This window comes from Neopelma chrysocephalum, unplaced genomic scaffold, assembly GCF_003984885.1.
Source record: "Neopelma chrysocephalum unplaced genomic scaffold, ASM398488v2 Primary Assembly neopelma1_25, whole genome shotgun sequence".
NCBI classification, from domain to species: domain Eukaryota; kingdom Metazoa; phylum Chordata; class Aves; order Passeriformes; family Pipridae; genus Neopelma; species Neopelma chrysocephalum.
In genome coordinates, this window is record NW_020897694.1 from 40278298 (window position 1) to 40342127 (window position 63830).

A 63830-nucleotide genomic window follows, 5' to 3' on the forward strand; every position below is an offset into this window, starting at 1 on the left:
AAAATTATCTTTTTATCTCTTCTCCAGTTCTGCTGCATTCATGTTCTCTAAACAGTGGCTATTAACAATTTTGTGAGTAGTTAGGTGTTTTTTTTAAAAAACTTACTGTCTGGATCTGGAAAAGCAGAGCTGCTACCTTGGCTGGAAATGGTGTTTCTCACTGGTATTTCTTAATGAACAGATTCACTCATGGTGTTTTAAAAATATTAGGCACAATATATCCACATACACCTTATCCTTTCTCACTCCTATGGCACTTTTCTTTCCCCTATGAATTTCTATTCTTTGGCCTTCCTGGAGCCAGGAAAAAAAGAACGTCAGGAAAAAAAACTCTAAACACATTTATGATATACAAAATAATAAATATATTTCTGTCATTCTTGGATGAATAAAGAATCCTTATGGCCCCCACAGGCAGCCGAAGAAATACTTTCAGGCACAAATATTATGGAGGAGTTTCTCCTGGTGCTCCTTCCCCACTTGTGGCCTAAAAGTAACAACAGCTGTGGGGTGGTATTGTGAGGAGCTGGACCACATTTCAGCACCGATGATACATCAAGCATAGGTGTTGTAGCACACATTTCACAGCCTTGGGAAGTGTGAAGACACTTCAGATTAATTCCTGATAAGGCTGAAAATCTTCCTGGTATTGTTATTTATAAACTGCTCCGCAAACATAAGAAGGGAAGCCTTGCTCATTAAAATACAGAGTATGAGACAAGCAAAGCTTTGAATGCCTCAGCCCATGAAACACTCTCTGCTGTCTTCATCTGCCTTTGCAAGGAACACATCTAAATGCCTACCCTTAAAGGGAAGTCACTATTTTAAGGAGTCACTCTGGTAGCAGCAGGATGGGAATTTCTACTAAACACTTTCATCATAACATAAAAACTTCAGGGATAAGGTTCAGATGCAAAAAGGGGGTGGGGTGGTAAGGGAGAAGTTATATAAAGTAGTTTCCTTTGCACTAGGTGGCAGGTAGGAAGGCTGTGAGCTTCACTGGTCTGAACGTCAACTACATCTACCCTCTTGCAGTCTGCCACTGTCACCAGCTCCTTCAGAAGTAAAGGATTAAAAGTAAACAGTATCCTTTTCTGCTGATCACAACATCAAGCACATGCAGTTTTCAGATTTGAGGGTTTATGCATTAGTTTCTTTGAATGCCTTTGAAAGCAACATGATATCATTTACCCAGACGAGAGCAGCATTGATGCCCTGTGAAGGACAATCAAGGTATTATCTCTTGCCAGACAGTGGGCTGGCTCATATTATCAGACGAAATATGGGGATCCAATTATAGTGCTGAAATTTAAGAATTATTTCTATTAATCGATTAATATTCTAAGTATTCTTAATGGGAGCCTTTGTATGTAAAAGGCATAAATCTGAGTGAACCACTCAGTTGTTCTGCTAGTGTTAAAGAAACTGTATCTAACATTTGAGGCTTGCTGACAGTGAAAATGCACTGTGGTATACACAAGACTACCCTTGATGCACTGCAGATGTACCCTTAATTAATCACAGAAACAATGTGCTGTTTGCAGGAAACCTTTGATGGATCCATTTTAAAAGGAACATGCACCAAAGAGCTTAACCTTGTCAGGTAAAGTATAACCCTGTTACTAAACAAGCCTGTGGCTTCAGGATTTGTGGGAGAAGAGGATATTCTGGTTAACTGAGGCTTCCTTCTTCTCTTCTGTGGGACAGCATCGCCTCCTATTCACACCTCTGCCAAGGATTTTCTATGAGACTGTGACCAATTCACTGGGGCAGAGCTGTTTGCAGAGCCTGCCTCTGCCTACGCTCCACCAAGGCAACGCTGGCGGGAAGTCAAGCACAGGCTTGGCACAGGCACCGGCCAGCTCTCCCTGGACTGGTTTGTAATCAGTTTCCAGTTCTGCCAGTACCCGAGCATGTTTGTGATGCCACACAGTAATTTGAGCAGGACCACACTCCAGCAGGAGAAGCCCCATCCCTGCTGAAGCACAGAATTTTCCCACAAAAAAAGGTAATAATTATGTTTTACTGAACAACCACGAACATTTACAGCACTGCAATGGCAGTTGAATCAAGTACAAATCTCTATATTTTTTTCGCTGCCATTAGAGTCGAGCTACTTTTACATTTCTGTGTGGGTGATTGCCTTTGATCCCACAGGGAGAAGGTAGCTTCCAATGAGTGTGCTGAAACAACTGTTGATCTCCCTTGTGAAATCCCATCTGTTGTCTTCAGCAACTCTTACTTGTTGGCTGAACAAGATAATGTTTCTCCAGCAGTAGCTGTAATTTTCCAAGCACTTTGCTGGGTGCAAAGTCAGGACTTGATTCAGAAAGGACAAGCAGGGATATAATTTTGCTCTCTCCCTTCTGTTTCACAGTGTGTTATGAATTAAGCTGCTGGCAGTCAGGTAGGGCAGAGTCCTTATGGGTTTTGGGCTTTGTTCGACACCTCTGAAGATAAGAGCAGTGTGCTAATTTTAGAGCCGGCTTCTAGAAATGGGGAAGCCAATTTTTGGGTACAATTTTCTGTATTATCACTCTGCATTTTTGACAACCTGCCATTTATTATTTAAATCATATTCATGTGAATGTTAGTTTATGGTGGAAACTGATCAGCAGAAGCTAAAGTTGGTAATACTTCAGTTTATTAGAAAAAGGTTCTTCATCCAGAGGGTGGTAGGGCACAGGAACGGATTCCCCAGGGAAGTGGTCACAGCACCAAGCCTGACAGCCTTCAAGAAGCGTTCAGATGATACTCTTAGGCACATGATGTGATTCTTGGGGCTCTCCTATGCAGGGCCGGGAGTTTTACTTTGATGATCCTTGTGAGTCCCTTTCAACTCAGAATATTCCATCATTCTTTATAACACAGCATTGACTTAAATGAATAACTGAAGGAAATTAAAAGGACGATTGTGATGATTTGGGGTGATTTCTCCTCACTGGTTATGGGGAAATTCCTTTGGTTTGAAGGGCCGTACCTGAAGCCCCTCTCACTCTGTATTAGTGAGACATTTGGGTTTTTTTTCCAAAAAAAAAAAGAATTTTTTTTTTCAAAGACGAGAGAAATATGAAATGCACAAACCTAAAACTCTATCAGAACCAGACCCGCACCTCCTTGCCGTGCAGCCCGAGCAGAGGAAAGCCACCCCGCCGCCGCCCAGCCCCGCGGGCACGGAACTGCCCTTCCCAGCGCCCGGCCCCGGGCACGGGAGGCGGGACCCGGCGCCCGCCCCCGCCCCTCGGAGGCGGCAGGAGAGTTGAACTTGGGAGCCGCAGCTCCGTCCGGGGCCGCGGCCGCGGCGCTGCTCGGCCTGGGGAGCGCCCGCCCGCCGGGGGCCGAGCGCGGGCGGCCGATGGACAGGCGAGAGGACGGGCGGGACTGGGCGTACAGGTAGGGCTGGGGGGATGAGGGGTGGGTCCGGAGCCGGGTCACCCGCGCAGGGAGGGCGAGCTGTGCCGCCCTGAGCGCTCGGAGCCGCGAGGGGCGGCCGAGGGGCTGCGAGGAGGGGAACCCCCCTACGAACCGGCCACGGCGCGACAGAGGGCACCGAGCAGCGACCATGAAACCTCCCTTGCCCGAGGGCAGGTCAGGGAGGGCAGCTTCCTTAGAACCTCGCGTCCTGACTCGTTTTGCCTTTCTACCTCAGGAACGGAGTTGAGCATGATATTTATCTCTGCTTGCTGCCTGGGCAGTCGCAGTCGTAGTTGTAAATATGAAATGTGTGTTCATGGAGGTGTTAGGGGCTTTTTTTGGGTGTTTTCACGTTCTGTGTCTTATGAGAAACCTGTGTCGGGGGTCTCGATGTCTTACACCTGTGGCTTTTGTGTCGGATATGAGAAGTACACGAATACTAAGGTGACTTTTCTGAACAGCCAACTAGGTAATAACAATTTGAGGTCTGAATATTTAATTGTTCCTCCTCTGATTCATGCTTTACTACCTGTGACACTCCCGTGAGCCAGTTTTCCCAAGGCTGGGCCAGTGCTGCTCCATGGCCAGATTCCTTTTCCATGAATGAAAGGGGTGGTGTTTTAGGAAGTTAAGCCCCGAAGTCTGCCTTGAAACCTTTTCTGAGAGAACAGACTCCGTCTGCCTGTTTAACTTCTACAAAGCCTATGAATGTCCTGTAGGGGTGATAGCTGGCAGGTATAAAGTGCCCTGGGAAGTTGCCATAAATCTAATTTAGCAAAGTGACTTGATATATTAATCTTAGAATCAGCCACGCAGGTCTGAACTCTGTTAGTGTCGCGCTGCCTGAGATAATGTGCTATACAGTGAAAAATTGTAAAAGATAATAAGTGGTTTTGGTACACATATAAAGTAGGCGGATTGATACAAGGATTTGTCTCTTTTTCCAAGTCACACACTTTCATGAAGAAGATTTCAGAAATTACCCACTGGAAAAATAATTTTTGTAACTTGTACTATTTGTTGTCACTTTTCTGTGCAGAACTGTGTGGAAAGAGAGCTGAGGTCACATTGGAGCTGTTGTGCTATACCTTCACACTTTTCAACTGTTTGTCTGTATTGTGGAGAAAAACTCCTCCCAGATTTCTGTGTGGTCATAATTTGGGTCAGTTTTGCAGACAACAGATCCTTTGGTCCAAAAACTCCTTGCTTGTAAAAGCAGTGAAATCTGTAAAACCGACTGAACAATGTGTGTTTAAATTAATGTACTTCAGCTTTGATATGCTAAATGGAGTGTAATAGTTTGTGTAAAATAGGTTTTTGCTGGGAGGAGGGAGTTTTGAGCATGGTTTTTTTCCACTGTAGGTATGTTGAAACATGTACGAGAATTCTTTTTTATTTTGTAGGGTTGATCCGTATGGGTTTGAAAGGCCAGAAGACTTTGATTATGCATCCTATGAAGCATTCTTTTCCAGGTACCTAGTGGTACTCACTAGAAGAGCAATAAAATGGTCCAAGCTCCTAAAGGGGAATAACAGTATACAGAAGAGCTTAAAAGGTGAGCTGTGTCTGCTTATAGGTAAAAGTGCATTATGTTGTAACCAATATAAATGGTATTCAATGGCTTTGTGGTTTGGGATGTTAAATACTATTTCTGTCTTCATATGAAAACTGGTAGTGTAAACAGTGATAATACATAAGCAGGTATGCTGTTGTTAGAGGGATTTGATTTAAAGCTTACAAAGGAGTAATCCTTTTTTGGCATATGCTATAGTATCTTATTACATCTGTAACCCAGATATTATGGCCACTGGCACTTCAAGATGCTGTTTTGCAGCTGTTTGTTGTATTGTAATCTGCTCTCTCTTTAAAAAGACATATAGAAGATGCCGTCTTGAACCCCAGGGATCAGGATTTTAGGGTTTTCAGGTGCTGACTCTAACAGTTCTTTAGATTGCTGAGATGTTCTAGCTTTCTTTATCTTCATTTTCTAAAATGACATTTACCACACAGCTGAAAAGGTGCATAGTAAGAACTGATGATAAATGCCTTATAAAGTGAAGTAAGTAAAATGAATACGGGAGCTAACGCAACATTGGATACGCTGCTGATGAAGTGTTAATGTCTGCTTCAAAAAGCAAGAAAATCTCTAGTAATGAATCTCTAGTAATCTTGAAAAACAGACAGGTAGAAATAAATGGAAAGAATCAGAAGGTGCCAGAGAGTCCTGTGGAACTAAAGGGTGGGGTTTTCCTCACACTCTTTCTTTGGGTTATGTTTTCATATAAGCATCTAAATTTTGCTTTTAATGGTGCTATTCAACTTGCTTTCTTTTGGGTGTCTTTTGGAGGTGGGCAGAGTTCTCCATAAGTATGTTAAAGAAAAAGTGAATAAAACTAAGCAAAAATTAATCATGCATTGACTGTAACATAGCTAAATACTTAGAGCTGTGCTTGAGGTGCAGACTTTGACTGGTAATTCTGGTGGTTTTCTTTTGGGGGTTTTTATCTTGGCACCAGGAATGGGATGATAACTAGTGAGAGTTTTTAAGTGTAACAGTGTATTTTGTGTACAGATGTCCATTTTAAGTCTGAGAAATCCCAGAAAATGTAGGTTTGAGCTGTAGCTGCTAGATCATATGCTGCTAACCAGAAAGTATCTACTCTACTATCTTATTTTTCTTACAAATGTAAAGAAGCTTTTTTTTTAAGAGTGTCAAGTTTGAATATAGTGATAACTTTGTGGTATTTTGAATTGGCGAGGATTTTGATATTCTGCAGAACTTAGTCTTCTAGTTGTTATGGAAAAATAATCTCAGGTTTTGATTTATCTCCTCCTCCTCTTAAAATGTGTTAATGGTAACAGTGGCAGCTTTTAGCAATTTCTTTGAGTTCATTTCATTTCTCTTTGTGTTCTCAGTTCCAGCAGTGCAGACACAGAATGTAACTGTGATACAAACAGTGTGAATGCCTCTGGTCTTATTTTGGAGCCAAAACTTTGCCCCAAACTCCACCAGATTTCAGATGGTCATGCTGTCTTACCAGACATGTAATGACAGTAACCTTTAGTGTGACTTTAATTGTCTCTAACAGGCTGCTCTGTGTGAAAAAGGGGATTCTGTAAATCCACTGGGTGGACAAGAGCAGTGGCTCTTGACTTTCACAAACCCTTGTGGTCTGGTGCATCATCTGTGACATTGGTAACTTTTGCTAAAGATACTTGGATTTGTAGGCTATGCATTCTCATGTACATATGTAATATGTAATTCTAAGGAGAGTAACAGGAATAAGCAATGTTGAGGAAATGTAGTTCGAGTGTAGATTCAAAGTTATTACAAACAGCTTCCCGCATTATCCTCAACTGATACCGTGGAGGAGACTGGAAGGTTGACCTGTGCAATTACTGATTTTTAAATACTTTCCTTCTTATATCAGTGTTAGGATTGAAGTCCATTGCATATGCACGTGGAATTGTGTAAGCAATTGTTTAGGTGTGTGCTTTATCCTGCAAGATGATCCTGCCGTGATTTCCTCGCAGGCAGTTGGAGAGCAGAAGGTCTGCTTGATTATGCACTGAATTTCCCTCCTCCAAGCCCTGACTTGGTTGCTCTGAAGCTTTGCTCAGGAGCTGCTGGCTCTGCCATAAGCTAGAACTGAGAAGAATATTTGATTTGCCACTTCCCTCCCAGAATGCAATAGCTGTATTTGTGATCCCATGTTTTGAGTTCTGTCAGGGCCGTTTCAAAGTGTCTTACTGTGAGCAGACGTGAGAGGGGCATTGTACATGTGGTAGCTCAGGAGTTCCACACCCATTTGTCTGTACACAGAGAAGCTCATAATTTCTGTCTGGGTGAACAGGAGGAAGTGAGGACTTATGTTAATTTTCCAGTTTGGAAATGTGGCATGTTCACATGCTACTGTGTTTGCCTCATATCCAGTGTGGTATGTATGTATATAATTCTGTTCTACTATAAAGAAAAATAATTAGAGGAGGTTTATAGCAATGGTAGTGTATCCAGGCAGTGTATCCTGTTGTTCTGTATTACAACCTGCTGGCAGGGTGGGTCAGGGAATTTTGGCTGATAGTTCCTTTCACTCATTCTCCAGGCTCTTTGTTATTTTTTGGTATTTTGTTTCTCCCTCTACCCTTGTTATCTTCACCTAGTTTCCACTGCATGTGAGAACTTTTAGTCATTATTCATCACTTGCCTCCTTTCTCTCTCTCTCTCTACCACTACTGAGATCCTCCTAATGTTTTCTCTTCTCCATTCAGCTCTGTCTTTATGGGACCAAAATACAGCTTTCTGCTCTGGCTTGCTTGCAAGTGGGCAGCAAACTGTCTGACATAATTGCTCAAAGTAGCCTAATTCTGACCAAAATTGTGCCACATGACAGAATTTGGCTGTAAGTGGATTGGTCAAAACTGACCAGTAGCAGAAGACGCTTTTTGGTCTTTGATAAAATACAGTGCAAGGTGAAAGTAAATGTACTAAACAGTGGTTTTAACAGGAGCACTTCTGTTCCAGCCAGGGGCTGGAGGAAGGAGCTTCTTAGAAAATCAGTTTTCATGTTTGACTGGAACTTGAACGTTTACAGCACAAGTCTGCTTTGTCTCTTCTGTGATGTATTCATAAAATAAAATTTTCAGTTCCTTTTTTATGATGTTTTCTGCTCTTTTGTAGAATTCTTCTTCTGGGGCCCAAGTTTGTTTGTTTCCTTAGCATGCAACAGTAATTGTTAGTAACCGAAAAAGTAATAAGTGCAGATGCTTCTCAAGATGACACTCTTCTAATATTTTTAAGATGAGGTAGCTTTTGTTTTTAAATGGTTTTTTTTGCTGCATAAACCTAGTCTATGTTGTAGAGTGAAACGATGTTAAAGGGGCAAAAAGGTAAATACAACTCTTATCTAGAAGCAGAAGCTATCAAAATTCTCATATTCTACCATTAAATGAGGACAGGCAGATGTGACTTACTTTTAAATCTTGCTACTATAAGTAGTGCACAGTATTAGAAAAATGTTATTTTCTGCATATTTGAAGTTACTTTGGGTATTTGTTAGCACTTTTAGACTACTACCCTATCATGCACCTGTTTTATCTCGTGACAAGAAAAACACGTTTAAAAAGTGTGACTCTAAACTTGTGAAACTGTCACTAAGTGTCAGAGATAATTGGATTATTAAAAGAGGAGGTTTTTTGCTTAAAAATTAATGTTTCATATTGCCTCTGTTCATAATGAACAGAGAAAAAATTTTACATAAAACACACATAGTGAAGAAATATTTTTAAAACTTAGATTACGTTGTGTACATTCTGGTTGTCCTGAGTGTGATGCTGTGTGCGGATGCTCAGGACTTGGTGTTATTCAACAGTGCTGCTTCTGAGATCAAGCCCTTGGTTTATAATTGGCATTGGATGCGTGACTGGAGACTCATGCACGATCCGGCTTCATCTGTGAAACCTTCTTAGGTGTTAGAGTGGGACGATATTCTGCAGTTGAATTGTTGTGGGCTTTTCAGTTCCTGAGGTTAATGTGAAAGAAAGCAAACCATAAGAACATATTTGTATAAAACAACACAATTTTGTGCACAGAATATGACATATATAAATAATATGTTTATATATAAAATTGCAACTGTCCTTGTTTTCAAAACTGCTTTGCTGCCTCCTGTATGCCAGTTTGCAGATTCTAGCAAGTATGATAATGGTGTGAGGATGAAAAGCACCATGTAAAGGGCTTTTTCCATTCCTCAGGGAGTGGGGGAGCTGGGTCAGTAGTCACTTGGGATGATACAAGCTTCTGGCTATTAGCATGAGAATGATGACACTGAGGAATAATGAGTGTATGCTGTGCTGCAGGGCTGCTTTCCCCTTGTGCCACTGTCCCTGCTTCTCTTGAATTTAATGTGTGTTGTTGGATGTGGATGTTGGCTATGCTTCTAGAATTTACAGTTGTTCCAGAAAAAGATACCATTGGAATTATGTGTTAAAATATGATCATATCCAGTATTTTAGCCAATAAGTTTGCTCCTAGAGACATTTGCAGGCTCGTCTGAATGTCTCTTCTTGCTAACCTAAATGGGACTGGTTCTTCATATATAGTATAGTATGGCCAGTCTTCGCGAACGAAGATTTTTTGGGAAAGGTTTCTTACCTTTTGCTATATCCATCTATAGGATTTCTTGAGCATTAGAGTTCAAAAACTTGTAAAAAAAGATGATGTGAGAATTATTAAGCCACCATGGAAACAAGTGAGTTATTTCCAGTCAGTCTAAAAGAAGGTTGTAGTTAAAGTCACTTTACAGCTGCAATAGTAGACTGTAACCCATAATATAAATCCTTATCAAAAAGATAAACAAAAACTACCCTGAAGACCAGGTGTTTATTACAAATATATTTCTTTGAGGGAAAGTACCAGATTTTAGGTGGGTGAAATGCCCATTATATGTGCATAGATTTATCTGTTGACACTGGGGAAGCAGCTTTGGTTCCTAAAGAATAGGTGGCTGCAATTAGATGGAGTGTATTTAGAAGGTCTGTCTGAGTTGTAAAACCTTGTTTAAGCCTGCTGTTTTTAAGGCCTTTAATTTAGGCAGCATTTACTTTGACTTACAGATCTTCATGACTGGATAAAACCTGGCTAGGTAATGATATTCTGTGTGTGTAATTTAAGTCCCGACTCTCATTTGAGTCTCATAGAAGTTAGGGATGAGAAGTTGATGCTTTAATTCATAATGTCTCATTCATTTAGTAAGAAATGTCTGGTTGCTTTATCATTTTATTCTCCCTGAAAAAAACAGAAAATCTCAAACATTCAGTTGCTCTTTTTGGGTCAGAAGAGGTAATGCTGATTTAGGATTATGTACCAATGAGCAGCATTGACTCCTTATTAATATTTTTCATACCATTCCCAGGAGGAAGCTGCTTTGGGTATCATTAGCCTGATGCTTCTTCCTGTAATCTTGCATCCCAGTTATTTAGACTGAATCATCGGCTTTAAAAAAACCTAAAGCACACCCTAATGATGAATATGATGCAGGAGATAAGAGCTACTTTAGATTTGAAAAGACTTCCCCAGTTATTCCAGGAAGAATCATCTGCTGCTCACTCACATCTCCAGTTCTTCCAAAGGGTCCTTTAAACAGCAGGCACATATTTCATATTCCTCAGTTTGAGCCATGATTTCAGTGGTGAGATGCTAAGCTGAAACCCTGGGGTGAGTTAACATGGATACTAGAGCATAACAAAAGGGAAAGAGCTGTCATGTCAGAGGCCACTGGTAATGTAGGAAAAATCAGTGCTTGTCTGAATTAAAAAGAACAAAGATCAAGGGCAAACTTTGCTGTTCAAATCTCCATCCAGAAAGGCAGAAGATGAGGAAACGATTAAAAATTCTGGTGGGGGAAGAGAAGAGGAAGGAAAGCCTGGGTCTGGAGATCTGTGTGGGGAGTCTGAGTGACAGGAATTTAATAGTGAATCTAAACTATACTATGCAGCTGCGAAGTAAATGCTTGTCCTTAACGGTAGCATAGGAAAGAAAACATAATAATCTCTAGTCAAGAGTTTTCCTATGACTTCTTAACTTTTGGTTGCTCATTTCCAAAAGAATGATACAGCTGGATTTTTTTGTTTATTTAATAAAGGAACAAACAAAACCAAACTTCTTGTTTTGCAGTGAAGAGGTATATCAGGAAAGGCATCCCCAATGAACACCGTGCATTGATCTGGATGATTGTGAGTGGGGCCCAAACCAACATGGAACAAAACCCTGGATATTACCACAGACTGCTTGAAGGAGAGAAAAATGACAAGCTGCTTGAAGCAATCAAAACAGGTTATTGTCTTGATAATGCAGTTTATCCGTGTTATCCATTCTATGTCCTAAATGTTAGAGATCAAGTTATGTCATGGAAAACTTAATGTTTCTGTAGTAGTGGTTTAAGTGCTGAATTAATGTAAATTAGATTAGCCATAAGCTCTTTAACAGCACAGATCTCTCCAGTTCATCATGTGGTTAAAAGCATTAAGGAATGCATTTAAGGAAGATTAGAAATTATTTGGGAAGGAACAAACTAGAAAACAGTATTATGTCATGTCCTAAGTGATTGAAGAGTTATAACTTTGTGCCATGAGACCTGCCTTTGAGTCTGTTTCTCCATATTTCTGTTCCAGTAGGATACTGGAGAAGCAGCAGGGATTGTTGAAGGTGTGGTACACAGTCCATATGAGGCAGGTGGAATATGCTAGGATTTCAGCTTAAGGAAAAAGACTGCTAAGAAAAAGCTGTTAATAGATTTATCTGAATTATAAATGGTGCAAAGAGGATGAATGGGGAGCAATTGTTATTTGTTTCTTGTAACTTAGGAACCAAGGATACAATGAAATTTGCCATATCACTGCATTGTGGTATTTGTTACTGTGCTGCAGAGATTAGAAGAAGCATGAACTGGTTTAAGAGGGAATTTGATAAAATGACAGGTGGAGGAATCCACCTGGTACACGAAATACTAAACACTAAATGCAAATCCCTGGGAGAAGTGGAGGAGCTGAAATACCCCTCTTGTACTAATCCAGTTTCATATGCACTTTCTGTGAACTTTGATCAGTGGCCGATACTAGTGACAGGGAATAAGGGCAACCAGACCTTAGACTGACCCACTGGGAGTAAAAAGAGGCAGCAGGTAATGGCAAGGAAGTAGAGGTTTGATGTAATTGATGTTTGTCCTGAAACTAGTCAACCTGCTACAGCAGAGCTTTTATAGAGAAGCTGATGTTGGCTGAATTGCCCAGTTAATAAGTCAAGAGGTTGGGCTGCGCTCCAGTCAAGGACAATGCTGAGGTGGTTTGGTTAGAATGGCAGGTACAGTTGTTGTCTTCTTCCTGTTGCAAAACCCAGGTATTTAAAGTTTGGGCTGTATGGATTTTTATTCGAATTAGGATAATCATCTGAACACTTTTGGTTTATGCCAAGTTTCTTCTCTGCCTCTCCCTGCAACAGCAGCACTTTGGGCTTTTGGGACTACACACCTTAGTAAGGCATTTTGGAGCATAAACTTTCACGTTCCTATGAATATGAAGACTAGCCAGCCTTATGTCCTGCTCAGGACTTGAAACAGTAGAGCTCTAACTATGAATACAAAGAGAGCTACTAAGATGACTTTCTAAAGTCAGCCTCGGTAAGGGCCTGGAGGAGGTTCAGACTATTCAGTTGGGGTAGAATTGCTGCAGCAGAGTTGAAAACGATTTCTTTTGCAGTACTAGACAAAGACATGAAGGGTGATGTTGTGTCAGTAGGTGGCTTTTTGCACAGGTTAAAATTAAATAAAAATATTTTTGTGGCGGAGGAAAAATATTGGAAGAAGATAAAGATCTATTTGTGAGCTATTGAGGAAAGAGACTTTTGGAAGATCTACTGCATTGATTGGAAAACTGCAGAAGAGAAAATTAAAAGTGAGGGAAAATATAAAGAAAAACAGCTTGTAAGATTTTATTGAAGGGGGGAAAAATAAAGTGAGGACCTCGGACTCCAGAGTGGTAGATTTCCCTTTAGAAAGGAAGAAACAACGTGAACATAGAAGTGATGGAAAGAGCAAAGTACTTAAGGTGAATGGAAACTTTGTGTTTAATGTATTTAATGAACTCCTGATTGTGCAAATTCTATAGTGCGATTTAGCTGAGAACTGTTTCAGTTTGAATTATTGTCTGACATTGATTTTGGTTTTGCCTCTTATTTTCCCATTACTGTAGTTGTTTTTAACAGTAGACTAAGGTAAGGTGTGGAATTCTACTGCTGTTCATTTTTCATGGTTGCAGTTTCCAAAATTTTCACACGAATGTGCTGTATTTAGTCCCACATTCTGGCTGTAAAGTTACAGCCCAGCACAATGCTGTGGTTTAAAAACAAGGGAACAGCAACAACAGGGGAGAGCCAGGAGGACAAGGAGAACAAGGTCAGTGAAAGATTTCATTTCAAATTCAGTTTAAAACGTGTAAGAGCCAGTGTGTCCTGTTTCGTTTGCGTGCCCAGAAGCTCCAAACAACATTCATGTATGTTTGGGACTTGTTTTCACATGGGAGAGTCTTTAATGGGGTATAATAAGGTTAAAAAAGGCAAGGTAGACTGTGTAAAGAAGTGGTCTAATCTTTAAAGAAAAGTCTGATTAGTAATAGCAACAGAAGTCTTTCAGCTAATTAAATCTTTAATCTGTTCTTTCACCAGTTTTGCCCTTTAACTTCCTGGTTCTTAACTGATGAACTGTATTGCTGATTTCTTTTTTTATATAGTATTTGCTGTTTGAACATTTTGTTTTTTTAAAAAAGGGAAACATAGGAGAGAGCAGGCCTTGTATTCTAAGCATAAAAACAAGAGTTTGGAGAATGCAGGTCTTTAAATGTTGATGAAAATTTTCATGTCTTAGTTTATGTGCACATTTAGAAGGGCATGCATTCCTACTATTCTTTGTTGTTCATGTCCTATTATAGTAAAGTTTAGTAGGAGAAATGACGTTGGCAGGATAAAAAGTGGCTGTCCTTCTAATTCGAAGCTATGTCCTGGTTACAAAAAGGCTGGGGGGTAAGTTGTGATGTCTTCCTTGCAGTAATCTCCCCTTAGGCTGGGCCATTGAATTTCAGAGTAGATGTGTCTGTGCAGCTAATATCGGCATTTCCACTTATGTGTTTCATGAGGAGGAGTTGTAGGGGCTGTGAAACCCAAGGTCTGATATTTATCAGTGAGTCCTCTGAGCCTGTGCTGTGCTATGTGACTGCTGACATAAGGATCTGACTGTGTGATGGTAGTTGCAGGATCCTAGTTGAGTTTATGATGGGTTCAGAAAAGTAATTCAAACAATGGTCGTTGCCATTTCACTGGAGACAGGGAACATTTTATTATCAAAGCACTAATAAGCTTCTCTGCATGTTAAACAATTAGTGAAGGTTGGGAATTTTCACGTGAGTTTAGGGCATTTAACCATGCAAGAGCAAGGGGAACAGCAGTGTGAGGTCTTCTGGCTCTCTGTAAGAGGAGCCATATCAGGTCATATCCAAATGGCTGCCTCCTCTGGTCTTTGGTCAACCAGAACAGCTAAAGGGAGAACTGGAGGAGTAGTGTGTGGTGATACTTCCTCAGAATGTTTTTCCTAGTCTCAGATTATCTGATGTTTGCAGAGTTTCTGAGACATATCTGACCTTCTTTGTGGCCTTCTTCCTAATTCTGTGCTCCCATACCTAATTTGTTTATAAGAAGTAGATCTGCACACAATGACATGATAGTCATAATTTTGGGATTTATCTAGCAGTATAAAGTTCTAATGTTCATTTCCCTGCTTGAAAAGAATTCCAAATTTTTTTAATATATATATTTTTTAATATATATTTTTTAATATATAACTTTCCCCCTCCCAAACTGGACTAGTTTGAGGCTGTGTTCCTTTGGACACCAATGTCTATTAAGAATAAAGCAGATTAGTGGGTAACAGGTCAGAGGGTAGGCTGTGCAGAGCGTGAGGAGGTGGTGTTTGGAAGTCTCCTCTGGAACAGGTGTAGTAAAGTGTGTGTAAGTGCTGAAGCCAAATGAACAGCTCTTGCATGCTCCTGCCATTTGCCGCAAATCATCTCTGACCATTGTCTTACAGTATGGTAAAACATATTGGTTTGTGTGCACCTGTGAGACCATGCCCCATATCTTCTCTTAAGGATAAAGCTTTCTAGCTCTTGTAACTTGTTTTTCTCTCTGTCCCCTCCCCCTAAACTAAAATACTGTTACTAAATATAAAGGAATATTTTAAATCCTTCATAAAACTAGGGAAGACTTCCCCCAGTCCTTGTGGGAAAAACATGCTCTGCAATCAGAAAGCAAGTTGGTGCTGATTCTCTCAGCTGGAAGCCTTCCTAAGGTTGTAAAATGGCAGATGAGTAGTTTGAGTAGTCTCTGCTCTGTATGTGATGGACTTTTCGTACTCCCCCCTCACCCTTGGTCTGTATAGCTGAGGAGAAGAGCCATGGCTAAAATGTTAAAATTAGTCTTTTCTATAGCACCCAGCACATACTGTAATAAACAGTGAATTTTTATTATGCAAATACTATGCTGCTATTCCTACCAAGAAGAAACAAAACAAATCTATTTATCCTGTATCTGTTTGTTGCTCAGGTCCTCTTAAAATGTTGTCTTTTTCCTTGTGTTTTTCTTTTCAGTCACATGAGAGGTGATGTGAAATATTTTCCTGTAAATTATTTGTTCACTTTAAAAGGAAGAAATAGAGATTAGTGTGACAACATCTTAATGCTTGTGACTTCCATTACACTCCTCGTGATTTTGGGGAGCTTTCTTCCTTTGGTTACTTCCAGCTAAACTTTGTGTCAAAGCTGTAACAGACTTCTTCCTTTATGCCGGAAAAGGCTGATAAGAAGTGATAATTCTTAGGACATGGAGATCTGTACAGAGGTACTGTTCCTGAATTTTGTTTTTAACTTTAACCCAATTTAGTTTTGTTGTTGTTAAATATAACCCAAGCAACTGTTCATATTTTATTAATAACTCCTGGGTTTTGAAAATCTCCAAAGTTACCTGTAGAAGTTTAAGTTGGGGAGAAAAATCCTGTTCAAAAATCAAATGCACAAGTCTGGACTAGTGACCTTGGATTCTCCCTTATAGACTGAAGCAGGCCAAAAATTAACTCTGCCTGTTTCTTTCCAACAACTAAAGGGTGTTTTGGAGTAAGTAGCTCAAACTTCTATGTCTAATTTTTAGACCTTTGTAAGAAGAGATTAGTCCTACTGTTCAGGTTAGGTCTGAAAGAAATTAATGGTTGGCAATGTCAGTAATTGCATAACCCTTACTTGGTAAGGACTGAGATTGAAGCATGTAAGAATGTGCTCTGCTGTTTGGATATTAAAAATGGCTCTCCATCGCTATGGTCTTGCACCAATGAAGACACAACTCTTCTCATGGTCACATCATGGAGAAAAATTAACTTTTTAAAAAGCGATTTTTAAGTGAAAGTCACCAGTTGCAGGAACAGGGCTGGTTTTTTAGCTGTTTGGGACTGTCTGGTAGCAATTCAATGAATAAACCAATTGAAAGTTCATCTGATTTGTTGGGAAACTATACTTTCCCAGAAGCACAGCTCATTTCATGCCTCTTGACTTGATCTTTGGCATGTTTTGTTCCTGTCAGTCTAAATACCTGCTTTGCTTTCATTTAAGCCTTTGCAGTCAGATGTTGAGAGAGTCCAATCTGCAGAAGAATTTCTTTAGGCCTGCTTGAAATTGGTTTCTGTACACTAATAGGATTATTCTTTCTAGGAATAGATTATCCTTGAATGCAAGTGCCCTTTTAGCCAAAATGGAGGTAAAGCTGTTTCTTAAAATTAATCCACCCAAACAACAGTTCAATGCACCATAGTGAAGCTTCAGTTGTACTTCAGAAGAGCTGTAGAAGTTATTTGGAATGTGAAAGAGGGAACAGCTCTTAATTTTGGTCTTTTTTCCTTTTGTCTAGACATGAACAGAACATTTCCAGATAATGTAAAATTCCGCAAAACTGCCGATCCATGTTTGCAGCATGCACTCTACAACGTGTTGGTGGCATATGGGCATCATAATAAAGCAGTAGGATATTGTCAGGTATGTAATCACTGTTCTTTAGACAATACTGCATTTCAGCATGGTAATTGTTCTTGTCCATTTGAATGTGTGTTTTTTAGAAGCCCATCCACAAACTATTTCTGTTTTTAAAATTGCCCTGGAGGAGGGGAGTGGGGTATGAATTGCTTCAGGCAAATTCAAATATCCCTGTGAGTTACTCCATGGCTGTTTTCGTAGCTAGCTTGATCATAATTGGCTCCATTTGTTAGCTGCAAAATAAATATTTTATCATGCATGGTTATACCGAGATTAGTTGCTTTGTAGAGGAAGAGAAAGCGAGCTTGCCTTTCCCACTTCCTCCCTCCTGCCATCTTTCCCAAAACAGTCCTTCATATGTACAAAGCATCATGAGATCTCAATTTCCTTTGTTTTCACTGTCATGTTTTTCAAAATACAGAAACACCAACATTAATGTGACATCATGTAGTTGGGGGCTGGTAGCATTTATTTGGTGCCAGTCTCCCAGTATAGATAAGGCAAGTAGGAAGAAAATTTCTTTGAAGTTCAACCTGATACTGCTTTGATGGCAGCTCAAAAAAGCTTCTGTTGTCACTGTCAAGTACTGTAAAGTTTCCTGTGGGACACAAAGAAGATAAAAGCTGATTCATGACAGTCTGACAGTCAAGAAAAAAAGCGTCTATCTTTAAGGATCATTAAGAAGCAGGAATTGTCATAAGCAGAACATGTTTTCAGTTCGCTTAAGTCCTCTCCTTCCCCCCCCCCCTTCCTCAGCAAGGATATGTGTGCTAACATATACCTCTTGTTAGTTGAGAAAGTTAGTACAGTAAATACAACTGCTCCAAAGTTAAAAGAATATGAATAGTATTTACTGAAGTCTGGAGAGAAGGAGACTTAGAGGGACTTAAACCTACACCGAAGTCACTAAAAAAACTTTTTGTGTATCCTAAGCAGTTTACTCCCATTCTTCAAAAGATGGGTGATTTTTATTATTGTCAGTAAGATGTATTTATTAAAATATAATTTTAATATTTTTATAATAACAGAAGGGGTAGAATTATGAAGACTCACTTTTGCAAGTGTCAGGCTCCTATGTAGAGGTGGTTATACACAACATAACACATACACAACTTCTAAACCATGGTAGCTTCTACTCAAAATACATGTCCAATTGTTCCTAAAATGTTTTGGTACATTAACTGTTTATTGGGCTAATAAAAGAAGAAGATTAAAAAAACCTTATGTGGTTTCTTTGCATGTTTAAGTCTCCTCAGAGGATGTTATTATATGTACTGGAGCAAGTGGTTTGTATACAGCCTTTGGATGACTTAAGCAGCAACAGCTTGTAAAAGCTGCTGGAACTGCAAGTTTAAAGAGTGTTTGGGTCAGGCATTCTCCTCCTGTAGCCTCACTGTCTACCTGCAGGTGAGGTGTGTTGTGTTTGTATTGCTCATCTAATACAGCTGTGTTTTGGTTCTGATCAAAGCAGTTTTCAGTTACACTGGGCCAGGGCTTTGGAATTACAAAAAAAAAAAAAAAGAAAAGGAAAGTTGAAAGTAAAGTGTAGACTACTAAACTTTTAATTTTCCTCTCCTTGATCTTTGTTAATAATTCTTGTTAGCTGTCATCATGTAGGTTTAACGGGTTACTCAACCATGGCCTCCATTATTAGATTTTACTTAATATGCACACTTTGTAGAACTGTAGTAACTTAGCCCTTAATCAAAAGAAATAAACTGGAAACTGTTAAGATAAGTGTGTACATAAAACCCTTTTTTCTGTTTCAGGGCATGAACTTCATTGCTGGATACCTGATTCTTATTACAAAGAATGAAGAGGAGTCCTTTTGGTTGCTAGATGCTCTTATTGGAAGAATATTGCCTGGTATGCTAAAAACATAGATAGTTGTATTCATATATTGGACCTTGGCTTTTATTTTTGCATTCTTCTCCAGTTTTAGAGGGTTTAGATGTTAAAATGGACTTGCCTGGACTGAAGATTTTTCTAGGGTCCTGGAAAAACAGCACACAGGCAAAATTTGCCCATGTTTTCTGGTCAGATTTTAGTTTTGAAGCAGTGGTTAATGCTTGTTGATTTGCACTCCGTCTTCTCACTTCCTACTTATATCTGTTAGGTAGGTGTCTTCTTCTATCAGTATGAAGCTGGGGAACAGGGCTTGGAAAGCTGTCTGGGATTTGGCACTTCTGTTTGCAGGAATGTAACACAACACACAGACAGTGATGGCAGAGCAGAACAAAGATGGGAGATGTGCACAATTTGAGCACCGAGCCTGAAGTAGGAATTCCCAGTGGCTCGGCAGGAGGCAATGTGAGCTTTTTTCAGAGGTTTTTGACAAGGTGGTGGTAGTTCCTGCTGTGTCTCCCTCTTCTGAGTGGAAAATTCTTGGACACTTTACACTGTGATTTTGCAGCAAAGCAAACAAGTGTCAAAATCCCTGTCTGTATGGGAAGTTCTTGATAAGGCTCTGTTACAATCCATGGTGATCTAGCCAGGCTGGTCAATAGAGTCCAGAGGGAAATTCAGCACACCCTAAGCTATAGACAGTATCTGCATCTGGTCTGTTCAGTAGCTCTCTGGGTTCCCTTGCCTGGATCTCTGGGTTTGCAGGAGGTGTTTATACAATTAGTTTTGTCCCCTGTATAAGCTGAACCTCACTGTACATGTTTAAAACCAAAAGGCATGAGGCACAGCTATGTTTTATACTCCTATAAAATACATTTGGGAATGTTCTTTCTTGAGATTTAATTACAGCGGGAGAATGGTTTCATCATGAATTCCCATTAGCATTGCACAGGACTGACTACAGCTACACCTGTAATGTATGTGGAAAGTCTAATTGGAAGACTAATATGAAGTGGAAGACTAATTCCTTATTGGCCCAGTTTTGCTTTTGCACAGATCTTTATCTCAAGTGGTTGGAGGCGGAATTCAGTATTATACTGTCAACTAAGAGCTGGTCAAGGACATCAAGGTTGATACTTCCGCTTTTCTTTCTTTCTTGTTTAAGTTTAAACAAAAAAAAGGTATAATTTTTGTTCTCTTATTAACAGAAAGGTCTTTTAGAAATAAGGAGGAAGAGCTGGGAGAGTCTTTTCATGCTTTTGAATGACTGTAAGAAATTATCTTTTACACTGAATCCACCATGTAGGAACTTGGATTTTCCTTGTGAATGACCAGGGTGGGTGGGCTTTGTTTCCAAACTGAAAGAGTAGAGGGAGGCAGGGAGTGCTATGAGTTGTTGAATCAATCTGCAAATATTTGACATTTTGCAGCCTTAAAGTTTACTTTCAAGCTATAAAAATAGTCTAAAGAAATCAATTGTCTGTTGCTTTTGTTCTGCCTCGAGAGCTGTGTAAGCTGCGCAAACAGGTAGGAGATGGGGCTGCTGTCTGCCATATGACCTGTCACTGGCTGACATGGGTGGATGTTTTTTCTTTGACACCACTGTGTGAAGGATAAGGCCCTCAGTAAAAGACAAGTTTCATTGTGAAGTGATGTGTGGAAACTTTTGCTGTAAATCTTCTCAGTAGTCTTATATGTTTTTATTTGAGGCAAGAGAGGTAGAGTCAGAATTTTATGTTCGTTGTTTTTAGTAGGGAACTTAACTCAGTTTGTCATAAAACCTTTAAAACCTTCAGTTCTTCTTGTATATCTTTCTTCTATGCTTTGCTGATACCTAAGTGACAAAAGCTGCTCTTAGTTTTCCCTCTTGTTGAATTTATCTTGGGCAAGCGGCATTGGTGATGAGAAGAAACTCATAACATTTAAAAAAATATTTTTATCCCTTTTATTCCCACCACTCTCCTATATCGTCCTTGATTTGTGTATTTATAAAATTAAAAGCATGATGGATAAGATAATTGGCATAATTTCAGTGAAATACTGTGTGTGCATATGTGAGAGAGAATCAGGCAGACAGACTGTATCAGTAAAGAAACTTACTGGGCTAAGTAGTTACTACCCTTCTGTTACTAGTGCAAGGTACAGCACATTTCAGTTTTAAAGCCATACAGATATTGGTTCAGAAAGCAGAGAGGCATTGTATATTTTCCATATCTTTAGAGGGAAAATTAGCAATAATTTTTGTTGGATACTAACAGTTCAATCAACCAACGTTTTTTCCATTAGTTTCCTTTTGGATGCTCTTTTCTTGATCTGTTTACACTATAATCTCCATGTTTTCCCCCTGTAGTTGCAACAAATATGCCTCCAGGTCATGTCCTCATTTTCGAGTGTGTCCTGTTGCTGCCAGTGGTGGTTTAGGACAGTTTAGAAAAACATTCTCTGCCCTCTGCAGTGTCCCTATGGATGCTCCCTCCCCTGCCCACACACATTTAATTACATTAAACAGCCGCTCCAGTACCTTGATGCTGAGAGTGGTCTTTTGGTCAGCCGATGAGCTGAGCCAGCCACAGATCAATGTCATTGATTGGAAAATGCACAGTGTGACGGATGGGAGCATTCTGGGGAAGTGACAGAGAATGGGAGCCCATCAGTAGAGGTTTTCTGGCCGAATTGTTCTGTTACATCCAAATGGAGTTAGCACAGCTGGAAGAGAGAGCCAACAAAAATTGGGATTTGGTTTGTTGGTGTGTGGAGGTGTGTGCATGCCATTCATCTGCCTGAATGTAGCACTGCTGGGTACGGCTGGGTGAGGCCAGAACGTTCCTGATTCTGCTGAAGGCAAGCTCATGAACAGCCTGTCAGCTGCTCAGCCAGGGTTTTGGAGGGATTAGGAGCATATCATTTAAATGCAGCAAGGGAGGGAAGAATTATTTGTTTAACAGAAGTTTTGGGTGTTACCAAACTTGTTTTGATTCCCAGGCTCATTCAGATGGCTGGAGCAGACAGTATTGCCCACAAGAAGCAGTATGGATTCAATTCAAACTCGGAGTGGATGTGCCTGCAGTTTGTACTCAGCATAGCTCTAATGTTTCTGTTCTTTTCATTACTCTGACTCTCATTGAGAAATTTATGTTCTGTTGAAGAAATACTGGAGAGGTTGCTTTAGAAAGTACCATGTAGTGGGACCTTTTAACTGTGGTACTTCAGGATGTAATTTAAGGAGTATATTTGTCATGGCTTACATATTTGTGATTAAATGGTGAGTTTAAGAGAAGAAAAACTTGACAATTTGTTCTCACTTTAGCATGTCAGTTATGCTTATATATAGCAGACTAATTCCCCTCCCTCCACCTCCCCGCAGTGGTTCTCAGTCTGGAAGCAGCAGTGTTTTATCAAGCTAAAATTAGTCTACTGGACTATTATAATGGAGTTACTGAAAACCAGTTGTAGATTACTCCTCCAGTGGTCAGAGAGGTCTCATGATTTCTGCACTAGCTTGTTCACAGCCAATTTTATATCCTTTTAATCTTGTGTCACTGCTGACTTTTGGGGGTGAAAAGGTCCCCTTTTGTGCTTGCTCTTCATGTATTTGTAGGGTACAGTCAATTAATTTTATGTTTTTTCTGACCAAGCTACAGCAGTCAAACTTTTCTCTTGCATAAAACTCTTCTGTGTCCCCATTTTAGCTTAATAATTATTTTGCATGCTTGTTCCAGTTTTGATCAGAATTGATTTTTTTTTAATTTCTTTTTGAAACTTGATCACAATGGCACCTTTTTTTTTTTTTCTTTTTTTCAGTGGAAAATCACCTAGTGCCTTGTGCAGTGGCTCTTTTCACAGCAGAAAGTGTTTTATTTAAGAGAGAAAAACTGTAGGACCTCCCTTTCCTTTTTTCTCTTGCGGCACTTTGGTTTTTATTTGTGATCTCTGTAATAATGCATGTGCTATTGCTCCTCTCTCATTGTCAACAGATGTTTTTTACACAATGTATAGGAATTCATAACACCTTTTCACTAAACTTTATTTGCACATTCTTGTTGTTTTAAATATCATGTGTCTCTTACTCCAGTCTTTTCACTGTTATTCTGTTGGGCCTCATGTATTGTCATGGGACAGTATCTCTTAGTTTGGGATTGTTAACAAATACCAGCTTTTTCTTTTTCTCCAATGCTCTAAATAAAAATCTTACATGAGGTTTAGCATTCTTCAAGGATCAGTCTGTCAACCTTCCTTGAGCTGGCTGCTTTTTAGCCTTTTGTTTTAAAATTTATTTACCCACATGTACTGCCTGGTTGTTTATCAATTATTAAAAATGAGAACAGAGTTGTGAATGATGAAATAGTTCCCTGCAGTCCACTACTTTAGTGACTAACTGGCATTATCTGCAAGGACATAAGGTGCAAAGCGAGGTGTCACTTTGCTGGGTAGCCTAGTGACTGCTGGTTAAGGCAATGTCTGCATGCTGAGATAATGGTTATCTAACACATTTCTGTTGAGCTCTCTATGGTTTGCAATTGTATCAGCCAGAGACTTGCAGGTACTGTTGCACAAGAGGGTTAGGCATAGTAGTGAATAGAGACATGAATATTTTAACTGAATGATACCATAGCTACATATCAAACTCTTGTATGTCCTTCTCTTTTGAGTGATTCATGTTACAACATTCTTTTAAGTCCCCATGATACAGACTTCCAGGTTTGAAGGGAAGGACCACTGGAGAAATGCAGAATGATGTACTAACCTGTGAAGTATTTTTATTTAGACTGTTTGCTTTTAATTGCAGTTAAACATGTATTTGTTATGTTTAATTTATTTAAATACCTTAATTGGGTATTGCCAGGGAACCTCAGAATGCAGAACTGGCTTTGCAGCTGTCTTTTAAGACCTGCATCTTGAAAGGGGAGTAGAACTGTTTCACACAAAGCACTTTATTTAGCTGTGTGGGTAAAATCACTGCTTGACCTCAACTGAGCTGAATTTGCAGCCTGCAGTGGGGACTGTTGTGACGAAAAGCATGTCCTTTCACAGAGAAGACTTGAGCACCACAGGCATGTGCTTTTGGTGTGGAAAACTCCTTGCAAGGCTGTGTGTGACATACACAACGTCATATTTGCAAAGTAGATTTTGGTAACCAAGCTTTTTTTATAGCCCAAACAACCCAGAAAATTTCAGGAAATCGATCAGTTCTGGGCTGTTTGCTTGTCTTCCTGCTCTGGCAGCAGTCAGCTACAGGGCCACGGGTTGGCAGAATTCTTGCTCATCCTTAGAGTTCCTCTGTGATTTCCTGTGAAGCCATAGTGGTGCACACCTCTGGAGTACAACATCTACTCCAGCTACTACTAGGAGACAGGAATGTTTGGCTGATCAGCTGAATAATTAGGAGCTTTGAAATATGGGACTTAATCATGTTTTACTGTTAACCACCAGCCATGATGAGAGCATTAATCATTGAACATTAGAGGTCAGTCAAATTTACCTAGGAATTAAGCATGCAGTGTCCTGTTAAGCTGAAGGTGGACTGAAGGAATCATGTGCCTGTATTTAGAAACTGTGATAAGCCTGAAATGCTCATTACTTACAAATCTAAACTGCTAGGGGATTTGTGAGACTCGAGCAAGCAGGAAATGAGTAACTGATGGGGTTTTTTTCTCTTTGAAGTTATGTATGTATTTATACCTTTGAAATATTTTATTAACTTTATGTATCATATCCCCCTTTTTCCCCTCCAGTCACAAACCTCATCAATGAAAGAAAAATCCCATTATTTAGTAGGTGTGCTTTAGGTGGCTGGGTAGAAATCTTACAGCTTTGTCTGAAACAGAAGTTTGCTGTATATGAGAAGAATATACATGCTGTCAGCCTTAATTTTGTGAGGAAACATGCTAAGTTTCAGTCATGCAGCAAAAGCACTCATAGTGTTTAAAAATATTGTGTTCCTTGCTATGGCTGTATTTACACTGGAAGCAGGACCTATTCCACCAAAAAAGTATGCCTCTTTCCTTCTGATGAGCAAGCTGCCTACTGATGTAATTTGACTATGTTGAACTTGAAGTATCTTCAGTAGGCCTTCCATGGTACTACTCTGGGTAGGACTACAGCCTTTGGCTCTCTGTGCAGGCAGTGGTATTTGCAAGTTTATCTCCCTAGTAAATCAAAGTTTCATCCCTTTCAAAAGCTACCAGCAAAATAACTTGTCGGATGAAATCTTACAGGACTGATCAAAGGTAGAATTCCCTGGCTGCATACAAAGGAGGAATGTAGGTAGAGTGGTACAAACACAGAAGTTTGGGTTTGGGAGAAGAGGTTACCTTTTATTTGGATGTGTAAAAACCAATTAGCGGCCAAGCCTTGGCATGTAGCACAAGGCTTTCTTAATGGATGCTTTATATTTTACTGGAATAGCCATGTTGAAGGAATGTTCCATTTTGGTTTTTAGTTTTAGCTAGTGACTGTAGTTTTGACAGAGCCACCTCCATGTTAGAGGGATTGTGCTGTTTTACCTGTGGAATTAACACAGCAAAGGCACAGAGCCAAAGCAAGTAGCTTATTTCATTCCACTGTTTGTTTGTTTGTTTGGGGTTTTTTTATTTGCTTTCTGATGGTCAGCCAGGGCTCTGCATGTTCAATTGTAATTTTAATAATAGAAGCTTCCTGAATGTCACTTTGAGAGTAAGAATCATAATATAATTGCTGACAGATGTATGATGGGGTTATACATGCTCAATGCAGATCCTAATATACAGTTTTGTATTTTAACTTGTAAATTCCTGTAAAATGTATTCATATGCTTGAAGTAAGCTGTGTATAAAATACCAAGACTCATAAAACTGGAAATGTAACTGGATTTGCTATATAAGAAGCCAGGTGAGGAAACAGCAGTCATTCCCTCCCATTGTGGCCTTTCAGTACTTAAAGGGAACTTTTAAAAAAGATGGAGAGCAATTTTGTACAGGAGCAGATAGTGATAGGATGAGGGGGAATGGTTTTAAACTAAAAGAGGGGAGATTTAGATTAGGTGTTAGGAGGAAATTCTTTACTCAGAAGATAGTGAGGCATTGGAAAAGGTTGCCCAGAGATTTTGTGGATGCCACATCCCTGCAAGTGTTCAAGGCCAAGCCAAGATATCTGCAGAGTCCCTTCCAAACCATTCTGAGTGCCTCTGCAGCAGACTCATTTGGCCAGAGCTTGTCTTTGTGAAATGTCCTAGCGTTGGTTTGAAAGAGAGATCCAAGGACCACTGCTAGTAGTGTACTCAAACTATAAATCACTCTTAGTAAAAATCCTTGCTATATTTTTGTTGGAATTTGCCTTGTCCTAATTTGTAGGTATTACTTCTTTTTAAGACTTTCTCTTACTATACTGAAAAGCCCAAAATGGCTTGCATGTTTTCTCTATGAACTGGTCGACTTTGCTTTTCATTTTTCTTATATAAATTCTACAAAGAAGTTCCTTACAGAGATCAGCTTTTCTTAGTAGTGTTTATAACCTTTTCTTTCATGTCCTTTCCACTTCTTCAGCTTCCTGCCTTAAATGTGAATATCAGAGCTGGATGCAGTTTTCTAACCTCAGTTTTGCTATTGTCATATACAGAGATGACATACCCTCTCCTCAGTAGTTAATATATCCAAGGATTCCTTTGGCTTTTTCTGAGTTAAGATGTGCTTACTCTGGATTTATTGTATTTTCAAGTTGAGGTACTGCCAAATTGTGGGTTTGGTTTTTTTTCAATTGCTCAACTCTATTACTAAGTGTTGGTTTTTTTGAAATATGTATTAGTATGAAGAAGCATTGACAGCAGGCTTTGGTGTTGTTCCAAAATATAGTAAAATGCACATGCAGCATAGTTGGCTACATAAGGAATGTGTTTTTGGAAGGAGATGTGCTTTGAGAGTAAAGGAAATTAAGAAAATTATGTGCAGTGTACAGTGGTAACTTTTGTCCACCTAAATGTACAAGAAGTGACTGTTTACTTTTAGAGAGGTGCCTGGGAAATACAACCCTGCCTGCTTCATGTGTTTTATGTTCAGAAGACTTGAGTGCTTTACTAATCTGCCAGTTTATGGCTAGTGGAGAAGTCTAACTTGTTCCTCTTATAGTTTGAAAACCTGTTGCTTCAAGTTTAAAATTAATTCTCTTGTTAGCTTTAAGTAAGAGGATTGTGGCTTTCATTCCCCTTCTCTTCAGAGTAAAGGATAGCCAATACCAGGCTAGAACTGTATGTGTTGGTCCAGCTCTCAATTTATGGTGCCTGCTTCTGTCCCAGTCTGAAGTAATGTGCTCAGTGGTCCCTATGGCCTGGTTCTGGTGTTCTGGTAAAGAGCTGACGAAAATGTAGCACTGGGGTTATTCTTAAGTGTGAGAGGATATAAATGCTGTGTTTTTTGCTGAGGTGTTAAGAATAATCTTGTCAGTGCAGTGAACTGATAATATCCTTCCTAATCCCATGGAGGAATTAAAAAAGCACAAAACCAGGAATCCTTATTCAACCAAAGTCATCAGCCATTAAGACTCACTGCACAATTGTAAACTCTTTTTTTTTTTTTTTTTTTAGTTTGTTTTCCCAACAGGCATGATAAGCAATTGTAGTTTTTAATGCTTGTTCATGAATTTCCTCTCTATTTGAGGAAATTGGTGATAAGTCTGTCAGTGTTTTGTGAATTAAAAGCCTTGGCTCCTGGGGCCATTGTCAGCCCAGTAAGCTGCAGTAATGCTTCTCCAGTAATGCTTCTCCAAAGCACGCAACTCTTTGGGCAGGCGCAATTCAGAGAGTGCAATGACTGGAGTCAGGCCAGGCTGTTTGGAAACAACTGAGTGAGGAATACCTTGTGTCCCCTTGTGTCTGTCAGCTAAGTGATATTATGAAAAAAACACTATCCACAACAGGAGCAATTCCAGTGGTAGTGGATATGAAGAGGGGAGAGAGGGAAGAGAGGAGAGCTGACCCAACAGTATTTTGCTCAGACTTGTATCTAAGGTATGAGAGAGCGTTTTGGTAGCTATAATTTTAAAGTGGACTAGTTTTTAATGATGCAAATGTCTCTACTGAGCAGCACATAACAGAGCTAGTATGTCAATAAATAATTAACATAGCCAGTTTCCTTCTCTATAACTAGAATGTCTGAAAGTTTCATTTGTGCTTTTGAACCTGCCGCTAACTTCAGTTTGTTTTTCTGAGAGGTTACATATGAAGTCTCTGTTTCTTTGTATTTCATCTCTGCCTTCTGCAGTGTCTGGAAGGATGTCATCTTTCCATTGTCTTCGTAATTAAAGAGCATCCTTCTTCAGTTTCCAAGGGGTAGGTAGCTACTACATCTGCGCAGAATCCCCCTGTGCTGTGTGAAATGGAAATGGGAAACCAAAGGGCTCTTTCTCCTCCAGAGGATCCATTTTTCCAAGTTTGGGACCAGAAGCAAAGATGGATACAGGCAGATGGGATGGTATTATGTAGAAACAACCAACCATTGCCTTTTTGTGCTTGCTGAAAAGGTATTAATAGTAAGTTATTCGTCAAAATATTATTATGCTAAATGTTGTGTAATCTCAATGTGAATGATACAGCTACTGCTGGTTCTTGTGTGAGTTCAGTACTATAGGACAGAAGTTCTGGGTCAGCTTGGTTTGATGAAGGAAAAGATAAAATATGGCTTGAGCTTGTTTTGGGTTTGAATTTTTTTTTTCAGTTCCTTGGAGGATTAGGAACTTGTATTTTAAAAATAACATAGTCAAGAGTTTTTAGCTTGCCGTTTAACCACGTATCTGCAGGATATTGCTCTGGCCAGGACATCTTCAGGGGGTCACTCTGGCCTGATACTGCAGAAGGAATTGGCAGTAGTTTTGGGTTTCCTCCTTTTCCTGTTGTGGCTTTCTGATTTCTTCCCAAACTCAGGTTGTTCAACTTTGTACACCAGGTTCATGATGTAGATACTTAGAAGACATGAAAAATGGTCCATTTTAAAGTGAAGGATTACTAAAAAAGATTTTTTTTTTTTTCCCCACAAGTGCACATGGTGGAATCTGCTTCTGTTTAGACTTCAAATGTAGAAGATGTAGAACCGAGTGCTTTTCATGAAGTTGGCCAATTCTGTTCCTGGAAACCTCTGATTTTTTGCCTGCTAGCACTTAGGCCTGCTCTATTTATCTCTTCTGGATTCCAGTGAAGTCTGGTAGCAAATGGTAATGTGCATCTCCAGTGAAGAGACATTTTTGAATGTTGCATGGTATAAAAAGAAACTATTTTTGCTGTTTGGAGAGGATAGAGAATGTTATCGTCCTCATCATCACACACAAACAGCTCTCATGGACGTTATAAACATATTCTTGTGAATAAAACATTTTTACATTGCTTTTGATTGTGAGAAAAGTTATATCAGCTAATTTTTAATTTTTCAGTTTGGTTTGGATCACCAAGACAAATCACTCTGTCTCAGGCTGGCTATGTAAGCTCTTGAACTAATAGTTAGAAATGCTGGGAGATAAGCAGCAGAGCTGAGGTCTTGTTTTGGGTATTTCTGTAACGCTGAAGAATTTAGTTCCAGTAGGAGTATGTATATTTAACCTGACATACGCACAACAGACTTGAAGAATTCTTTTTTTAACTTCTGCAGCTCTGACTTATAGCCTTAAATTATCTCTACAAGAGTACTGCTTCTTAAACTTTTATTTTTGGAAGCTCTTAATCTATTTGTATCAGAGAACAAGGTCATACAGTCCCTACAAGCTTTATCCTTATTTCCTACAAATCTCATTACTGTCTGGAGCACAAGCAGACAGGGATGTCTTAGTCCTGGACATCCTGGTAGGATTCAGAGAGGTGCTAATGACTGTGATAGGGAGACAGTGAAGTGTAGTTTAAGGAATATTTCTTTGCTGAGCTAGAACAAGTTTCCAGCTCAGTGACTGGATGCCACAGTGCAGTGTTAGTAACAAACAGCCTTTTGAACAAGGAAAAAAGTCCCTTCATCTAGTCACGTGTGTTATACTGTAGCAATCAAGTACCTGGCAGTTGGTGAATCCGTCTTTTCCTGTTAGCTGCCTGACTCCAAGAGGAAGAACATGATGATCTCAGCAGAGGTGCTCCTGTTTGTGGTCAGGACTTTGATGAGAAAGGGTGAATTCCATGCGGGGTGCTGCCCACATTGTCCTCTGCTGCACTCCTAAACTTTGCAAGGCACCCAAAATCCATAGGCAGGTGCTCAGAACAATGGACTAGGCAAAGCAGGTGCATGTGGGTAAGCAACACATAAAGGAAAGCTGAGAGGAAGGGATGGAAGGCCTTGGATCAGTCTACAGGAGCTTGAAAAAGCACAGCTGCAAATTGAGAAAGTTTTCATATAGACATTTTTCTGGAATTTAGCAATTACAATAATAATTGATAATACAGTATTTGTTGCCTTCCAGAAGATGATGTGATGAAAAGTAACATAGTGTGTGGTCACCTAAAAATTAACAGTATCACTTCCATTTGACAATTTGAAGAAAAAAAGGAAGCAATCCGGCTTTGTGTTTTTTCAGGGGAATAAGATATTGTCAGAGGACTTTCCTATAAACCAACCTACCTCAACAGATATACAACATAATTAGCCTACCTTTTTTTTTTTTTTAATTAGTAAGTGGCAGATTAGGAGCTGTTACTGACTCAGGTCAGTTCTGGGTCATCAACTGCTCAGTATTTTGCCGCTTGTTGAGAGGGAAAAATAATTAAGATGCTAATTAAATGGGGATCATGCAAATCTAGAAATTTCAAATAATTTGTAAGACAAGATATGGAAGGAACATAAAGCTAATGTGTTTTGATGGCAGGTGAGTAAAAATACTGCACTGTATCTTGTGAAAAACAGTTTTGTGGTGTATGGGAGAGGTCGGTTTGTGTAGGCTTGTTTATAAACAAGGATATTTTGACTTCAGGGAGAGACTCTGGGCAGAGCAGGCAATTATAAAGTATCAGGAAAATAGGGCACACAGTGAAACATTTGCAACAAGGGAGAGTTGCAGGATTTTTGCCGAGGGGACATTTCTGGAAGGCTTAGTGACTGGGAATCTCTAGCAAATAAGAAGGGAATAGAAGAGCCATGTAGGTTAAATGTTACCAAGCACTTTGGCACTGAACCAAGTTACAAAATCACTTTCCCTAGTGAAACCAGATGTGGACTGTGAAAGGTGTTCCTTGTAAACGATCTGTGGGTGAGTTTTGCACAAATATGGGGTCCCCCAGAAATATTTCTGAAGGATTTGAAAATGTGTCTTTCCTAATTTGAGGAGCTAACTTTATATACATACATTTATGCATAGAATTTATACATACATTTATGTATGTATATACAGCAAAAAAAAAAATTATAATTGCATATTAATTATGTGTAATAATACCGAAAGTAACTACAATTAATATATAATAATTACATGTAAGAATGTCTTGGATGTAGATTCTTTTAACCTAACTTCTGCTGTGAAGTGGCAGTTAATATCCTGGAGGAACCCTGCTACTCAGTTACTGGTATTTGCATAAATCGTTAATCACTCCTCCCAGCGGCGCTGGGCTGAACATTGCAGTGCTGTGTCCCTGGGCACATGGGAGCCGCTCCTGCTGCACGAGGAACGGCAGGAGGCTGCCCCAGATAGATGAATAGTTCTTTTTTTTCCTTTCTGTCCAGCAGTACAATCTAACAGACTTGAATGAAATTTTAATTTACACCAAAGCTTCCTGGCTGCTTCAGTAATTCACAGAGTGATGCATCCACGTTGACTGTCTGTTAACTTTTTGCTTGCCAGTGCGCAGAAGGCTGGGTAGGTGTCTGGTTGTGTTCTTGAGATCCTGACATTTGCTTTGCTGTACAAATTAAAAATAGCAGCTGCTGTTGGTTTCACGTATCGGATGATTGCAGCAGAGCAGAGAGCGAGTGGGCTGTTGTCCTTCCTCCGGAGGACATTCAACAGTGGTAACTTGAAGAAGTTTAAGTGCTCACACATCTCAGGAGCACAAAAAAAAAATAGTTTGTGGATATATGAGAAGAGGAGGAGGGGTAGGAAAGGTTCTGTTATTTGTAATTTGTTACTTGAGATTTGATTAGTTTTTCACTTACAATAAAGAAGCATTTTAAAAAAGGTCTACTCAGCTGATGAATGCATTTCAGTTCACAAATGAGCATAACACTAACACAACATATGAAGAAAGAGAGGTGTTTGTGTTGGTTTTTGTGTGACAACTCCATTTGGATTTAATACACTTTTTCATGGGAATACTTGTGTTTTAGCTCTCAGAGCTTTCCCTACAAGCAATTGAAAGGCAAATGGTTAAAAGGAATGTATATAGTGGCAGTGACTCTAACTCTGTAGAGGAGTTTTACATATCAGTCTTCAATGGGAACAAAGAAAAGAATCCCAGACAGAGAAAGCTAGATTCCTAAAGGTTGAATGTGATGCTCCATAGCGCCATTAAAAGCTCCTGTAGATTTTCTGCAGTTTGGACAGGACAAATGAAGAGCAAATAGGTTGTGGGGTGGGAAGTCTGTTCAGGAAAACCATTGACACAGAAAAGAGTGGAGTATTAAACTGCTCTTTTGATTTCACTACAGAAATTAAAATGGTTACAAATGTACTGCATAATTTGGACATATTTTTAAACTTATTTGTGGAACTGGGAGGTTTTCTTAAAATTATTTCAGGCAAATGGACTTTGCTCTTTCTGATTCCTTCACCTTCATATAAACCATTAGCCTATGCTGTGTGTCTGGGAACCTTGGCAGAAACCATTTAAGACAGAGAAACCTGAATTGCAGCTTTCAAGAATCAGTGAAGGATAAAAGGCATAGAAAGGTGCTTTCTGTTACCAGTGATTTCTTCCTGCAAATAAAGTTAAAATAACATAGGTCTTGTCAGCAAAGCACTAGTGAACCATCAAAGGTTGCTTCCTAGGACTGGAGCCTTCAAATCCAACTTAAATGTTTCTGTCAACATATAAACCCAAAATATTAATTTCTTAAACATTTGTGTAATTCTTGTCCCTTGATGGGGCATTTGAACTCTTATGAACTGAAACAATCTTTTTCTTCCCTGAAGTATACCCTGAACTACTTGTTTATAGAGCTGAGATGCTTGGTATTCACTCCGTACCTTGGTAATGAAAATGCTTACCCTGACAAAGAGGCTGTGGAGTGACAGCCAGTGTGCTCTGTTGTTATTGTGAGTTTATTGGTCTAGTGCAGTGACCAGAAGAGTAGGAGGAGGTCTAATTTGAATCCCTGTCTTGCAGGTAAATTAAGCAGGAAGAGATGTTGTCTGAGGGATCTGTCATTCACTTCCTTTCAGAATTATTCTGTGAAAAGTGGGATTTTTGTGGCTTGGAGAAAGGAGAGAAAAACTCTTAAATTAATGGCTAGGTTACACTCTAGGAGAAGGGGTACCTGGCCTTCAGCACTCCTGCACAGCTGACACATCCTGAAGTTCACATTTCCAGTTTGTGACTGGACCCAGTCTAAAGGCTATAGGTCATTTTGGCTTGGTTTGTTTGGGTTTTTTTGTTACCTGTTTGAGTATTGTGTGGACTGGGAGTTGTGCAGCCCCCCAACATGGGAAGGAGGTGGTGGTTATATTGAACTGTTTAAATATTAGTAAAAGTTTTGTAGTTTAAGCTAGCAGTTTAAAAACTACCTAGATTATCCTTCCTAAGGAAGGAAGAGGAAATTGCCAAAAAACATCGGAGAGAAAGATACTTCAGTAGGCACGAATGAAGTGTTTGTGTAGAGGATCAGCCTTGGCTGAAAGAGAAGCACTGTATGACCATAGTGCAGAGATCTCCGTGGTGTGGTTTAATTTATTTCACCTTGAGATTCATAGGCTCAACATGCCTTTATACACTCAGTTGCACAGAACGTTCTCTTCAATTGCATGAAAAGATCATGTCCACAGATTCCTGAATTTTGGTTTCTTCTCTTCAAGATTATTACAGTCCTGCAATGTTGGGCCTGAAAACTGATCAGGAAGTCCTTGGAGAACTTGTGAAAATGAAAGTTCCAGCAGTGGCAGAGCTGATGGAAAGACACGGAGTCATGTGGACCCTAGTGGTGTCACGCTGGTTTATATGCTTGTTCATTGACATTCTTCCAGTAGAGGTAATTGGTAACAGAGTTCTCTTACTGTACACTCATACTTGTTTCATTTGTACTGCTTTAGTAATAATTACCTACTGGAATTCAATCTGTAATCTGAATTCTCTCCTTTCCTGCAGACTGTGCTCCGAATATGGGATTGTTTATTCTATGAAGGGTCAAAGATCATCTTCCGCGTGGCCTTAACATTGATTAAGCAACACCAAGCTTTTATTTTGGAAGCTACAAATTTCCCTGACATTTGTGAAAAATTTAAGCAGATCACCAAAGGAGCATTTGTAACAGAGTGTCACAGTTTCATGCAGGTAAATTCTCTGCAGCTTTTAGTTATTCCAAATTAAACCCAAGACTGACTTAGAAATGTTTTTCATTCAGCAAGATAGTTAGGAGAAATGTAGCTGTTGGGATTGCCAAAACGATGACGAATGTTTTTACATAAGAAACTCAAACCTTTCTAAGAACTTGTCTTAAATAATTATTATGTAATTCCACATATAGCAATCCATTTACATTCTTTGTCATACCAGGGAAAAAATTCTTTTTGCCCTTTTTACCAGTTAAGGCAGAAAGTCTGATGAGAAAATAATGATTTTAGTGCATTTTTTCAGTGGACTATGGATTGTGTTCCTGTGCTTTTTTTTTGAGGGTAATTGTAGTAGAGTATTGTAGAATAGACACAAAGTGAATTTTAAACTTGTGTTGATAAATTCCTGTGGTGCCAGAATATAAAGCATTCCGTTTAGAACAAAATGGTAGCACCAAGTTATCAGACAAAAAAATCATGAAGTGTGTACATCTTATGACAATCTGCACACTAAGAATTATTAATACAGTGGGTGCCAAATTGGTATAAAACATTAGATTTGGAAGTTAACTCAGAAGATGGAAACGTAAAAAAGGTTAGCTGCAAAAAGTAACAGGAGCATATCTGTCATAAATCACTTGGTCAACTCCACTGTCATTGGCTAAGTACACACAGAACTATATCCCAGAGGATGACTTTGACCACCCAAGAGTTCCATGCTCATATCAGATCTCTGTGCATAGGCCTGTCGTAGTAGGATGTCATTTATATTGTTTCATTTTTGCTCATATAGAAGAAAAATAAGCTAAACTTACTGGTGTTTGTGAGTCTCTTAATTAAAGGAGTAAGAGAAAAATCACAGGTACAGCTTGAATTCAGAAGGGAGATGTTTGAGGGGTTTTCCCATTCCATAAATACTTTAGAATAAGAGTTTTATTAAATGTTAACTGCCATGAGAACACCAATTCAGAGGATGATACTAACATTTGTCCTTGAAGGACTTTCCTTGCCCCCTTTAATTATGTTAAATTTTACATCAACTGTTTTTAGAAAATCAACTACCTTTTTCTTGCTGTTATCCTGAATAAAACAATTTATTTTATTTGTGTTAGTTACTGTAGTAAGGGGGCTTTGAAGACAGTTAAATAATCAGTTTACATTAGGTTCTTCTGTAACTTTGAAACATGTACTTTTGTGTTTGGATTTGTTTGGGGTTTTTTTCAGAAGTACAGATACAGGCAATGACAGCTGAGTATTTTATGCCTCCCTCCCCCTCAACAGAACCTTTGTTTTTAGTTTAATGCAATGCAGGCTCTTTCACCAGAAAGCTGTTTAGAACTGGTTCAATGACAATCTCATCTCCAGAGCTGTCATTTAACAACTCCAGGGAACTAAGGGGCCCACACATCTTAACCATAAAGTGCATAAACTTGTAGCTTGATTCACAGTTTTGTTCACTCGGAAGTTTTAGGTAAGAAGTGGAAACAAATATATTGTTCTTGAGCAACAAGTCAAAGCAAAAAAGAAAAAAAGTAATTGCAGATGTGTGATGGCACTTGAAATGCATCAAGTTCCTACATCCATATACATTACTGCCCTGGAAAGCCTGGTAGAGAAGAGGAGCAGAGGTAGTATAACGAGGGATCAAGACTGATTTCTGCAGTAGGAACATATTGGTTTATGTATGTTCCAGAGCCTGGGCTACCTCTGCCAGCACCACACTAAAAGTACGCTGGGGCTTTGTAGCAGTACCCAGGACAGCTTAACATGTTCTAAATATGCCTTCCACCACCACCACTGCCTTCTAAAATAATTTTAACTGGACACACATTCAAACCAGCTTTTGTATTGCTGCTTTTGTGTGACTTGCAACACTTGTTACAAGCTGCAGGTTTACCATGTCTTTACACCAGAGTAGATGAAGATGTTACCGTGCTACAGGAAGGCCACACAGCAAGTAAGCATTTTCAGAGTATGGACATCAAAGCAGGGATTTCATGCTTCAGAGAATTATGTGAGAATTCTAGCACGTTGTCCAAAGCCAGCATTTTAACTAAGAATTTTCTCCTTTTACCCTCAGAAAATATTCACAGACCCTGGAAGCTTGTCCATGGCAACAGTCAACAAACTCCGAGAGACTTGCAGGGAGAAGTTGCTTTCTCAGGGATAACTCACCAGATATAACCAGGTGGTCAGATACTACAGCAATCGACACATTCCTCTATTTGCACTGACTAAAGCACACTTTAAGCTTTCCATGAGTTAACTGACACTTGACCAATTTTTTCCTGCCTTTCAAGTAAGTGTGTTAACACTTTGTACTGTATGTCAGATTTGATAACTGGAAGTGGTGGTTCTGTTAGTGTTTGGTGGTGTGTTATTTTTATTTTTTAAGGATTAAAGTGTTTTTAGAGTATAGAATGTGATCAATGTCAGGACTCTCCTTTTAAAAAAGTCCCAGGGCATTTTGTAATATTAGAAGAAAATAGGTGTATGAAATTATGTATTACTGTATTAACTGTGACACCACTACCATTTGTACAAAATAAAGTAATTTAATTTGTCAGAACCTGTTTCTTGGTGTAAAGAGAGTAAAATATGTGATCTCTTTCCTGGCATCCGCCCATTTCCAGCCATACTAGGGCCAGGAAGCCGGGAATCGCTTTCTTGTCCCTACAGAGCCCTCTCGTGGCCAAAACATCTCTGTCCAAAGGGAGAGAAGACGACTGGAGAGGTCAACAATTTGTGGGGTTTTATGCTCCCTACACCACTGTGGATAGCACCTCACCTTTTACTTCATTCCTTGCCAAGGAAGGATTCCCCCTCACCCCGCAGACTGAGTTTCTTTCACTCCTCAGAAAAAAAAAGAACCTTTTCAGAGAAAGTAGATGAATACTCTTCCAGACAAGTAAAGACTGCTACTCAGCAGTATGATTCTAAGCTATCCTACCCTTTCTGGTACCAGACATCCACTTTTTTACTCAAGCACTGAATTATAAAGACATTATTAGTACCATAGTCCTTAGTATGTCAGCAGGTATTGGAAATATTTCCAGGTACCTTCAAGGTAGCAGGGCAGATGGTCCAAAGTATATATCAGCCTTACTGCCATGCATTCTCTCTGTCAGGAGTGTCCTGTGCAATGTTTCCATGTGCCTCACTTCCTGCCCTTTGGAGCTGGTACTGTTAACACCAAAGCCTGACCGCAGGAGGGAGTCAGGGAAGCTTTAAACGCAGAGGTTCATTTCCAGCCCATTACACTACACACAGCCCTCAGCAGATGTGTTTCCTACTTTGTGGAAAGAGCCTACCTTCAAAATGAAGCACGAAATGTCCTTTACACAGTCCTTACACTGAGAACCTTACCAGCATTTTCAGGAAGCGATGCTGAGCAGGGTAGACCAGTAGGAGACTGACAAGTCTCAGTAAGTGGCAATGTAATAGAAGAGTTAACTTCTCCAGGCTTCACATTACTGAAACACAGCTTTACTTGTTTCCAAGCACAAAGTCCGAAACAAGGGACTGTTCTGAAAACACACAGTTAAGGTTCACCTTCGTGCCACAAAGAAAAAACTTATACACTTGTTCAACGTAACTCCACACTAAGGATTGTTTGAAGCTTCCCAAGCAGAGCCAAACCTTGACTTCAGCACTTAACAAATGGTCAAATGTTTTAAGAATGATCAGCAATACTAAGAAATACAGAAAAAAAAGTGTCTTTATTAGCATTGTTACAGGCAATGCATACATAAGAACTGATCCTTGAAAGTGTACAACCCCCCAGCCAAGTTTAAAGCAAAAGAATCGGCAGATCAAGATCTATATTGTACACATGTGCAGTAACAGGATCTCTCTGAACCTTCCAACAGAATAGACTGAAATCACTTTACAAAAAAAGGTAAATAAAAATAACACCCATTTTAAAAAAGTACCAGCTCTTAACAAGCTGGCATAGCATCAAAAATATCAAACAGGGGAGTTGTCCAATCATAAAGAGTTCCTGTAAGGTTTGAGTATTGCGTCGTTCACACCCTGCATGTGCCAGGCATTGAGTTTAAAGCTTAGTAAAAAATACACACCTAAGAGACAAGGTGAAGTTCAGATTTTAAATTTCAATTTCGTCAGTTGTTACTAAATCTTTTTAAATGCATCATCAGTATAATTAACATCATCAATGGCAGCGGTGCAAAGAATGAACCTTTTCCCTTTGTTAAGAGTTCTGAAATTGAGTCAGTGTGAGTTAGCAACATCCCTCTCTGGAATCTTTAGCTGACATGATCTTATGCCAATTCCAAAAAAGCACCCTTAAAAACTTTTAGCTTGTTTCTAAGTGGGTAAATATTTAAACTAGTTAGCAAAATTAAACACCAGAATTTTCAGAAGTTATTTTTGTGCATAGTTAAATGCTGCAAGATGATTTCACATTTAATAAAGCAGACTTTAAAGAAGCAATTTGCAAGAAAAGATGTTACCTTACAATATCAATCTTAGCTCAGGGGAAATGCATGGGGTTTTTCTTCCCCAGCCTCTTGCAATTGCTTTTCATCTACGCTGGATTTTAGTGCAAGTCATTAAATTGTTTGATATCCAGCATGACTTCTCTTTCGGCCAATCAAGTAGGCAATCAACACAATCAGAACAAGACCAGCAAGGGCTGCACCAACTATTATAGGGATCAGCATGTTATTTTCGTCCTGTTGACATTCTTCCACTGAAGAGAGAGAAAAAGATCCACATTAGGTATTAGTGCACCAACAGATGGCTACATCCAGAACTTCAGGATTCTGCTCTCAGCACACAGATAAAACTAGCTTAAGTGAACTTCTCGCTTGCCAACAATGAAAAGGAAGCCAAGTCCACTAACTATGATCACTCAGGATGAAGTCTTTCTAGTACTACCTGTATGCACAATATAGAGTTATACTTATTGTTTCCTCCTCAAAAGCTGTTGCTATTATACGCAAGCTTAGCCATCATAAATATCTGTGTTACTCCCCCAAAGCTGTTTTGCTTTAACCAAGGGACAGCTTTGCCCCTTTCATACAACTGTCTGCACGCAGTTAGGAGGGAGAACTAGCACTCTTCCTTAACTCTCCTCTGGACCATCAGGAATAAGTCTGAGTTATTTCAAAGGTTTTGACATACTTCTCACACTACCCTCAACTTGGACATCCTAATCATCCCCCACAGCATCTGTAGGGGCAGGCAGAGACTAAGCATAGCACCCACAAGCTGGCATTTGACTACAGAAAATTATATTTATATCAAAGCGTACTTCACAAATCTTAGGTTTGGCAGGGGCTGCCCTATGTAAACCTCTTACCTGGCCCAAATTTGTCTCCATCAATCTTGAAAACCTGGATCTGAACATTAAATACATTGACAAGGGCTTCATCTGTGACCTGAAGATTCTCCTCTGAATTGCACTTGTAAGAGTTCCCTACTGTAGCTCTCAGCCCACTCACACTGTTGTTTGATGCTTCAAAGTTTGGATCTGTGTAAGAGAAAGTCTTATGTAAACCTGAAGAGCAGGAGCTGTAAACTCATAGAGCTAAAATTTGATACATTCATCCCAACATTTCTAATGCATTATTTAATACAGGCTACCCTTAATATTTATAGAAGTAGTCACTGAAAGCAGATTTCTTAAAAGTCCTTACTTTTTGCTTCGGAAGGCAGAGTCGTGCTTACATTCACACCTTGCAGGAAGAATTTTTCAGCACTTGCGTTCTTTAAAAAAACAAACAAACAAAAAACAACAAACAAAAACCCAAAAGTTGTGATTTAAGGTAATGATACACAACATACGCTGTTAACATTCAGGTTTGATTCTGCATGCATTTTGAGAAAGGTTTTCAAAGGGTAGTCCAGAACTGGGATTAGCATCCAAAGAAGAGTTTATTATTACACCAGGGGAAGGGAAGGGGAGGCAGAGGAAGGGGGACTTGTTACCCCTCAAACTGTTGATTTGAATTCCACACTGCAGGCATAGTTCTACCCATGCCTTAACCAGCCTACTGCAGTGATCTCGGTACCCCAGAGCTGTGGACAGTCATTCGACAGCAACACATCAAGGTGATCACGTTTGATCAATCCCATCAGCATTAAAAGGAGCATGAAGCTCTCTGACAAACACAGTGGATTCAGTCCTCAAGGATACGCAGACCCAATACAGTGCTGGGGCAGAGCTGTGGGAAACAGGATTCCCAACCATCACAGGAGACCAGAAGCACATAGCTCTTCAGCTGTACGCAGAATATTGGCGAGGACTTAAATCCAGTTCCAGACTTGTACAATTAGATGAGTTATCTACTTGTCACAGGCTGTTCCCAGTTTGGGCAAGAAGCCTTAGCAGGCAATACAATCTTAAAAAGAAATTCCCGTTCCAAACAAACTACTTTTCTGTGTATGCATATGTATATGTGCACACATAGATGAACATATTCTTTTCTCACAAAAGTTGCCAAGTATAAAACCCACTAAATTCTAGTATTACAACCAAAGGAATTAGTTATTCCCCTTCCTGTAGTTGCATCTTTTTTCCTCTTGTACTTGCCCCAGTTAGTTTTCCCACATGAAAAGTCCTGCAGACCCTGTTACATGCTTTGGGCAGAAATTCTTACCAGTGCAAACTGGAAGATAACCCTTGTTTTCTCAAAAGTCAAATTCAACAAGGCAGATGTACTGTCGCATCTCCCAGAAACACTTGTATTACGTGGTATGAAATTCAGCAAATCCAGACCCATCTGTGAGAGAAGAGGATCAGTTATGACATTTGAAGAGACTAACACATCACCTTACCCTCAGTTGACATGTAGCTGGCTCATATCACATGCTCACAGTGTTGTGCTCGCCTGTACACTACAGACACCCATGCATGTTACAGGCTGGTGAGAGCTGCACCCAGTTACCAGGCTGACACAGAGAACTAAGGGCAACTCTGCATGTCTAACAAAGCCTTCTGCAGCTCTGACTGGCTGCAGTCAATAACCTACTGGTTTCTCCACAGTACACTGCTTTGGTCCTTGCAGCATAAGGAAAAACCTCAAGAGCAACCACACTACACAGGGGTCAAGACACTATAAAATACTGCTTTGACATAATGTAGAAGCAATTAAGGGAACCACCTCTAAGCACAATCATCTTGCATGTCACTTCAGTTCAAAATGCTTTAGCTTTGTCCATGGTACATGATTTTATACCATCTTGCATCTTCAAAGGGCAGTGGGTTAAGCATACTTCCAAACAATTAAATAGAAACCTTTCAGTAGCTCTTACTTGGATCCTCATGTGACTTTGGAAAACCTATTTGCCACCTCCTCAATGGTCATTGCACTAGAAATCAGCTGTTTCAGCAGAGCCAGAATGCCATGCTCAGGGAATTTCACACCATTAAGGTGGCTAAAACACAGCTGCCATCATAACCAGCCACTGTATAGCCACACACCAGCTATCAGTGCTCATGATTTTACCTCTCAGTCCAACATCATAAATAAATATAGTTTTCTTTGCAACACCATTGTTTCCTACTGAGGGTCTTCAGCAGTCCCTTTGGGACTTCGGGTTTGTCCATGGGGCTGGCAAGCTGGGCTCTGCATCAACAGTTGAGGAAAGGAACCTGTGCCAGGGTTGGATCTTAAATAACCCATGTATTTTTAAATATTTTTTGGCTATTAAAATCAGCCGTTAAGTAGCTTTTAAGCATTAAAGTCAAACCCAAACCTCTTCAGTGCTGGTTGGAAGGTAACTAAGTCACAAGCCTGTCCAGTTTTACAGTAGTAATTTTCCTTTCTAATAGTCATTCACTGTTTTCATGCAGATGCCTCTAGCCAAATTTCTGTATTTTATTTAACAGTTTAAAAATCTTGTTTGGATAGCAACTTTGATAACAGGATTCCCCCTACTCTTGATAACTTTTACTGCTTCTGTGAAATGGCCACACACACTTCTGGATTCAATAGACAAGTTTAATATTGCTCTTAGTGAATGAAAAAATCCTTAACGACCACTTTTAGTAGAACTGTTTGAAATGTCACTAGCCTACACCAAGTTAAAGCAATTCAAATAGAGGATAATGATAGATGAACACCACAAAGACCTGGGCTTTTAAAAAAAAGGTTAGCTTATAATAATTTACCAAGTTTTCCCCAAAAGAAGGAATCTGAAGGCTTTGAAGAAACAAAAAAACAAAATGTACCTTTTCATCTTTTTTTGGATAGGTGATATTAAGCTGTAAGCCCATGTAGGCAAGTACACAGGTTCCATTTGGACCAGTCACATTGTATTTCCCAACTGCAGGGTTTGGGGGAGATGATGTTGGTGCTGGGCTAGTTGTTGGAACCTGGCTAGTAGTCTGTTTAGGAGTTGTGGACACTACAGTAGTAGTAGAGACCATATCTTCAGCACATTCCGTCTCTGCAGAGAAAGGAAAACATATTATCAAACAAAATGAAGCTGTGGGATGATCTACCTTTTTAATGCTCAAGGGAAAGGAAGATAATTCCAAGTAGCTTTTCCTAACCAAAGACAATAAAAGCTCAGAAATACAATGGTAAAGCATTACCTAAACACCTGCTGCAAAGTTTGAGACACTTTCAAAGCCTGGGATGTGAAAACGACACCTCTGCTGTTAATTGTTCATGTCCTTTCATTCATATCCATCATTTCACATTGCCATCAAATCCGGGTAAATTAGACAGTGCTATGCTGACAGACCCAGTGTTCCTGCTGTGTGCTCACAGCAAGGCTGGCATGCCTACCCCTCACACACTTTGGGCACTCGTGTGCTAAAAGCAGAGAACAGCTGTCCTGCCCACTGTTAAAAGTGGTCTCCCAGAAGATGTGCTCTTCTTCCCCTCCCTCTGTTACGCTACCAGTTTGTCAGGACCCTGTATCATTATTTTGGCCATATCCACAGTAACCTTAAAATAATACTCTGGCTCTTCTGTCCTTAACAAGGGGATTCTAAGACACTCCTGCTGATGGCTATATCCTCTCACATCCATCCTCCCTTTAGTCGACTACCACATGAGGAACCACCCTCCATGAAGGTAAGAAGACTGAGTGAAGATGTGCAAGTTGGCCTTTTCATCCAGTTTAGCAGCAACTTCCAAGGGAACATTTATTTGCCAAAGTACTCAGAAACACCTGGCAGCAAGATCTTAACTTGATCTGGGAGCCAAGAAGGTTCCTGCATTGAACAACTAAGCCAAAACCAAAGGTCAGAACAAAGACATTAGTGTAGTAGAGACTTTCATGTCCCAAGCCAAGGTCATCTCCACGTGTCAGGGATAACAGCTTGCAACTTTATAAGGACAACAGCAGCTGCAACAGCAGCTCTGACTCAAAGGGCCTACTGCTAAAATTTAAGGCATACATATCTTGCAGGGATACCTAATAAATAGCCTCTGAACTTAAACAGTAACTTACCTTTTGATTATGGCTCAGAAACATAGCATGCTTTCCTATTTCTACTCCATTTCTGGAAAGTCAAACAGCAGAGGCAAGATGGATGAATGGAGAAGTGACCCTGTGTTCTGTAGATTGATACTAGTCTGATCCCAAAACATAGTAATTTCCTAAGAAACTAAAAAGCAGCTTTCTTGGGACTTCAGTATAGAATTTCCCTCTATCTGCAAGACCTCAACACACAGAACCTCATACTCAAGTTGGCAGAGATGGAACCAAATCACACACAATCACATCAACCACATCAAGTGGAAGCTTAGCCTAGGTGGAGTCTTGATACATTAGTTTGACTGAACTGATTTACAGCACAGCTTCTAGTAATCTTCAGATCTATCCTGAAAAGTGAGACAAATTCTTATGTGTTTTCTTGACAGTTACAGGAAAGCAGCTGACAAAACTACTAACACAGATAAAATGAAAGCCTCCCTCTCAGAGCTGCAGATAATCACTACCATCAGCTCAATCACTAAATTCTAGGTACGCTGATGGAAGTCACCATTTCTAGTGATGCACAGATGCATTGAATAATGACTCTCTTCTTCCCTTCAATGAGCCTTGTCCAGATCACCAGCAGAAATATCCTTTAATTAAAGATTTACAGAGAAAAAACGTTAAGGGAAAAATCCAGAACTAAAGTTTATCAATAACTAGCTGCCAAAGGCACAAGGGAAGCCTCAAGCCTACAAGAAGGAACAGATCTGGAAGGAATTAAAATTTTGGGGTTAAGAAGATTAAAAAAAAAAAGGATAAAGTGAGAATTCTTTACCCATCTGCACTAAAAAAATCCAAAACACCAAAACCAAGACAGACTTGTTTCAACCAAAACCAAATGTGCACTAGGAATGGCAAAATCAGATCCAAGACTAATAAAAACTTAGGGAAGATGATAATTTAAAGAAAAAGCTGTGCATGACAGTATGGATAATAGGAACGTGAAAACAACAAAACAACAAGAAAAACACACAAAACCTCCCCATTGAACTCAAACCAGTGTCTACCCCAGGATCATAGGAAATCACTTGTTTTTTATGAGGATCAATAGTTTCATCAAGACAGTGATACCACAGGATGAAAAAAAGCAACTTTGAGAATATGACAAATTAAAGCCTTTATGTTTACTTAAAAAAAGAGAAGGAAGCATAGGAATAGAAAACAAAGCAAATGCTGACAAATTTGAGTTCCATAAGAAACACCCTCTAGAAATAATGCAGTACTCAATTTTTTTAACCAGAGGACTATGTAAGAACGGGTAATAGGTGGTCTTAAAAAGAGAAGTATTACACCGTAGGGAGATTTTATTGAAGTGCCATGGTCTAGTAACCACTGTGGTAGTGGATCAAGGGTTGGACTTAATGATCTCAGAGGTTCTTTCCAACCAGGCTGATTCTATGATTCTAAGTTTTGCAGAAGTTAAAAACCAGTTTTTCCCAGTATCATGTCTTATGTTCAATCCTGCTGATAAATAACCATTTCTCATGCTTATCCAGTATAAGAACTGGATCAAGATATCATAAGTAAAAAATCAGATAGTTCTGAAAACTGCAATAATAGAAATCAGAGTTTGAGATTTTTTTAAAGGACGAATGTAGGTCTGCATCTTTACTGCAAACCAGTTCACTGAATGGAAAAGACTGATCAAGAGAATGATAAGCACTGAAATCTGAGCCAGTCACATGAAGTAGCCTTAAAAGGAGTCAATGCCAGTATTATCATGCATCAGGCAAGGTATTTTTCACAGATATGGGACAAAGCAGAGATATTCCCGTAGAAGGCACTTGTCCATTATGTCCATTCCACGCTAGTGCCAACTACTCTAGTTTTTACAACTTGTTTCAACTTAACATGTACATAAATGGGATTAACAGCATAAGAAAAGTTCTACATTTCCCAGAGAAGATGAAAACTTTTTTTGTGCTCCAAAAGCAAGGCAAAGACTTATCGCTCCTTACATGGCTCTTCATGTTTGAGGAGTGCTGCCACAAAAGCAAAGGACATGAACACACCATGAAGAGTTTATCTTGTAATCATTACAGCAGTAAAGTTCCAAACTGCTTTTCAATACAAACAATCAGGACAAAAAATAATCACTTTGTGATTGTGCCTGAAAGAGAAAGAGCCTTACTGTTACAGTAGACATAAAACCTCCTGTAGGAAGATGTACGTATCTGCTCCCTACAGACCAGTTCTCTACTGTCTGCCGTTATATCACTAATTTTCCCAAAAGCACAGAGTAACTAGTTCAAATTACTTTGGTAGAGGCATAATGCTTGGAACTTATCAGATACTTCTTAAACTAAGATCTTGGCCACGTGCCCAGTCAACCTACTGCAGCACGTGTTTACACCCATACTCATCAACAGCAGACATGTTCCCCAGCACATGTACAATACCCATGGGAAGAAAATGCACTATCTTCTAGTCATGGATTCTGATGTTCCTACTGAGAAAACCCGAGTCAGGTCCATTCATTTCAAAAGATGCTGCTATCAGAGCTTCAGATCCAGTTTGTATCCACCTGAATATGATTAGTCAGAACGTAAAAAGAAATCACCTATTATTGGAAATATTAGCTTGTCAAGTACATTTTCTACTACAAGATACCTACTGTTCACACTGAAAGTGCCATTTGTGAGATAGGCTTCCAAAGTGACATTGCTAAAAGTGACGTTCACACTCTTCATATTGACCTGCTTGGAGTTGATGCATCTGTATTTCGTGCCCATATGTGCCTGAATAATGCTTTTATGTGATACAGTCTTCACAACTCCTGTAGAAAGATTACATTGCATTAGTATGTAAGAGTATTTAAAGAAACAAGCCAGTATTAGATCTGGAAGGGTTATACTATAACAGGAAGTTTTCATTTTACCTGTAGTTGAATTAGGGAATAAAGTTGCATCTGACAGATTGTAGTGGAAAACTAACTCTTCAACTTGGTACTTATCTGCAGATTCTGAGAAATTCAGGCTTAATGAATGTCCTGCTCCAAAATCCAATACCAGAACTGGATGAGATGCATTATCTTTACCACATGAGCTCTGTGAGTCTACTGTAGCATTTTGTGGAAGAAAGAAGTGTACAAACTATGGGGGAGAAAATAAAACACATGTAAGCTTTTCCTAACTGCTTTTTAAATATCCTATGAAACTGTTACAAACATAGAGAAGACATTAATACATGCTATAAGATAACTACTTATATACCAGTACACAGCGAGTAGTATGGTACTGGCACTTGGCTTTAAGAATGTAGCTCTCTGAAATTTGAGGACAGAACTGTACATACTCACAGTACTTCTTAAGACTTTTTTCCTCCTAAGATAGCAATATGAATTTGCAGGTACTTCTGTACTAGGTGAATAAAATCTGGCAAACTCCAGACATATGAAAAACGGGACACTTTAAGCTTTGCTTCTTGTAGTACAACTGAGCAAGAACAAAAGCAAATGGTACACCCTACGTAGTCTGGATATAATACTTTGAGTTTATTACACACTGTGAAATAATGTGGTATCTGAAGACCAATACAATGTTTACTGGGAAGTTTTGAGCTTACTATTTACAGTAAGAAACAGACAAAAGGACGTTATGAAAGCAGTCACCTCTGAGTGCAAACACGTATACCAGTATCAGTAGGATTTCAGATCATCAGCACCACTGAAAAAGTGGATTATGCAATATATTGTAAGCACTGCACTAGTCTATAGATACACTGAAATTCAGAGACTTGCCAAGTGAGAAGCTCCCAGATTTCATGTGTCACCAAGTTCACCAAAAGACAACTGGCAGTATTTTTGCCTTTACAGTTCCAGTGAAAGCCATTTTAGTTATCAATACAACTGGTTTGGAATTTCAGTCACAAAAGTAATTTCACACATATATGGTTTGTGATGGTTTCAGGTGGCTTTAACTCTGTTGTTTAATTAGAAGCAGCATCAGTACAAAAGAAAAGCTGATGCAACATGACTGGGAGGGCAACAATCTTTGCTGAAGCAGTTTTCCATGCATAAATACTTGTTGAAAGTTTAAATACTGTGGATGTGCAGAACTAATCACACATTTTATAAACACTAGGGACAAGCAGTAAGATAGCCCCCTTACCTCTTTTTGCCCATTGTTTTTGTACTCCACTGAGAAGGCTACTGTCAAATCAGCAATTATGCAGATCCTACCACTTGAATCTTTCACTTCAAATGAAGAAGAAGCCTGTAAAAAGCCTGTTGAGAATGACAAGTAGTTAATTTGGTATCACATAAATTTTTATTTTTGACCCCAAGGAGACAAATATGTACAACTGTAAATTTTGGGGAGTACAACCTCAACATCAGCTGAATTTGGAAACTTGGGCATTAGTGGTCTCTGTATTAGCTTTAATGTCACTAACACGCAGAGGACAAATTAAACAACTCATCTGTAAAAAGACAAAGCCGCCCAAACTGTTGGCATGCTGGGTCCTCAGAGGGTAAGAAAAACATGCAACAAACACCAGTCATACTGTTCAAGGCAGCTACTCAGAGTTCACCCTACACAGCAACTATTTTACAATCTTCAGCCAGACCTGACTTAGTGTATTTGATCCTGCATGCCTACAACACTCGGCCTTCCCCCCACAGCACACCATGCACCCTTCACTCCCGCTGTATCAGGACACTCAGCTGTACGTGCACTGAATGCAGCATTTAGAAAGCTTGGACTGACTGCAGATGTTTTGAAGGCATTGCCAGAAATAGCATGATAGAGCATGCTACCCTTGCCAGGAGAACTACTTTTTACCGTCATCACGCTCTCTGCCCTTGAGAGGAGGAAGGGGCCAAGACCTTGACACAGACTAAGGTTACGTTTTCGTGACTAGTTTAAGCTAAACTCAGACGGAGCTGCTGGGAAAAGCAGAGAAAAGCTTTCCCCCACTAGCTTCCCTCCAGCCCCAACACTCAGCACACTGAGTACAACTGACCACACTAGTACTGACTTAACAGGGTAAGAACACAGCAAGAGGAGCACAGGGTCATCCTTTCTGACTGCAGCACGGACTTGGACCACAAACAAACTTCACCTATGGGATGTGTTGTGGAGGCTGGATACAGCTGGAAAGCTGGTTATCTTGTACTTGATTTGTGGCAAAGGATAACTGACAGTGCTCCTGTACCTGAAATCATACCACGGTGTTTCCAGGTCTTTAGGGTAGAGCCTTTTATTTTTCCAATTCTCAATTTGTCACCACACAGCCCCCCCCCCAAGTGAACTTCACTGCAAAAAGCCTGCACCAGTTGCAGGGTAGAGCTTTATCAGTATGCATTTGCAACAACTTCAGTCTTGCAGAAAACCTGATAAAAAACACCTGCAAAACATAAACCACTATTGCAAGCAAATAAGCAAATAAGCTTTAACAAGTCAAACACCCATTCAAAGAGCTAATCCATTCAACTGTTGATAATAGCAAAAAGATCCAGATGAGGGACTATCCATTAGCTAGCTTCCCTCCCCAAGAAATTAAAAAAAAATCCTAATTTTAAAACTTTCCACTGCAAAACTATGGTGTCTACAATTGTGTTAAGACAATTACTAGGAGAAGTTGGACTTCTGCAGCTGGACTTTGGTAGAAGGCACATCAGTTGCAGGAAAACATTGGAAACTATTTCTCTGGCACCCAGCAAGCATTTCCCTTGTTGCCTTTCCCTTAGCAACAACATATCCTCCCCCAGCACCAATCAGGGCAAAACATAAGCTGGAATTCATACACTTTACCCAGTTGTTTGAAAAGTCTAGGCCTGAAATCAGAGATAGACAGAAGAAAGAAAATGCTTACAAATAGATAGTGTACAAAATTTCAAAGAAAAACTGTCCTACCTTTGCCTTTATGTCCAGCTTAAAATGTTCATTAAGGAACATATATTCATTATTTATTGCAATTCACAGCAGTACTAAAAAGAGTTGATGCTCTTCCACATGGAAGTTTCAATTTGCAAAGTTTCCTTCAATTTGAATTTACATCTGGAACTTGTTTACATTTTATGCAAGCACTTGCTTTCTCAGAAACAAGATGCTTACACTTTCTTGAAGATTCCTAGCGTAGCGTAGAAAACAGCATAGAGGCAGGGAATAAGAGTCCATTGCTCCTTGAACTAACACTATCACTGGAAAATGTGCTAGCATGAAAACCTTCAGTGTGCATGCCAACTCTCTTGTTTGATAGCTATTAAAAATCTTGACAATTTTAGAGCTAAAATTAATCAAGTAACAGGCAGTAAAAGAATAAAAGATTAAAAAGTTTTTAAAAGAAATGCAGAGGAAAGAAAATACTAAAAAACAATTAAGAAAAATGTTGCTGACATAAAGGAAAATGTGACAGACCTGCCCATTACAGATGATTCAGAGAACAACAAAAGACAATGCAGAGGTACCAGAAAGCGCTAAATTGAAGACAAGTTCTGGTAATGAAGAGCTGACAAATTATCCTCAGCAAGCTGAAGTAACAATTAAGGGGCATGAACAAACAGTAAAAAACACCACCTGCACAACTACTAGATTTTTGCAAGATTAAGTTCACACCATTATATTAATCCTGATTTAATTAGCGTGGAACAAATGCTTTAAAACCCCACTCCTTCTTAAGAAATGTTCAGCAATTGATGGATTTGCAGTGTCAGTGATGAGACAGACACATCCAGCACAAGATACTGAGTGTAGTGGTTTGAGCTAGGTTTTCCCCCTGAAACTAGGAAAAGTGGTAACCCCCAGGGGGTGGTGACCCTTGGGGCTTAACCCAATCAGTGCTCTTGCAAAATATAAACATATCTCTGGAGACCGGAAGAGAAGCAGTAGTACTTGTGAGAAGAAGTGGTGGCCATGTTGTAGAGGCCACGAGGAGAAGGGGCTCCGGCCCCTTAGGGGGCTTTGCCCCCCCCCAGCCCCCAGTTGGGGGGCTGCAGGGACTTGGAACAGTGTTAGCTGGACTGAGTGCCTGTGGCTAAGAGCTGGGAGAATTTCTCCCGGTAGGCAGCCTTGGGAGACGCTGGGAGCAGAGGGAGCAGCAGTAGACACAGCAGCGTCCGAAGAGCAGTGGCAAAGAGCCAACTGATAAGGACCAAAAGAGCAACATAAGCCGGTATGCAGCCGGGGCAGACAGAGAGATGTCTGAGGAGAAGGAAAAGCAGCAGCAGGAAGAGAATCGAGACCACGGCACAGACAGAGTTCCAGGGGTAAGAACTGGACAAACCAAAACCCCCAAACTCGCTAGAGACCCCTCTGAGAAAGAGGAGGGGGTGGTGGACTGAGAGGAGTCCTAAAGTGCAGTATGCACTGCTGAGAAGAGGAAGCTCATGGCCTCCTGAGAGATAAGCCAGGACGGCCGAAGGAATGTGTGTGTGTGGGGTGACCTTGGCCCCCCCCACTGCTGCCAGGCTTCAGAGAAGCTGGCAGCCATCTTTGAGTCAGAGCATGGGAGCTCTGAGAAGGGGCTTGATTTCCCCTGAGGATACCAGACCGTCACGAAGACCCCCGCGCTTCGTGATATGACCGTGGTAGAACGACCTTGTCTGGGGTTACGTAGTCCACGGAAAGACCCCCGTTTGAAGACGGAGGGCCGAGGGGCTTGGAGACCCCCTCGTGTGTGCTGGCAGAGAGCCAGCAACTGCTTCTGCTGCCTGGAAGAGAAGAAGAAAGCCTGCTGCCTAGAAAGAGACCTGTTGCTCAGAGACTGGAAGAGGTCTTTTCTTCTTCTTCTCTCCTAGACTTTTATTTGGAGGGAGAAGAGATTAGGCCCATTGTAAATATTATTGTCATGGTAGAGATAGATATAGAGTTAAGATTGTATACAGTGTATTATAGTATTTATTTGCTGTATAGTCCTGTAATATATTCCTTCCCCCCATATTGAGTCTCGTGTTTTTGTCTGGAAAACCCATCTCACATGAAGTTGAGATGTGGGAGGGGGGCTAAGAATCAGAATTGGATTTTGGGCCTTGCTAAAACCATGACACTGAGCTGTCCTCGAAGTGGCAAGAGAGCTGTTTCACTGCAAGGCAACATGCACCAGGATGGTGATCAGAGAGCACTGTGCTGCAGCATCATCTGCTCCTAAAATCTTGGAGGAACGCAGATGAAACCGAGTGAAACATAAGGGACATAAAGAAAAGTTATTAAAAAAACACTGAAGAACAAATCAAGACACTGAAGGGGAAAAGGTCCCATCTAATCTTTGCTCCAGCCAATTTAAGGCAGAGGAACAGCTCACTGGGTCTTGCAGGAAAGCAGCTGTTGAGTTTTGTGAAGACAGCTTCAGTGTCGACTAGTGATTAATGCATGAATCATCACCAGCCCACAAACAGTAAGAGCCTACAGTCAAAATGTCAAGAATATAGAAAAGCAAACCTATATTGAATCAATCTCTCCTGGGAATATTTCTAATTAAGTTACATAACATATTGCTCAGTTCTATCAGGGCTTATCTACAAATTGAGAATATTATTTGTACATCTCATAACAATATCATTCTTTGCTATTTAACACAAAAACGGATACAACTTCCAGATTCTTAACTTCAGACTTTAAAAGCTCCTCTTAATAAACTGCGGTGCCCTATTTGACAACTATCTGTGGCAGAGCAAGTGCAGTACTTACTGAAGAGCTCCTTGACTTTTCAATAGCAAAAAGTAAGTTTTGTGAGGTGCATTATTCACTTGGCTGTAAACACTACATTACGGATATCTAGTACAGGAATCATCAAAAATGCAGTAACATAAAAGATGTTTCATTTAGTTCGGATGCTTCCTTTGTATTCCACTAGGTCCCAAGAAAAGGCTGATTATATATTTATTCTAGCTGCACACTTTCAACTAAAAATCGTAAGACAATCTTTCCATTTATACCTCATTTCTGCAATTACGGTCTCATGCAAGAAAATATTGAAGATAAAACTGCTAAAGCAACAGCTACACATGTTACTTGAATTAAATCCAGCCTCCTCCCTTACCTATCTAACTCAAAAAAAAAGTTTATTTATTTTACCTCAGACTGTTAATAAGTCAAACAAAACAAATACTTCCTTGATTGTATAACAATTTATCTTAAAGAAATCTACTTCATAAAGTTGTTTGTTTTAAACTGAAAACTACAAAGCTAACAAAACAATCTAGCACATCTAAATATAAGCCCTTTTGAATATAGCTCTTAGAATGGCTGGATTCCTCACCTCTTGACCACACAAAGATGCTTTCAGGTTTCAACTTTCTTATAACTGAAATCCTGATAGTCAAGCACAGCTACCCTTGGGTTACTCTCCCATATAATGGAAACCTACTAAGGGAGAGAGATGTCCTGTGCTCTAAGAAATACTAATGGCAATTGTTTACATTGTCTGCTTGCAAAGAGGACCTCAGTTAATGATTTACTATGTGTCCGATTTTTATTAGAAACATGGAACATTGACAATACAGATCCAAAACACAAAAGCTTCTTCTGTATAATCTGGAGTTTATTACCACAGTAATTTTTTTCTGCATAAGTAAAAACCTCTTCAGCGTTTTTCTATCTCCCTCTTGGAATGAAAGACAGCAAGCCATCCACATCCACCTGGTCACATATTCCACATGATCAGTAGTTTAAGCCATACAGATACCCCGTGGATGGGACTGTTTGCAGTTATATTGACTGCCTACAGCATTAGGGAAGTAAACCAGGGCTGCAGCATGGCCCACTGTACCCCTCCCCAGAAGCGTTGTGAAGGGGGTGTAGAGCACCACACCCACAGCCCGGTCATACAAAGACACCCTGTAATTGCTGTGCAGCAGTTCTCCAGGTAGGAGGTGATTGCTGACGGATGCCAGCCCTGCATAATCTGGTCTACCTGAGCTACAGCACTGATGTGTTGCCCTGCACCTTTGCCCAGGTGTTCTGATGGCACACACACAGTTATGCCACTATCTGTGGGGCATTATTCCAAGGAGATAAGAAATGCTGGTTCTTATCTAAAGAAGGTTTATTTTCTATTGTATGTGTGAAATGAAGTGGCCAGTAGTTTACTCCTTCTGATGGTTTGCAATGATCCTGTCATCTCAGTGCCATTTTGTGAACAAAGTGGTAACCTTAGTCACCACTTTAGACTCCTAAATCTATGCCAGAGAAGAGAATGGAAAAATCCCCGAGGAGTTATGCTCTCCTCTAATGACCTATCTTGTAACGTAAGCACCACTCCTAGAGGGACAACTGGTCCAAGTCCTTTATCAGAAGACTGACTTGAGATCACTTCCTTAGGATTCAGAACCTTGAGATAGTACAGAAAGAAAATGAACTTAAAAATAACATATTTTTCGAAAGATCACACTATTTCCTAACCCTAATATTTCAGGAACAAAAGAAAGCAGTAAAATCCCTTGACAGACCTGATGTATGAAACACTCTGTGAGAGACAAGATGGTCTCATAAAAGGAATTATATTTACTTGTCCAAGTCTGATAGACACAGATGACTGAATGCTGGCTATCTGGACAAGCTTGGACTCACTTCAACTGCTGTTGGACACAGTTGAACACACACACAGGTGGGGAAAAAGGGAACAGAGCTTAATTCAAGGATGGATGAGAGTACTTAAGGGGAGAGGAGAACCCACTGCACTCGTGCAGGTGCAGTGCCTGATTATATCAAGTTCCTGATCCAGTCCCACAATATATATCCTTGCCAGCTAACAAATCCATGCAGTCTCAGATTATGGGTTTGATATTGTTGACTTCCATTAAGGCAGTAAACATTTTGTTTTTCAACTCAAGCTTGCAGATGAATAACCTGTGTCTTTATAAACAAATTTACAAAATACAAAGGCATTACAAAGGAAAGGCTACCTAGCAGCCGTACACTTGCTATTTGACCTGAGAATTGCACAGTTGCATCAAGTTTCGTCACATGGCTTTCTATCTAGAGGAAGGAAGTCTTTAGGATAGCTCTACAGCAAATGATTACATGAGTGCACTGATAGGTCTAAACTCCCTCGGCCAGACCCTTTTCCGCATTCACACAAGACCATTCTGCACTTGCTCTGGTTAGTGCTGCTGTACCACACCACAGGACTAACACACATTCTTCAAGGCAGCTGGCAGCTGCAAACAATGTTTTGGAAGAAGAAGCACTGGGTGACAATTTAAAGAGAAAGTCTCCCCAGAGGAGAGGATATTGGAAAAAAAACATAATGAACTAACTGCCAGAGTAAAACTACTCTCCTAGTCCTCCAAAGAAGCAGATCTTAACTCTGTCAAGGAAAGTAAAGACATAATGGTGTTCCCATATTGCACAGAGTGAATTCTGCCTTGTTAAGAAATCAGAAACCACTGAAGCTTAATACAAGAAAACAAAATATACTAACTGTGAACTACTGTGTTCCAGCCTGAACACTGGAGAAGGCACAAGCCAGAGAAGCGTCCACTGCACAGAGCTGAACCACATTTGAAACTCTGTACTCTAATACCAGGGTGCTCCTAAAACTCTCACACTTGGAATTACAGTAGAAATAGTACTGACAGTCATGTTGCTGTCAAGTGATAGAGAAGGTAAAGAAACTGTTACCCTGAGACTGAAAGGGACACCAGTCTGTCTTGAAATCAGATGCGCAAAACCCATGAAACTGATTTACCAAACCATAAGGTACATTTTAAATATATGATATAGAATTAAGATAATGCAAGGGACTGCTCAAATAGACAGTGTAACTATCAGCACTAACATAACCAAAAGTGTCTCCTGCCAAGCTAAACAGAATAAATACCAAGAAATCCAAGATTTCTCAAGGAATTTCCAAATAATCATGTCTGACTTGAGAGCAAAGACAAACTTGTAGTTAAACTGCAACAAGCAAAGGCGAGGTGTGCCTCCTTCGTGCTAGAAATAAGTTATTATCTTTAAGACCTAGAAAGGCTTATCAGAGATAACAGCAGTTAATGTCTCAATAGAACATTAATTTTTTGAGTCAGATTCCTCGGTACCTAGAGGCATTTATTCAGTTTATGGTCTGCTACTGATTAGAAAACATCCTAATCACTACAGAACAATCTAGAAGTAGATTATGCCAAAACTGAAACTCCTCAGTGAGCCTAAACAGAAACCTAGGGAACATATCCCAAAAGTGTCGTGTCAGGGAGCCTGCAGAGTTCTCACACAGCAAGTTAGAAGTAACTTCACTAGTGAGAAAAGCTGCTGAAGTCAAAGGTAAGTAACCCTGTCACATGATGACAAGCACACAAATTCAGATCCTTAGAGACTATGTCAACACACTTCAAGCAGCTCTCAAGCAAACACTATGTTAAGGGCAGCATTTGGTAAAAACAATCTTTCAAAAGTTGTTCAACATAAAAGCAGTTACAATTCGTGAAAATTGAGTTTTACTCCATCTCAGTTCCATACAGCTACTGATGCCAAAACTGAGAACAATTCAGCACCAAATTACTCACAGGCTGGAATACATTATCAAGTTCCTCTCAACTATCCCATCATTGGTAGCAAGGTTTGAAATTCCCCTTTGGACTAGAGTTGTGCAATAGAAACACATGAATTATGTGTCAATAACTCTGAAATGGCATCACGCTACTTTGACAATCTAATTTTTCCTTCCTCAAATCTCAAGCACTTCATTATTTACTCACTAACACTGAATCCATGTTTGACTCTAACCTTGGATTTTCAGAAATGTTTTCTCTGACATGTCTGTGGTTCAGTAAGGAAAAAAAATCTGTGGGTGCTCTAGAACTCAGAGAGCATGAGCAGCTTTGCTGGGTTTGGCACACAACCCAACTGACTCATCGTGCTCAACTACAGACAAGCACCATCTTACTTCATATTTCAAAAAGTAGCAGCCAAGCTTGAGGGGCACTTGTTTTCCCATAGCCCCCCTTCCCTGCATTTACCGCTATACTGCCTAAACCTTTTTTTTAATTCCATATGCATGCTTGATGAGGAAATTAATCACAAAATACTTAATGAAATGACACATGAAATATTCAGCTTAGTGCTTGCTGATCAATGTGAATGGAAAACTGAAACAGTAAGTGAAGTGCGGTGAAGTATTCAAGAGGAAAAAATTTTGTTTGCCCCAAAGTCAAGGCATCACCAAAACAGCTTTCACATTTGACTCACTCATACTAATCCTTCAGCCTCCTGTGACCATTACCTTACCTTAATCAGTGTTCACTCAGATGACTAAAAGGCTGCAAATGAGCTAAAAATATCTGAAGACTTCAGCTCATATATTTTCATTATCTCGTATTCTTCTCCCCTCACCTACAACCCAAGCCCCACAGTCTGGCAGAAGATGGTGGAGGCTTGCTGTATTCCAGGAAGGGGGTCTCTATTTGCACCACAAAATTTTCCCCCAAGACTGAGGGATAAAGTTATGCAGAAACACCGCCCAGCTACTAAGCTACTAGACACTGGTACAAAGTCCCAGCTATCAGTAAATACTCTGGGGTAAAATAAACCAGTCTGTTGCCTCAGATGCAGGAACCCAACACATTTTACACGCCAGAAAGTGACAAACATAATGCATCGAATGATGTTTGTAACTGGTGATTAATCAGGGGAAGGCTACTACAGTCATAGAAAAAATATTACCTGTGGTACCACTTGAAAACCACACAGGCTGACTAGAAGGCAATTCTTCATTTAGGCTGTAACTATATTAAACAAACCACACAAACAACTTCCACCATAACACCAGTTCAACACTTCAGTTGCCAGCCCTAAAAAGCAAGTCAAGGAGCACTGTAAGTCACTATGCTCGCTAGACTGGCTCACAAGGGCTGGATATTTGAACTGCTCAGTGCCCTTTGCAAGTGGCATCTTCTGGGCTCAGTGAAACTGAAGTACTGTCAACAGTGATAAAGATATTTACTACCAAAGAGACATCAGAAGAGACTCGAAGACTGTCATATCTCAAAAACCACGGCAGATAACCATTCTCAACTGCTGCTTTACTCGGGAAATATTTTTGCCAGCTACTGAAGAAGTTTCCTTTGCTGCCAAAGCCACATCTCAGAAACCTGACAGCGTTGTGTGATGTGGCTTTCACAACAAGAAACCAAGAGCAAGGTAGTTATCAGTAAACAAGCAAGACACACTTCCCCTAAAACAGCCTGACTCCCTTAACAAACCTTCTCATCAAGGCACTGAAATCTCTCTATTCCAGACATGTTTCATATTTTACTCAAGATACGGCAGGATGGACACCATTAAGAAAGGGAGCATAACATGCCCTACAGAAAATTGCCACTTCTCAGCAATGACACCACTAGCTCCCGCGTCCCCACGCCTCATGAGAGCTGAAGGCGTGTTTCCAGGTTCTTCCCGGAGCGCTGTCCCCAGATCCAACGCAGGTGCTCAGACCAGCGTTGCCGAGCACTGCGCGGTTCAGCCCCGCCAAGCACAGCCACCGCCTCCGCCTCCCGTTCCGTATTTACCGTTCCCCCGTACCTCGGGCCCTCACACGGGCCCGGCGAGGGCGGGATGACCCCCCAGCAGGGCGCTGCGCCGGTGACCCCCCGGAGGCCCAGGACCCCCCTGGTCAGTCACTGTCCGGGAATGCCCCCAGCAGGCGGGAGTGAAGCATCTCCAGCCACAGCCGCGCGGGTGCCGCGTCCACCGCCACCGCCCCGGGGCCGTCCGAGGCCGCGGTGGCCCCCCTGCCCGCCCCTCGCCCGGCGCACTGGCCGCCCGCGTCCCCCACTTCCTTACCGAGCAGGGCGGCCGCCGCCAGCAGCCCCCGCGCCATGTCGGGGCCGGGTGCGGACGGGAGCGGCGGGGGCGGGAGCGGGGCCGGGCCGCGGGCGGACACGGGCGGGGGGCGGCGGCGGCGGCTCCGCGCTCGGGGCGCTCTGGCGACGGCCCCGACCGGTCATGTGACCGCTGACGTCACTGTACCGTCCGCCCATCACGTGACCTGCGCGGGGGTAGGGTGGGGAGGATCTCGCGAGAGCAGGAGGCGGGGATGGGGAGGGTACGGCGAGGGATAGAGGCAGGGACAGAGAGACAGGGATAGGGATGGAGGCCAGGGATAGAGGTCAGGGATAGAGGTAGGGGCAGGGATAGGGGTAGGGTCAGGGGCGGGGCAGGGCAGGGCGGGAGCAGGGGTAGGGATAGGCATAGGAGCAGGGATAAGGGTAGGGGTAGGGACAGGGATAGGGGCAGGAGAAGGGGCAGAGCAGGGCCAGGGCCTGGCACACGCTCCCTGCCTGTGCCCACGGGCACTCAGCACACAGTGCTGCGGCTCATCCCAGGGCCCCTCTGGCCACCAGCCCCAACCCGCAAGCCCAGGGCTTCTGAGGGCCCTGTGCCATCGTGAGCTGAAGGACAGTCACAGCTTGGCCCCGGGCGCTGCTGCCCTGGCACAGCCCCCTGCCCACCCCTCACATGCGGCAGAAGGGTCGGGGTGCTTCCTGTGCACTGCTGTGCATCCCAGCCCTGTGACTTGTGTTGGATCAAAGCTGCGAGCAACATCAGGGCCCAGGCCAGCCCTACCAGCTTTAGGCATTTAACTGGATTCCAGTGGGGAATGTTGCACAGTCACTCCTGTGTTAAAAGGGAAGATGATAGAAGAGGGAGAGTAATGACTTTGGTGAGCAAGTACAGAACACAGAATCACAGAATTGTTAGGGTCAGAAGGGATCTCTGGAGATCATCCAGTCCAACCCCCCTGCCAAGGCAGGGTCACCAAGACCAGTGACACAGGAACATGTCAAAGCGGGTTTGGAATGCCTCCAGAGAGGGAGATTCCATGACCTCCCTGGGCAGCCTGTTCCAATGCTCTGCCACCCTCAACATAAAGAATTTCTTCCTCATGTTGAAGTGAAACTTCTTGTGTTTTAGTTTATGGCCATTGGTCCTCGTCCTGTCACTTTACAGTACTCACTTAAGTTCTGTATTGCCTCCAGAATGTGTTTATTGTCACGGGATTTAAAGGTAGTTTAAGGTGAATACAGTCATTCTGCATAGAACTATTTCAGCCCCAGCTGTATAAAAACACTGGAAATTGGTGGTCTGTTATCTCTGAAGTGATGTATCTGTATATACCCATATATACATATAATCCTCATGTGGTTCAAGAAAAAACAGGGACGTGTGTTTGCATGGGTAAAAATTGCAGTTTCACATACTTTCAGATGATGTCTGATGTTTTTGAAGGAATCCCTTTTTTTTTAAAGAAAACTAAAGAAAAGGTGAAGTTAGATATAAATGTTCTCAGATGTAATAGAGCATAGTAATGGAGATGGGAAACCCAGGCCATTTGATCACTTTGTAATTCAATGCTTTCTCTTATCTATGCTGTTAGGGATATGCTTACTTTGTCTGAAACCTCAGAAGTATTTATTTTGCTACTGAAATCCTGTTTCTATTAATACTGGTAAGTGTGCCAATAGGAGGGTATTTTTGCTTTCTCAAAATGACTGCCGTTGTCATCCCTCTCCTCATTACAGTGCACTCCAGATTAATTGTCTCTGAAGCAGAATCAGTTCTGCTCCCAAGCTGACTTCATACATTTTTACTTAGAACTGATTTGAAATGCAATTTAGCTACTACCAGCTGCTAAAGTCCAGTTCAGCTACTGTGAACTTGATCTTTCCTTGATGTTTGTGTCAGTTCACTTGCTCTTGCTGTTTCCCCAAAACATCCTAGATCAGTTTAGTTGCTCCCTAAGCTTGGGGATCTACCTTTCATTTTCAGTGATATTGATATAAACAGGTATTTCTTAATGCTGCCTTTTTATCTCTGCATTTTTAGAGACAGAAATGTATTATTTAAGTTTGTTTGCAACACCTTATGCTTGCCATGCATTACCAAAAGCAGAAGTTAGTCAGTTTGAAAAAGGACATAAGTGGCTCTGGTCAAGTGTTTGAGTGAGTCATCTGCAGAGGAGTTGGGGGTAATGGAGGTGGGACAGGGGTTGTTCTCATTTTTCAATCACTGTTTTTGGAACCTCCATTGGGAGTGGAGGAAGGGCTGCAGAACACTTGAAGTCTGCCACAAGACAAAATAGAGAGGGAGGTCTGCTGTCAGGTTTAAACTTGCTGTGCAGCAGTCTGGCTCTCTGCTGGAAAATCAGTAGGTGTCTATGAATGGAAGAGTGACAGATGCCTGGATTACTGCCAAAAATTATGTTTGCATAAAGCAACAATATTGCAGCAAAAATTTGGTAAACAAAGAACATAAGGCTATCAGCAGAGAATGATGTTGATCTTATGCGCTATGGATCATTAGCTCACTAGGTCTTTTATAATGGTGTAGACTGCACAATAACAACTTTCACAGTGTTTAGTGAAAGTACTGTTGTACTAAACAAGGGTAAGGGTGTTTGTTAGACTAATGGAACAAGTCTTACACAACCTTGCTGGACATTAGCCCCGCTACTCAGTAACTTCTATGACATCAATCAAACTTGATAGCGGGGTAAGACATAAACATAAACCTACAGCTTCGGTAAAAGCTGGTATATACACAGCCCAGAGATCCAAATTAGTGCTGTCACTCAGGGAAATGAAATGTAGTCCATACTCAGCCCCTATGGAGCTGCTGGCCAAGGAACATGCATGCACATCTAGATACTAACCGTGGTATGCTTCTTGGCCTTTCTTCAGAGCCACGGCTGGAGAATGGCTGCTCATGGTAAACAAGCAGGAGATGTAGGAGCCATTACTATTGTAAGCTGTCCAGCAAGGTCAAGGCAGAGTACAAGCATGGGAGACAATATAGGTTAGGAATTTTTACCAGGAAAGAATTTCCACAAAACATGATTCCATTTTTCCTGTAGCCTTTTGCTGCACGTTACCTGACGTCACAGGGTTACATCCTTTGTGTAGAGGCTTACTAGCTAACCAAGTTTACGGTACAGAATCCATTCTCCCTAATACACCTGCCGAAGACCATAAACCTACAAATAGAATGGAATCATTGGTTGGAAAAGACCTCAAATGTTAACCCAGCATTGCCAAGTCCACCACTAAACCATGTCCCTAAGCACCACATCCACAAGTCTTTTAAATACCTCCAGGGACGGTGACTCCATCACTTCCCCTGGGCAGCCTATTCCAGTGTTTGACAAGTCTTTCAGTAAAGAAAGTGTTCCTTCTTCTTTGGCAGAACTTGAGGTTTTTTCCTCTCACCCTATTGCTTGTTATTTGGGAGAAGAGACCAACCCCCACCTGGCTACAACCTCCTTTCAGGTAGTTGTAGAGGGTGATAAGATTACCCCTTAGATTAGAGCCTCCTCTTCTCCAGGCTAAACAACTTCAGCTCCCTCAGCTGCTCCTCTTACGACTTGTGCTCCAGACCCTTCACCAGCTCTGTTGCCCTTTTCTATACACACTCCAGCACATTAGTGCCCTCCTTGCAGTGAGGGGCCCAGAACTGAACACACAGTCTGAGTTGTGGCCTCACTAGTGCCAAGTGCAGTGGGACAATCACTGCCCTGGTCCTGCTGGCCACACTATTCCTGATACAGGGCAGGATGCCATTGGCCTTCTTAACCCCCTGGGCACACTGCTGGCTCGTGTTCAGCTGCTGTCGATCAGCACCCCCAGGTCCTTTTCCACCAGGCATCTTCCCAGCAACTGCCCCACACCTGGAGCTTGCACAGGTCTCTCTGCATAACAATTTGATGTACTGAAGTTGCCTGAAAGGTGTGTGAATTTTTTTCAGGTATGTATAGCACAAAGAAAGGAAGACAAAAACTGCAGCAGGCCAAGTGAGTGAATTATAAGCTCAGGTTCAGATAAAGGAATTAATGGGAAGCTAAAATACAGAACTAAGAAAACAACACCCAATGAGAGGGCAAGAATGAAGCTGTTGCCTGGAATGGAGAGCTGCAATTGCCAGACTTGGGAAGCACCATCAAATCAGCCCCCAGCCTACATTCTCATACTTACTTTTCCTCCGGAAATGTTGGACTAGATGACAGGGCATCAGATTTAGGAAAATTGCTTTTTAAATACATATAATGTATGTTTGGATGAGTTATTTGTATCCCAGACTCTTGCTGTTATTTTTGTCATAAATAACCAGCTGATTGAGACTGGACACTCAGCCAAATTCTATCATAAGCTATCAAAAAGCAATCAAATGCAGCTATTTTGATATGGAGAAATGATTACCATGCTGACTAATAATCTAACTGCTAACCTGTTTGGTTCAGTACAGAAAAAAATCCTGGGAAGAAAAATGTGAGGAAATCAAATTAAAAATGAGGACCTGAGAGAGTCATGATTATCTGGCCTGTCAGTCTCTCCCACAGCTTTTGAACCTCCAAAGCCACCTGCAGACCAATGCGGATGAGTAAGAGTCTTCAGAGATTTTCTACAGGTTCAGGAACAAGGGGGTGGGTGGAGATCAGCAGTTGGTTAAAGAAGAACAAAACTCATGCTCCCACAAGCAGAAAGGCAGAACTAAGGAGAACGCCCCCCAAGTATTGCTGCTTGAGGTTATTTGTGGGGGATGATACAGTCAGGGACCAAGAGCACAGAAAGACAGGTTTCATTATTTTCACTACTATGGAACAGCTCATTTTTAATTGCTAGACCACAATAACTTGGCCAACAAGTTCTAGTCTGTAGCAATTAAGAAAAACTGTACATGTCAGCACTTTTAATCAATTAACATTCCTTCTTGAGGCAGAACCATTTCAATCATCTTCAGGATAACAACACTGTTTTTAATCTATTCTTTAAAACCACTGAACCAGGACATTTGGGCTAAGAAGGGGCAGGCAGGACACACTCACTGCTTCCTATCAGCTACTGCACACTACTGCCAGCTTTTGGTGTGGATAAAGCCTCTGGCCATTACATTTCTGTAAGGAACATACTCCTTTTTTTTGGTTTAGAAGTCTAGTAAGATGGATCTGATCGGTTTCCATACACAAAGAAAATGAACTACAAACTGAACTGTATAAATAACACTGAAGAACCAACTGCACAAATAAACTGAAATGCCGTTCTCACAAAAGCTAGGACATTATTACGCTTTAAAGATTTTATTTGCATTAACTGAAGATTCAAATATTAAAATATGTCTATATTAAATTACAACATTAAATATGCTTTAAATACAATA

At 40.6% G+C, this 63830-nt stretch overlaps 2 protein-coding genes across 3 annotated transcripts; one reads left to right on the forward strand and one right to left on the reverse strand.

Moving 5' to 3' along the window:
• The first annotated feature begins 3282 nt into the window (after positions 1 to 3282).
• Positions 3283 to 36856, forward strand: GRTP1 (growth hormone regulated TBC protein 1). 2 transcript variants are annotated; one of them, XM_027675044.1, is made up of 8 exons: positions 3283 to 3393; positions 4818 to 4969; positions 11087 to 11245; positions 16910 to 17034; positions 18801 to 18897; positions 33814 to 33986; positions 34103 to 34288; positions 36368 to 36856. In XM_027675044.1, the coding sequence occupies exons 1-8, from the start codon at positions 3356 to 3358 to the stop codon at positions 36455 to 36457; spliced, it is 1020 nt and encodes a 339-aa protein (XP_027530845.1). In that variant the 5' UTR covers positions 3283 to 3355; the 3' UTR covers positions 36458 to 36856. The 2 variants fall into 2 exon arrangements, with proteins under 2 accessions (XP_027530845.1, XP_027530847.1); XM_027675046.1 differs by lacking the exon at positions 11087 to 11245 and having other exon boundaries at positions 3286 to 3393; positions 36368 to 36768.
• A 1131-nt stretch (positions 36857 to 37987) lies between these two features.
• LAMP1 (lysosomal associated membrane protein 1) lies at positions 37988 to 58611 on the reverse strand. The gene is made up of 9 exons (XM_027675047.1): positions 58464 to 58611; positions 47856 to 47971; positions 46625 to 46838; positions 46361 to 46522; positions 42485 to 42702; positions 40911 to 41033; positions 39948 to 40017; positions 39611 to 39781; positions 37988 to 38998 (listed from the first exon to the last, which is right to left on the reverse strand). The coding sequence occupies exons 1-9, from the start codon at positions 58498 to 58500 to the stop codon at positions 38859 to 38861; spliced, it is 1251 nt and encodes a 416-aa protein (XP_027530848.1). The 5' UTR covers positions 58501 to 58611; the 3' UTR covers positions 37988 to 38858.
• Between the last annotated feature and the right edge of the window lie 5219 nt (positions 58612 to 63830).

Bases quoted from the DNA above. Each gene is read 5' to 3' on its own strand.
- GRTP1 (XM_027675044.1), top strand. From the start codon at position 3,356: ATGGACAGGCGAGAGGACGGGCGGGACTGGGCGTACAG. The intron at 3,394-4,817 runs GTAGGGCTGGGG...TTTATTTTGTAG, and splicing joins GGGCGGGACTGGGCGTACAG to GGTTGATCCGTATGGGTTTG. The intron at 33,987-34,102 runs GTAATTGGTAAC...CCTTTCCTGCAG, and splicing joins TTGACATTCTTCCAGTAGAG to ACTGTGCTCCGAATATGGGA.
- LAMP1 (XM_027675047.1), bottom strand. From the start codon at position 58,500: ATGGCGCGGGGGCTGCTGGCGGCGGCCGCCCTGCTCG. The intron at 46,839-47,855 runs GTAAGGGGGCTA...TCTCCCCCATAG, and splicing joins AAAACAATGGGCAAAAAGAG to TTTGTACACTTCTTTCTTCC. The intron at 40,018-40,910 runs GTAAGAATTTCT...GTTTTTTTAAAG, and splicing joins TTATCTTCCAGTTTGCACTG to AACGCAAGTGCTGAAAAATT.